At 37.1% G+C, this 57,627-nt stretch overlaps 2 protein-coding genes and 1 long non-coding RNA gene across 6 annotated transcripts; 1 reads left to right on the top strand and 2 right to left on the bottom strand.

Annotated features, from left to right (window-relative positions):
* Window positions 1-14,104: 14,104 nt before the first annotated feature.
* On the bottom strand, window positions 14,105-15,208 carry LOC140228932 (G-protein coupled receptor moody-like). Its single transcript, XM_072309198.1, has one exon. It carries the CDS (start codon window positions 15,206-15,208, stop codon window positions 14,105-14,107), a length of 1,104 nt encoding a protein of 367 aa, XP_072165299.1.
* A 7,278-nt stretch (window positions 15,209-22,486) lies between these two features.
* On the bottom strand, window positions 22,487-23,572 carry LOC140228931 (G-protein coupled receptor moody-like). Its single transcript, XM_072309197.1, has one exon. The coding sequence runs from the start codon at window positions 23,570-23,572 to the stop codon at window positions 22,487-22,489; it is 1,086 nt and encodes a 361-aa protein (XP_072165298.1).
* Window positions 23,573-32,916: 9,344 nt separating this feature from the next.
* Window positions 32,917-45,613, top strand: LOC140228324 (uncharacterized). Of its 4 annotated transcripts, none has more exons than XR_011901234.1 (6): window positions 32,917-33,081; window positions 33,972-34,057; window positions 34,823-34,914; window positions 43,454-43,523; window positions 44,693-44,810; window positions 45,483-45,613. It is a non-coding gene; the product is annotated as an uncharacterized lncRNA (long non-coding RNA). The 4 variants fall into 4 exon arrangements; XR_011901233.1 differs by having other exon boundaries at window positions 33,972-34,108; XR_011901232.1 differs by lacking the exon at window positions 43,454-43,523.
* The last annotated feature ends 12,014 nt before the right edge of the window (window positions 45,614-57,627 follow it).

Genomic DNA, 57,627 nt, shown 5'->3' with positions numbered 1-57,627 from the left:
CTACTTTACACAATAGATCAATCGGCTCATTCAGGCGTATGCTTTCACATTCAGTTGGATAATTTGAAAGCGCCTTGATTATCCTGAATGCACATAAAATACGGTGAAACAGATTAAAAAAAAAGATCGAATCTTTTTACCATTAAAATCTACGTTCCTATGATCGTATTGCACATGGCACAGTAACGTGACATTGAAGTCTTCGTGTGTCTTAGTGTTTCAGATTTCTATACAGAAACTTAGCAGTTAAAGCATCTTCACATCTAAAAATAATCACTGTCATCACAAAATCTTCTGAGCCCAGAATTTCTGAACCATGGTCTGTTTTCTGGCAAGAGTTTGACTCCAGAATGACTAATGAATGTATGAGACTCTTCAGGGTCCATTAACATAATATTTTATGACTATCTTGATGAATTGGATTTGATTACAAATATTATTACAATCATCATCATTATCATTATCAATATCATTATCATTATTATACTTATTATTGTTATCATTGCTTTTATTAGTATCATTATTATTGTTGCCATTATGATGAGGATGATGATAATGGTGGTGATGATGATGATGATTATTATTATAATCATTATTATTATTATTATTATTAATATTTTAGTTTTCATTGTTATGGGAATACAATCATGATTAGTCGGGCTATCGTTGTGTGTTGTTATTGATGCTATTTGTGAATATGTCAATCCACTGGAAATTGTGCCGTCAGAGATGGAACATTATTGATTCACCTAAGATGTCCCCACCTCTCCCTCTAAAAAAGAAAGGAAAAAAAGGAGAATGTGCCTTAAGGTAATTTAACAGAAAATATAAAATGAGCACACACACACACACACACACACACACACACTCATTGATGTTCAATCATTGACCTAAATACGGACCAAGACAGCTAGAGCCAATTCTTGATTTACATCAGTTGTCGGTAATAATGTCTGATAAAACCCTCCGATGTTGATGTGAATGCCATAGTAATCAGGGGCCGGAGCATTTTGTATAGTGTGTGTGTGTGTGTGTGTGTGTGTGTGTGTGTGTGTGCGCGTTGGGCATTCTAGCGTTATTTTAGAGCAGACTTTTCAATTTCTTTTGTTTTTCCTTCAGGGGCCGCGGAAGCGGGGGGGGGGGGGCTGGGGGGGGGGGCTGCAGCCCCCCACATTTTTGGTTCGTCAAAAAAAAAAAAAAAAAAAAAATCGAAAAAAATTACAACACTCATGAATTTCAATTCCCAAAGATTCCGCCCTTAGATTCTTCCCGTCTAAGCGGGGGGGGGGGGGGGGGGGGGGGGGGGGGGTCTTGACCTTGCCACCCCCCCCCCCCCGGTCCCGCAGCCCCCCCCCCCCCCCCCACACTGAAAAACGTTCCGCGGCCCCTGTCCTTTATTGTTTTAGCAAAAGTGTTTGTTCCACTGTTAAAAGGCCACTCATGGCCTTAAAGGGATAGTACAGTTTCGGTTGAGATGCATGGGACTTCAGGTTTCCAATTTCTTTTGAAGATTATCATAAATATATATATATATATATATATTTGGATAAAAAGAAGACTCATTTGAAATGAAAGAGGATATAATTTTAAGAGGAATTCAAAGTTTATTTGATAAAAATTGGTTTTGATAAGGCTGAGATATCAAAACAAAATAATCATAATAGAATGTGGGACTCACCTTTTATTAGGATCGCTTTGTTTTACTTTGTTTTGGGGTATCTAAGCCATTTCAAAACCAATTTTCATCCAGTGAACCTTGAATTATTCTTATAATTGTATGCTCTTAACATTTTATAAGTGCTTTCTAATTATCTCGTTATCTCAAAAAGTTAAAAGCTGAATCCTGGATTCAATGTGTATTTTATATTTATATATGCATTCATTTTTCTTTAATTGTTCTCTTTAGTGCCAACATAAAAACAAAAGAAATTCTCACTTTTCAATAAACCAAACACAGTCATAATAATTATGCTCACTGGGCATTCACACGTACCGAGATTGCTGAATTTGAAAAACAAAACAAAACAAAACAAAACATTGTAATTAAGCAAACTCAAATAAAGTTTGTGATTAAGCAACTCGGTACGTGTAAAAAGGCCCTTAAACTCAACAAAAGCACAATAATTGTTTCTACAAACAGAATAGCAAAACGTTTCTGCATACCACGGATGCCAATATTTTGATTCAATGTAAATTGTAAATGAGGTTTTCTTTTGGATTGTTCTACATACACCATAAAGATGACTTTAATTTCTTTTCATTAAAAAAAATTGCCAAATACCATCACAAGCGGCAGCGATTGGCATGAACGAACTACCAGAAAGATTTGATAACAGCTTTCCAGGTTTCCGTGGATACAGATCTCAATGCGTTCCTCGTGGTAAGTGGAGGTTTCGCACACCTATAGGGTAGAAGGGGCCCTTTATTTCTTTACACAGTGGACTCATACGAGACAATATATTTCGTTTGCAACTCACAAAAGGAAATATTATAGAACCGTGACAGACACATCACAGATACGGTAATACGTTTTATTGTCACATACTGTCTCCTTCACTGGATGTTCCTCTTGATCTGAAAGAAAACACTTAAAAATCACTTTTTTATTACGATTTCATTTTTATGCTATAGGAGAGAGCTAGGTTGGTATCATCATCCTGGACTTTGTTGATGTTGACGTTATCAGGGATGATGGTGTGATAAAAGTGATCTTTACGATTGTCAACTGGGCAATGATGATGGTGGTGAAGATTCGTAATTCATTTAGAATATTGATATCAAGATTTTAACTAATAAAGATCAATCTTAAGTGAATTTGATATAAAGGCCCTAAGTACAGTACCAAATTGCAGATTCACACCACAGAAAGATATTTACATACATCCATTTAATGTGACTCATTTTTAGATGATTTTACATAGTATGTGCACATATCATGATAATCATTATGACAAATAAATAAGTAATTCGTATCGCTGAACTTGTTAGAGATATTTCATCATAATCCAATATTCAATTTAGGTGGTTATACATTCCGAAGTACGTTTTCCATCTATGGTTTATATGAGGCATTGTATATCCATGCCTGTAGTACTGTGGAATGTGTGTGTGTGTGTGTGTGTGTGTGTGTGTGTGTGTGTGTGTGTGTGTGTGTGCATGAATGTGTAACGTGTGACTGAGCGATATATCATATGTATATGATATATAATGTATATATACATATACATACATACATACAGTGTCAGCCGATTCTACTCACGGGTAAATTTCATTAGTTTAAACATTACAAAGTGTAGAAGTGAAAGTATCTTTTTTTTTCTCTCTCTCATATACATTTTATATGTTATCATGTCAAAATATTACGGCTCAATGTCGAAAATCTCCTGTAACAATATTAAGTTGCTGCACATAACAATATTTGGTCTTACATTTATAGTCTTTGGTGTCTTATTCTAAAACTTTATATTTTTGACGAAGCTTATATTCCATTCTTTTTCTCAATTCCTAAAGTAAAGACCTCTCGCCAAATGTTGATTCCCTCGTGAATGAGTTAGATAATATTAATATAGAACAATATTTTCTTAATAACCTTACGTTTTGGTAAGTGTTATGCTACTCATGATGTATGAAAAATGGGAAACAACAAGTTTATAGGGAAAAAAAAAACCAATCGTGAATAACATCACAGATGTCTTCAAGAAAGTGAGGGCTATCATTTCAGAGCTTAAATACAAAGACTGGCATTTTGGGGTGATGCTCGTTATTCTGAAGGTTCGTTATTCCCCAAATGAACTGAAGTTCGTTACTGCGAAAATGAAAAGAAGGTGCATACGAGTGAACCTTCGGATTTACGAACTTTATTTCGTTTTACACAGTTTTTGTGGTGTATTTCACGTCTTTCTGTAGTTGTTTTATCCGACAGTTGATAATAGCTTTGAAGGCTGCTTTATACTGGGGATGTTTGAAAGCATATATGAATGGATTCACGCAACCATTTATCAAAATGATTATACCGGTGTAAAGATCTGCTTTATGGCTACTTTGTATGCTGAAGGCGATACAACTTGGCATGAGGCAGCAAAAGAAAGCGCAGAAGATGATGAAGAGATTTTTGGTGACTTCAATTTCCCTCCTGTTGATCTGGGCCCGCATTCTCTCAGCTGCCGTGCTGCCGTCACCTTGGCTGATAGTGTTGACTGGTCCATCCCTGCATCCCGAAACAGCTGCCGACTGAGGCGACTTGTCTTTCGTAATCGACAATAGCTGTCGATGATGATGTCGAACGTAACGCAAGATGTCGACATAAAATCCAGATGTGATTATGAACGCCGGAAACAAGGTCGTGGTTGCCATCACTGTGGAATAAGAATCGGCTATTGTACCGTCGTCGTTGTACGTACACACATATGGCCAGTTAGAATAGCCGATCTTTCCAGGTCCGAAATAAGAAACACCAGCACACATGAAGTAGCTGTAAGACCAGACGAAGAGAATAATTAGGCTTGCGTTTTTCTTGTTGTACACTCTGGCATACACATGTCGACCTTTGGTGATCAGGAACCAGCGATTGATAGCTATCATTGACAAAGTTAGAGCACTCGTCCCAATCGAAGACATCACCATCGCCCCGAGTATCTGACAGAACCAATCCGGGAGAACCTTGCCTCTCACAGTGGTTATGATCTGGAACGGTAGGGTCAGGCACGAAAGAAAGTCATTGATGCTGAGGCTGACAACGAACACGTTCGTGGTCGTCTGGAGCTGAGGAGAAACGAGGACGGCAAGAACTGTACAGACGTTCCCTATGATGCCGCAGAGCGAGATCGCTGCTAACGCGAAGATAACAAAAATCACCTCTGATGTGGAGAATAGCGTGGGGACGCTTGACTCGAGAGGAACCAAGGTGGTTGTAAGATTTTCGAAGAAGATGTCATATTCTCTTAGGACGGTGATGAATACTGGTGCTGCCATGGTTCTGATGGTTTGAATATTACGTAAAAAATAAAATCTCATAATCATGAAACTTGGAGTGGATGATGGCCTTCTAGCCATACACACAAATGCTCCTTTTTTAGGATTAGTATGTGAAACCATCTGGGGGCATTTCATGAAGCATTTTGTCCAACAACTTTGTCGGACAAAATTGCTCTCAGCCAATCAGATGCAAGGAATTCAGTAGCTTTTAACAGTTTGTCGGACGAAATGTCTGACAAAAAGCTTCATGAAATGTTCCCCTGATCAAAGGTTGCTGTCACAACCCCCAATATCGCTCTGTTCGGCTACCGAGAGGAGAGTTTCTAGCAACTTTCGGGTTGGGGGAGAGGAGGAGAGGAGAGTTGGAGGAGAGGAGAGTTTCTACCAACTTTCATCTTGTCGCCGCTGAAGTTTTACAACGGAGTTAGAATTTCGGCGGCGAGTGCCCACTTTTCACTCGCCGCCCAAAATACGTTCCGTGTCTGGACGGCAACCGCCTGGGTACCGACCTATAGTCGAGCGGTCTCTCTCAAGCGATTTAGGGAATAAAGATTTTTTTTTAAAAGTCAAAATTACAAAGTTACAGAAGAAAACCAATGGACTGGAGGTGGAAGAGGAGCCAGGGCTATCTGGAAAGCGACAGGGGAGGGCCTCCCCCACCAAACCCCACCAACTTCTCCCCCTGAAAGAAGAAACATAATATGCCAGACACTCAGAGGTTGCTACGCAGAAGAGGACTGGGCCAGCAACATCTGGGACAGGGAAGACATGAACAGCCATTTTGGAGCGGGAGAAAGGAAAACTAGAAGCTTTGGTTGTTATTTTGACATAGAAATTATGTATGATTTCGTTATTTTTTTTTCTCATCTATCTAAGCTTATTGAATGAAAAGAAATGTGGAAAAAATATTAAAGCAAATAGAAAATGGAAAATAATGTAAAAATAGAGCGGGAAGCAAAGATGTTTTGAAACACTAGAATCTTGTGGTAATTACATAAATTTGTCATCATTGTTTCGCCTTTCTTTGTGTTTGCTTTCCCATTATCTGTCTGTTATTCATCTTTGGTTTCACAACTGAGGTTGATAGCTGATGATTTAATTTTTTTTTTTTTTACTTCCAATTTTATCTTTATAAAAATGACGAATCAAACTCAACTTTGAGAAGAAACAGGCAGAAGGAAAGCTATTTGTTAATTTACATACAGGCTTTCATGATTGTATTCAGCATGTTTTCCCAAAAGTGTTGTGCTGATGAACCTTTATACTGTCATAGTCGTTGAGGTAGAAATAGGGAAATAATAGATCCCGTTGTCTTCTAATATGATAACCAAAATTGTTGTTGTTGTTGTTGTTGTTGTTGTTGCTATTGTTGTTGATGATGCTGGTGATGATGATGATGATGGCCGAGGGACAGTCATAATTAATAGGCCCTAACCAGGTAGCTCGTGAGAAATTGCCGGCAGAGACCGGTCGGCATTGCCGGCCGCCATCAGTACGCCTAAGGGACACCGGCGGATGTCCCACCATCACCGCCAACCGCCGCAATTCCAGTCCAAATATAAGTTAGTATGATAAGAAAGAGCGAAATATTACGAGTTCAACGGTAAAGTTATCATAGAAATCGGATGAAAAATAAGGAAGTTTTGGCGTTTTGTTTAACTTCGCTAATTTTTTCAGGAAACAGTTCTTGAACGGCCAATATCAATATGTAAATGGAAATGTGAGCATGTCATACCCTCACGACTTGCCATATAGTTTGTACATAATTTTAAATTTTGGAATTTCCAGTTTTTCATTCAAACGCAATTATGCCCGAGGCTCAAATCCTGATATCACTATTCTGAAGTTATTGAACCAGGAATAACATCATGCTTTACACTTCATTGACAGAAATATTGAATTTTCATAATTTTTTTTTCTTTTTTGTACACGATCAATGGAAAATTGTGAGGTTATGACATGGTCAGTTCACTCATTTGCATATTCACATCCAGTGTACAAGAACTGTTTCGCAAAAATAAGCAAAACTTCAAAATTTTATAACTTCCTTAGTTTTTATCCGATATCTGTCAAATTTTTATCATTGCATTCGTAAGATTTATATGGACATTGTCCAAGTTACCAATATGGTCATCAATCGGTGGCTGTTCCCCTATTCCCCTATTTCCCCAAGTTTTGACATGAAATCGACGGGTGACCGACGATAAATCGGCAGGACATCCCTCGGGCATCGCTCGGGCTTTACGGCCTGCTCGACTTCTCCAAAAATCGTTGGACGATGCATAAATTCAAGGGGCGACCGAGCAGGTTTACAAATCAGTCGGACGCCGCCCTAAGTTGTGACCGTAGCAAAGTTAGGTGAATGTCGGTGTCTTTACGGTCATTCATTCCAAACATATTCCACCGTTTTATTTACATGCTTATAAGTATTTTTAATCCAATTACGGCAGATCATCAACTTTTCGTAAATTTTGTAAAGTTCATTTATTGTGGAATAATCACCAATCGACTGAAGCCCCTGCTAAAAGGGACAGGTTCAGCGTTAAGGTTTCTTGTGAAACTATTACACAACTTTATCCTCCCATCATATATGACGTCAAACTTTCAGCAAGCATTGTTACATGTTTTATTAGCATGGCTCTTTAAAGGGGCATTCAAGACGATTTTTATAATTTCATATCATGTAGTACATAAATCGACGTGGAATCTATTGTTGTCCTTGAGCAGAGAAACCAATGAACTGAAACCATGGCGAGGCTGCCATGTCATCATCCTTGTTCATTGCAATTTGTTTGAAATTTTTAAAACATTCTCATTCCTCATCCCAATCACTATGAATTCTGAAACTCCGTTCTCAGTTTAACTAATTCATAGTTATTCAAATGTAAAAGTCTGAAAATCATCCGGAGGTCCCCTTATTTGATCCTTTAATGTGTTAAATATCATTATCAATGTCTCATTCATGCAATGAACTGGATATTGATCTAGTCTTAATGTAAGAACATGTCAGACCAAGTTATGTTTTTCTTTTCAGTCGAAATTCCTTGAAGCTGTACTATTTTTAGTATATATTATTATTTACTATATTTAGTATATGTGTGTGTGCATGATGAATAACTAAACCAGCAAATTTACATGCTCGTGAGATTATAATCAAATACAAATAAAATATACATGTGTATGTTCTTTCTGTATTAAGAATTGAAGAACTCTTACCAAATACAAACCTCGTAGACAAAATTCGGGTATAACGGCTCGTCCAGCTTTGGTTACTATCCCAAAAACAGTGATCGTTGTTAGCTTCTCGACTTTATTATACGTATTATTGCAGATTGGTTGAACGTCCAACGAGTCGAGCGACCAAGCATCAGCCTTCTTCACCTGAGGACAGTGTGTTGTGTTCTGAAGTGAACAGATTTCAGCGACTTTACTACAAGATGCTTCACACCCTGCTCATAACAATTAAGAGTTCCTATAATAAAGACATATCACACATACTGACGCTCACAAAACACACACACACACACACACACACACACACACACACACACAAACACACACAAACACACACTTACTAACACACACACACACACGCACGCAAGCAAACATACGATTTCAATGCGCACGCATATGCGCACGCAAACACAAAACATCATTAATGTGCTCGCTCCGTGGTTTTAAAGGTCCTGCTTACCTATGGGAGCAGTGATTTAAAAAATATTCAAGATATCACATTTGCATTTGCATATGACTAGTGTAGGTCTGAACGTGTATCACAAAACATCCTACCATATCAATCTTTGCAATACAGCCTAAAATACAAGGATATATCAGCGTTTTTCTCAATAAACCGTAACTGTTGACGGTTAAGTCTGGAAACATTTTTTTTTAAACTATTCATATTTTGAGTGTTTAACAACACTTAAAGGGACTGTATAGTAGTGGCTGAGGTGGGGATTCATGTTTTGAACATTCCTAGGTAAGATAATGAGAAACCTCTTATAAAATATGAAAGAGCATGTGATTTTAAGAAGGATTCAACGTTTATTTGATGAAAATTGGTTTTCAAATGGCTGAGATATCCCCAAAAGTGATAATAATAAAAGGCGACATGCCCCACCTTTATTAGGATCTCTTTGTTTCACCTTGTTTTTGGATATCTCAGACATTTCAAAACCGATTTTCATCAGATAAACTTTTGATACCCCTAAGAATTGCATGCTATATGTCATCTCATAGAGTGGTTTCTGAATATCTCACAAAACTTTAAAAGCTAAATCCTCACCCCGACCAGAACTGTACACACCCTTTAACATCGATTGTATACGGATTCCACTTTTTATAGTGGTTGTTTTTATCCCTAAATCACATTTTAGAACTATCTTAATGCACTAATGCCTTTAATTGCAACTCACACGCACAAAGCAACACACAAATACATTCAAGAAATACCAATTATCCCTATCATGAAAATATCAGATTATTATTTTCACAGAGATCAGTAAAAATACTCTTAAGCTAATGACGCTTGTGAACAGAAGTCGTTTAACTAGCGACATTAAAGTGTTTGTTTGTTTGTTTGTTTGTTTTTTGGTAAAATATTTGTGTACAAGTAGTAAAAATGTACTTTCTGTCGTCGGGGCCTGATGATTAAATCCATTTGTTGAATTAAATTTATACCACGCAGTGTTTCCGGTGCTGATGAAGTAAAAGAAAATAATTTAAAGTGGATATATATATATATATATATATATTTTTACCAATGAATTAGTATTTAACGTCTGCCTTGTCGTGTAGATATTTCATTTTTATAGGAAACTAAAAAAAAAAATGCAAAAACACTCGTGGATTTCAAAATGTCAAAATTCAGTACCACGCATCGTCAAATTTCTGGGGTTTCCTTAGCTTTAATTCTTTTTTTCATTCAGCCTATATCTAATCGTTTTCCCCAAATTTGTATAGTACCACAAATACATTTTAAACGCAATCAGCATAAATTGCATGTTGTCTCGCCAATCGCCATGTCTTTTGTTAGTCACATTGATATCACAGAACCATGCAAGTTATGCTGAGTCGAGGGAAAGGTGCATTCCAATGTCTATTGTTAAACATATCATTACTTTAGCAATGATTGACAGATGAGGTCACAACAGGAATATTGGTTTTGAAGGATTTTTTTTTTTTTATTTGGTGGGCGTATCCAAGTACTAATCTTAAGAAAAAAAGTAGAAAAATTAGTTAAGAATATATGGAATGTTTCCATTTTGTTTCATCGCAAAAGTGATATTGAGGGTATCATTAATCAAAACAAGTCAACATGCATTTGTATTTCAGGAAACCTTTAATGCGTCTTTACTATAACACTGCCTCATTGACACTGTCATGTTGCTGCAGAAATTGTCTGTTTTGATGTTATTGTTTTTTATGATTAGTTCCAAAGAGTATACAGGTAGCGCTTAGCACTCATCTTCAGTGTTGGGAATGCAAGTAATTCATCGGGAAGTAATGACAAATACCATTGCTTTCATTTTTTTTCCCCTCTTATACTGCGGATTTTTTTAAAGGGGATGGCTAGGAACCGATCAGTGAGAATCAGTGGGAATGCTGGGGATGATTGTTCCAATCCTTGTGGGATTCATTTAAGAGTATCTACTGTTGTGTGAAAATAATTTGCTTCAGAACGGTCTCATATTCAAGTAATGTGCAGATTAATGCCCCGCCACTGACCAGGCACGCTAACCTGGAAACATTAAACTGCATATTACTTGAATATGAGACCATTCTGAAGCAAATAATTTTCACACAACAATAAATATATAATGTACTCTTAAATGAATCCCACTAGGATTGGAACAATCATCCTCCAGCATTCCCACTGATTCCCACTGATCAGCTACTAGCCATCCCCTTTAAGACATAGACAACTCGAAAGAACCAGCCATTCATTGAGAGCACCGGTAAAACATCAGCCTTCGGGCCGATGTTGTTGCGCTGAAGAAAAGAGAATTTTGCATTACACAACTTAAATAATGAAAGCGTAATTAGTGAATTCCATTTCTTGCCTGCCGATTTCATTGGTATCGTTCTCACCCTGGCTGGGGACTTTTTTTTTTTTTTTTTTTTTTTTTTTTTTTTTTTTTTTATAACGGCCAGCACCGGATCCTTATGGTCTTCCGAGTCAATTTTAAGAGCAGTGATTGTTATGTTAATTCGGGAGAAGGTGTGATCAAGAAATCGTTTTGAGCGAGGACAATCATAAAGGAAAATATTGGTCCAATTTCAACAAAATGACATGATAGTATGACCAGATGTATACTCGTGAATCATACTGCCCTACTTTGGCAAAAGGAAGCAAGTGACATACCATCCGAATTTGAGTTATTGATGTTTTCATAGTTCACATATAATAAACTCTTCTTCCAGGCCAAATTTCATGCAGAAGCATTCATCCTACTAAGAGAGGAAAACAATTGGAATCATATTTAGAATTAGACAACTTGTGCCTAGACAAATCTCACAATTATTATACAACACTCTTATCCTTCCGCGTATGTCTTATGGACTAGAAGTTTGGGGATGTACATACCACTCATATCTTCAATCTATATTTTTGTTACAAAAGAAATTAGTGCGTGCAATCTGTTTCAAAGGACCTAGGGAGCATACTGGCCCTTTATTTCATCGTTTACAAATGCTAGATGTTTACAGACTATACCAATTTGTAATTGGAACTGTAATGTTTGACCTAATCCATCATACTTTACCGCATGATATCTCTGATTATTGTTTTGAAATTGACCATAAGCATGATACAAGGTTTAAAAATAATATGAATTATAAATCAATACGAATCAGATCTGAAACAGGTAAACACGCCTTATCATATGCAGGCAGTAAAATTTGGAGAGGATTTCCTCATTATGTCAAAAAGATAAACACCCGTAATGCTTTTCGGATATCATTGCGAAAATATCTGTTATCAATATAACAATGATCCCCTATGAAAACATGTAAATAATTATGTACATATAACAATTCTTCTGTAAATATTGTAAATACGTTATATTATAATCTATATCATTGAAAGGACTGGCCTCGACTAGCCTGCACGCTATTGCCAGTTCTTTTTTGCCAAACTATAACTATTAATTGTTGTGACTTTGTTGACGATGTTTGTTTGTTTGTTTGGTAAATAAATCTCATTTCATTTGATTTCATTTGATTTCATGATAGTCCATTGACGTCAGTGTAAATAACAGACACATTTTGCTCTTTTACGAGAAATGTCACTTTCTTCACTTGCTTCCTTTTGCCAAAGTAGGGCAGTATACTGTCACCAATTCCATTAAAAGTTTTCACAATTAACATATATTTCTCTTACACAGGTCCTTATCTTTTCCCTCGCTGTGGAATATGTTATATCATTGAATAAATGAGTTCTCTAGATATTTATATGTTTTTCCTTGATGGGATAACTCATTGCTCAAACCAAGCCCTTCATATACGTCAGCCTTAACGTGTTTGCATGAAAGGCACTTTATTTCACCAATCCAAATGAAATTGTGTGGTTTATTAGGTGCCTTAACTCCAGTAAGACAAATCAGATTTTTGGAAACGCACTTGGTGAAAACCATTACATGAAATTATCATGACCTAGTCAAGCAGACTGCTAAACAAGGGCACACCAAGCCTGAAGGTTTCTATCAGTACATTTCTCTGTGACCACTAAACCAAATTGAATGGGGTTTTCTGCAAAATGTAGGAAGTTATATAGTTCATGCCCTGATAAAGCCTTCAGATTCTTTAATCATTTTGAAAGTTATCAATGCGAAAACCCGATTGCATTTTCTCTTTTTTTTTTTTTTTTTTTTTGGGGGGGGGGGGACATACTGTATATCTTAGTGGAGATTCTCGTTGAAGAACTGAAATCACGTGTAATATAACAGGATATTAATTTGACTCACCTGACATGCCTAATAGCTTGAAAGGAAGGACATCTTGGGATGTTACTGTCAAGTAAATCTAATTTTCTCTTCTGATATAAAAACCCGGACAGCCGCGGACAAACTACATGTTGTTCCCTGTTAAAACAACCCAACAAATATCATCTTCAGAAAAGTGAAACCGGGCAACAACAGGGCGACGTGTTAGCACTATACAGTGTTTATTGCTAACACAACAACAAAAAGCAAAGAAGTACTTTTCTCCTTTGAAATAAGCACGGAAATAAAAATCCAACATGACACAGAGGGTTTTTTGTTTCATTTGCAGTCCTCCACCCTCTTGTGATATTTTCAATGAGAGAATATGATTGTTTTAATTTTTTTATAGAGATTTCGATAAGGTAACGCTTTGTTGCAATTAATAACAGAAGTGTTCTGTGACATTTTTTTAAATGTCTGTTTGAATGGTAAAAGCTTCGGTTGATTCTAGAATACAGGCTGATTTAAACACTGCAAAGTGTCAAACTGAATTCAGGATTATATATATATATATATATATATATATATATATATATATATATATAATGGTTATTACATATATATATATATATATATATTTACCATGTAAAATGTTAAGTTACGATGTCCTATAAACCTTGTAAAAGACAGCAAGCAGTAAACTTCAGTTGCTTTTTATGTTAGGCTAAGCCCATGATGAACCATTTAGATTATTATGCGTTGTTATGTTATTGTTATTGTTATTATAAGTACATTGTATTATCATTATTATTATCATTATTAATGATAATAATAATGATAATACAATGTACTTATAATAACAGTAACCAACTTAGGATGCACTGGGCATGTGGATTAAAAAAAAAACTATATATCGTTACCATTGTCATGATTTTTCTCTTGAAGAAATAGAATGGAAATGATTATATGAAACTTTACAAAGTCATTTGTTTATGTTAAGTACTAACGAGCATAAACCAGGATGGGCATACCAAATGGTTCCTTAAAGTTAATGCAAAGAAACGACTCCTCTAGCTTTAATGACATATTTTATATAGAACAGAATAAATGACTAGAGTCTAGCTATCTATAACCCATTTAACGAATAAACTTACTTATCGAGCAACTTTCATTTGAAAGCAAATACAAGCACTCAAATCTTCTTATAATCAGATTGTTTTCGTGGTGCATTTTACTGCTTTCTGTAAGTGATTAACCCTACATGTAATTATGGCGTTGAAGGCTCTCTTGTACTGTGGATGCTTGAAAGCATACACGAATGGATTCAGACAACTATTCACCAGGAGCAATATACCGGTGAAAAGAACGGCTCTATGACCACTCTGTAGACTGAAAGCGACAGAGCTTGGTATGAAGCAGCAAAAGAAGGCGCAGAAAATGATGAAGAGATTTTTGGTGAATTCAATTTCCCTCTTGTTGATCTGGGCACGCATTCTCTCAGCTGCCGTGCTGCCGTCACCTTGGTTGATAGTGTTGACTGGTCCATCCCTGCATCCCGAAACAGCTGCCGACTGAGGCGACTTGTCTTTCGTAATCGACAATAGCTGTCGATGATGATGTCGAACGTAACGCAAGATGTCGACATAGAATAGAGATGTGACTTTAAATGCTGGTAACAAGGTTGTGGTTGCCATCACTGTGGAATAAGAATCGGCTATTGAACCGTCGTCGTAATATGTACACATATGTGGCCAGCTGGAATATCCCATCCTTCCAGGTCCGAAATAAGAAACACCAGCACACATGAAGAAGCTGTAAGACCAGACAAAGACAATCATGAGGCTTATGTTTTTCTTGTTGTACACTCTAGCAAATACATGTCGACCTTTGGTGATCACGAACCAGCGATTGATAGATATCATTGACAAAGTGAGAGCACTCGTTCCAATCGAAGACATCAGCACTGCTCCAAGTATCTGGCAGAACCAATCCAAGAGAACCTTGCCTCTCACAATGGTTAGGATCTGGAAAGGTAGGGTCAAGCACGAAAGAAAGTCATTGATGCTGAGGCTGACAACGAACACGTTCGTGGACGTCTGGAGCTGGGGAGAAATGAGGACGGCGAGAGCTGTGAGGACGTTCCCCACGATGCCGCAGAACGAGATCGCTGAAAGCGAGAAGATAACAAAAATCACCTCTGATGTGGAGAATAGCGTGGAGACGCTTGACTCGAGAGGATCCACGCTGGTTGTAAGATTTTCGAAGAAGATGTCATATTCTCTTGGGACTGTGATGAATACTGGTGTTGCCATGATTCTGATGGTTTGAATATTAAAAGAAAATACATCTCATAATCATTAAACTCGAGGTAGATGATGGCTTTCTAAGTATACACACAGATGTTCCTTTTTTAGGATTGACATATGATACCACCTAATCAAGGTTAGATGATATAAAATGAAATGAAATTAAATGAAATGTCTTTACGGTTACTCATTCCTAGACTTATTCCACCGTTTAATTACATGGCGAGTGTCATCAATTTTATAACAACAGATCATCAAGTTTTCCAGAATTCTGTAAAGTTCATAATCATCAAATAACTACCAGTAGTCATTACATGCTATAGTAAAACTGCTAAAAGGGACAGAATCAGCGTTAAGATTCCTTGTGAAAATATTGCATAACTTTAATATTCTCCCATCGTGTATGACGTAGAATTGTCAGCAGGGAGGTGGAAGAGAGACTACCGCCCTGCTTTTAGCAGGCATTGTTACATGCTCTAATCCTTAGGTTGCTCAGTATATCTGTTAGATATAATTATCATTGTCTTATTCATCCAGTTAACTGGATATTTGCTGCTATGCAAATAAACTAATGTGCGTATTTGGGTGTGCCTGAAAATGGAACACACATGGAGTGTAGGTTTTTTTTTAATTCTTTTCTTATCATAGTATATGTAGGAAGTGTAAAAAAATTGGGGTAAAATACGCATTCTTGAAAAAAAAAAAATCTGGAATTGAATTTTGATCTAGTCTTATAGTCTTATGATAGTGTAAGAACATATATATATATATATATATATATATATATATATATATATAGATGCAAGAAGAAAATGTGCCAACGTTTAAACTTGAGGTCGTGGAGACATTAGGCGTAAGATAGTATAATCAATATTCCACGGGAGACGTAGCTTGTTCTTCCTATTTCCTTTATTTTGTGTTCGAGCTTTCGGCCGTGTCGGCCTTCATCAGGATCTATATGATACAGACAAACAAAATGACAAATGACACATTTTTCATTTTGTTTGTCTGTATCATATAGATCCTGATGATGATGATGATGATATATAATTATATATATATATATATATATATATATATATATATATATATATATGATATACATACATATGTTACATATGTGTGTGTGTATGTGTGTGTGTAGGAAATATAACTGAAACGGCAAACCTACACTCTCATGACTTATGAAAGTATACAATGTAATACAAAACAAACATGTATAATTCTTACCAAATACAAATTTCGGAGACAAAAATCCAGGTAGGCGTATAATGACTCGTCCAGCTTTGGTTACTATCCCAGAATTACTTGATCGATGTGGAATTTGCGATCTTGTACGTTTTATAGCAGATTGTGGTTTAACGTAGAGCGAGTCGTGTCACCAACCCTACACCTTCTTCACCTGAGGACTAGTGTGTTGGGTTCTGGAGTGAACAGATTTCAGCGACTTTATAACAAGATGCTTCATATCCTGCTCCGAATAATACTTTTATCGAGTTCCTGTAAAGGCGTAACACACACACACACACACACAAACACACACACTGACACACATACCGACACGCACAAACACAAACACACAGACGAACACATATTAACACGCACAAACACACACGCACCTACGCAATCACACATGCGCCTTCAATGCGCACGCAAACGCATCATATTAAACACAAAACATCACCAATATGCTCGGACCGGTTATAATTGCGACACACACACGCACACACACATACACACACACACACACACACACACACATACTAGGTGTTGCAAAAACATTTCCTACTTTTGATCCTTAAAAAAAAACTATACATCAGAGAATACCGACATTAATATGAGCAATAGGTGAATAGTGCACAATTTTGTTGAAGGTAATTCAAAAATGAAAGCATAAATCAGTTTCATTAAATTCGATATTGATATTCAATATTAATATTCAAGTCAGGGTTCAGATTTTCTTCTATTTTCAACCCTCTGTACAAAACTTAAACTTTTCACAGCGGTCAATTGATGTGTATGGGAGTGCGTGGTTAACACCCAAACAATGGCCAAGGCTTGAATGCTTTATTATTTATTCATGAAGAATTCCACTCTTACGGCTAATCTTTATTCATACTGAAATGTAGTGTATACAAGCACTTGGAAACCTGTGCTTACTTTTTTTCATGTGCATGCATTTCACCCTTTACCATGAATTCATACTAGCAGTGCCCAGGGCAATCCATTATGAATTATCAATAAAACATTCATGTGGCTTGGAGCAAAAGAGCAGAAGCCTAGTCAGCAGAGCTCTGAATAGGTGGTATTCATGATATTCATGTCTATTGTTCAGGGTCATTGTAAGCACACACTCACATACACAATTATTGGTTCCTGTGTAAAGTTCAAGTTTTGTACAGAGGGATAAAATTTGACCAAACTCTGGAACCTAACTTTGAAATTAGTCATGGATTTAACGTAACTGATTTTATGCTTTCACATTCAAATTACCTCCAACTAAATCGTATACTATTCAGCTAATTCCCATATCAACGAAAGTGTTATCTGATGTATAGTTTTTGAACTAATAAGGGTTAAAAGTGATGGGAAACGTCTTTGTAACAGCTATAGTACAAACACAATTGCATTCAAACAATAAGCTAATGACGGTTATAAACAGTTTGCTAATGAATACAATCCTTTAACGAGGGACGATAGAGTTCATTTTAGGTAAAATGTACTTTCTGTCATCGGGGCCTGATTTTTTAAATTATCTGTTAATTAAAGTTACATCACGCAGTACTTAATTGGGTAATTGCAATTTCGAGCGCTGTCGAAATAAAAGAAATCACTCAATTCGATAATAACCAATAAATGAGTATTCAACGTCTGCCGTGCTGTGTACATTCTACATTTTTATACCAAACTAAATGAATAAGATTGCAAAAATATTCGTTAATTTCAAATTTTCAAAATTCAGTTTCACGCATAGTTATTCTGAGGTTTCCTTATTAAGCTTTAAGCCTGTATTTAGCCATATTTCACCTAGTTTGAAGCACCACATACAATTTTTCAAAAACGCATTTCTTGTAAGAAATACTCAAGATAACTTTCATAAAGATAATGAATATCCTTACTATTACATAAACGTTTTGAATTGGCCATAAAGATTTGTATTTTCCGTACACATTTGTATTTCATGTAAATTTTCACTCTCTTTCTGCATTTTTTTTTTTTGACACTGTCCCCTTGGTGCTCTATATAGAATGACGGTATCGTTCTCACCCTGGTTGGAGGCCTTTGTTATAGCAGCCAGCACCGGATCCTTATAGCCTTCCGTATCAATTTTAAGAGCAATGATTATTGTCAATTCGGGGAACCTTATCATTCACAATCAACAATCAACAGCAGATGTTGATGATGATGTCAAAGGTAACAAGACATACAGGCATTACACGCTGCTAGCACTAACTACGGGAGACAAAGCAAAACCAAACAACCAAAGCATAGAAAGAGCGTGTCAAGAAATCATCTTGAGCGAGGACAATCCTAGGAAAAACATATTAATCCAATGTCAACGAAATATTTGTTTGTCTTCTTGGTGTAGGCGTATAAATTGTGAAAGAATGAACAGCAATTTTATTGAGTATCGCGATATATGACGCGTGTAGTTATAATTGTCATTCTTCCTAACAGGTAAAAGGCAAACGTAAGTGTAATCAGGGAATGATAAGGAAATTAGTTACTTAGTGCCAAGGGACAAACATTGCGAAGGAGGTTTGTTTTATCAGTCATTGCTTCTTGCATAAATTGTATTTTTGATATTTGACTTAACGCAATTTGTAAATGAGATTTCCTATTCGTCATCATTTATCATCATAAAAAAAAATGACATTAATAGGACAATGACATATACCTTGCACTGTCAGAATTGATTGTTATTTTCATCAGGAAATTTTTATTGATTTGAAATAAAATATATACATGTATTTACAAAAATATTTTTTATAACGCTTCCAACGCTTTCTTTAGACAGACAGTTTGGTATTGTCATCTTTGATCTCATCATGTTAATGTTGGTAGGTATGGTGGTCACCTAATAGATCTGATATTGGTGGAGATCGTCTAGATAGCAATGAATGGTGGAGATTCGCCCTTCATATTTCACCCTCTTAGAGAAATATACTCTTTGAGTAAAGTTGAATAGCTAGGCAGCTTGGGCACTTTTGTGACAATATCTTTGTGGCAGCTCATATTCGAATCGCGTGAATTTTATTGGATATTGAAAAGATAATGGATATGTTCTGCATGTTATGTTTTGTTTTTTGTTTTTTGTTTCTTTTACTCTATATTCTCCTTCACTGTATGGTGAGGCATCAGACAATTCAAATATGGTATGATGCTTTATCTTAAAAAAAAAAATAAAGCCTGTGCATGTGATTATCGTGTGACTTGTTCGCTTTGGATGAATCGCACAAGACAAAAACAAACATAGTACAATTAAACCAAAAACCAAATGAAAAACATAAACGGCCATATCGTAAGATGGAATTTTACGGTTGATATAAGTGTTCAATGATGAATGGATATCAGTTCTGGTCATGATTTGAAACAGGCATGCAAGCTTGCTACTGGCAAGACACGCTTTGTGATCTTGGAAAGATAAAGTAATGTGCATTAAAATTACCCAGAAACGCTTAATAACACTATTACAACCGATGAATATCATTTTCTTGTCACGAGTGGAAACAATATACTTTCATAGGTCTTGTCACTAACCCGACTGTATGACTAGATGAATTTCAACTATTAAGTTGTAATAATTTCTCAGCAATTACTTTTTGATTTTCTCCATTTCACTGCATCTTAGGCACAAGTTTTTGATTTTCCTACACTGTCAAGTGTTTTGCCACTAGTGCAGAATACGTTCTCTGGATTTTTATTTCTGTTTTCCTCAGAGAGATAACTTCTCAAGTCAAGCCTTTCACATGCATTTTCTTTCTTTTCATTTTATTTATTTATTTGTCCGAGTTATGTATAAAAACATGGTATGGAGATTTGGTTTTGTCACACGTTCACTATGGACACATCTTAACAACATGTAAAACAAAACAAATTACACTACATGTGACATTGAATGGATACAGGCTGCGTTATCACCATTCAGCATATTCGCAGGAAACATACATTAATTTTCATTAATGACACTGAGAATGTATGGTTTATTAAGTGACCTATGAGCTTAGCAAATCATATTTTATTTTTTAGAAACACACTTTGTGAAAATGTTTCATGAATTATGAATCGAAATGTCTGATAAAAAGGACACTCTAATCCTTAGGGTTTTTATCAGAATATCGATATTACGACGTTTAGGAAATAAACAAAGGGTAAACACATCACAGATATAAACTGCAAATTATATCCTTGCTATATCTTACCTGATCCTATATCTAAATGTCAATTAACAACACACGTGCAATTTTCGATAAATTTGGTGCACAACTGCTGCGAGGGATAGGTGTGTGCGCCAGTTTTTCCTTACGACTTTTCCGAATGTGATTTATAGACTTCACACGAAAAAAACAAACAAACTAAACAACATACGGTCATATAATATGTGGATGTATTTATCAATTTTATAAAACACACATATGAACACAAATGAATTATATATATATATATATATATATATATATATATATATATATCATATATATATATATATATATATATATCATATATATATATATATATATATATATATATATATATATAGGGACATGTATATAATACATATATATATATATATATATATATATATATATATATATATATATTTATTTATTTATTTATTTATGTGTGTGTGTGTGTGTGTGTGAATGCGTTTGTACTATAACATAACCATATCCATACTTTTTGCCTGACATTTTTGCACTTGAGAATAATTATGTTAAATTAGATTTTTCTAATGTTGTAAAAGAATCTTTCGTGTTTGTCTGCCGTTTAAGTTTGGAATTAAGTATTGGTGGTTTTGCAGTTGATAGGGAAATTGGTCCATGAAATCCTTCAAGTGTCTATTTACATGCTGAAAGTTATGGCTGGAAAACAGCCTCACGCAGAGGTTACGAAGAGTCCGTGTGAAATGAAAGTTGCCATGTTTACCGCCTGAAATACTAGAAGACATGACTTCACATTTTTAAAGTTCATACATGCAAAGTTTGGTCACGGTTTTATCAATCAGTATAGATGTTAACATCTTGTTAATTAGAATTTTTCAACTTGCAAAGCTGGTGCATCACAGGATCATAAAATGCGTCTACCTGCATTTCTCTGCAGCCTGTTTCTTTATAGCATTAAAAAAGAATTAGTTGGGTTTCGAGAAGTCAAGAATGTTGTCTCGGATATTTGCTCTGGAACTTTATACGACAGTGATGTCAGTTGCATCCCTCTGCTGACAGAAACATATCCAAACACGACTCCATCATTGGGTACTTAGATACAGACGAAGCTGAAGCTCGAATAGTTCTTTGCTTGTTTGTGGTACTTTTAGCGCTCCCGTTCTTTTGCTTTTCTTGGCTCATGTTTTAAACGCCGAAGCATAATACTTTCGATTAAATTTGCAGTATTCATAATTATTTGGAACATCACCTGCTATAAAGGAAAAGTCTCGAAAATATTCATCTGCACTGCTGACCCTTTTTGTTGGACACTTATTAACTGCGGATGTACATGAATTTTCTCGAATCTCTCTGAAGTGTTTTTAGAAAATTCACTGATGAACCTCTCCTATACGGGCCTACGTGACGTCTACACGCTAAGATAACAAAAGAACTAAAAGCCAACAAACGAAGGGGTACGAATGTGTACATTTCCTTCAAGACAGCAAAGTTATGGATATTTCAGATTTAACATAAGATCGGTTGTTAGGAATATTGGGAGCGATACATGTTATCGTGGGTTATCATCATAATCTTCATAGCATTTCAGTTTTGAGCAAAATAAAATCAAAATACATGAAACCAAAAAAAAAAAAAAAAGGTCAATTGATTCAGTGTAAACACTTACGGGTGCAGCAGAGTGAGAAATTAAAATGATTGTGTTTTATGAAACAAGACGATTGGTGTATTTTATGAGTTACTTGACAGACAAAAGGTGACCAGAATCTCATTTGTAAAACGAACCCTATACATGCCTACCTATAGTGAAAAACTTATTTATCTTCCAAGCAACGGCATGCTATTTGAGATCAGATGCAATCGCAAATGTTACCTTCCAGTTAAACTGCTTTTGTGGTGTCGGCTATTTTACATCTTTCTGTAGTTGTTTTATGCGACAGTTGATGATAGCTTTGAAGGCTGCTTTATACTGTGGATGTTTGAAAGCATATATGAACGGATTTACGCAGCCGTTTACCAAGAGAAATATGCCGGTGTAAAAAGCTTCCTTATGAACACCTTGTATGCTGAAGGCGATACAACTTGGCATGAGGAAGCAAAAGAAGGCACAGAAGATGATGAAGAGATTTTTGGTGACTTCAATTTCCCTCTTGTTGATCTGGGCACGCATTCTCTCAGCTGCCGTGCTGCCGTCACCTTGGCTGATAGCGTTGACTGGTCCATCCCTGCATCCCGAAACAGCTGCCGACTGAGGAGACTTGTCTTTCGTAATCGACAATAGCTGTCGATGATGATGTCGAACGTAACGCAAGATGTCGACATAAAATCCAGATGTTATTATGAACGCTGGGAACAAGGTGGTGGTTGCCATCACCGTGGAATAAGAATCAGCCGATGTACCGTCTTCGTAATATGCACACATATGTGGCCAGTGAGAATATCCGATCTTTCCAGGTCCGAAATAAGAAACACCAGCACACATGAAGAAGCTGTAAGACCAGACAAAGAGAATCATCAGGCTTGTATTTTTCTTGTTGTACACTCTTTCATACACATGTCGACCTTTGGTGATCAGGAACCAACGATTGATAGCGATCATAGACAAAGTAAGAGCACTCGTACCAACCGAAGACATCAACATCGCCCCGAGTATCTGGCAGAACCAATCCGGAAGAACCTTGCCTCGCATTGTGGTTATTATCTGGAACGGTAGCGTCAGGCACGAAAGAAAGTCATTGATGCTGAGGCTGACAACGAACACGTTCGTGGTCGTCTGGAGCAGGGGAGAAACGAGGACGGCGAGAGCTGTGAGGACGTTCCCTATGATGCCGCAGAGCGAGATCGCTGCGAACGCGAAGTAAACAAATATCAGCTCTGATTGGGAGAATGGTATTAGGACGCTTGACTCTAGAAGAACCACGCTGGTTGTAAGATTTTCGAAGAAGATATCATATTCTCCTTGGAGTGTGGTGAATTCTGGCGCTGCCATGTTTCTGATGGTTTGAATATTACATGAAAATACGTCTTCATTCATTCATTCATTCATTCATTTATTTTCATTTCAGCAATGCACAAGCTTCAACCACAGCTGTTCTTCCGCATGTTCGTGAACAAAAGAAAAGCAACATAAACAAAAAATACGATGATATGAATACGTCTCATGATAATGGGAATAGGAACAGATCATGATTTGAAAATAAAAGAGCGATGACTTTTTAAGGGTGGTATGACAATCGTTAAATCGTCGAATATCGGCTTATTTGATGGAATTAATTCCTTCTACATCTAAAGTTGGGCAACAATGTTTTCCCCGTAAACACAGGTTGTGACAGTAAAAAGAGTTGTTCTACTCCGTTAAGCTAACGCCAAGAGAGTTTACAATTGAATGTTATTCTTTTAGTGAACTAAAACGACAAAAAGACTATAGTTCAATGTCTAGTGTGGCTATAACGGTTTATTGTAATTATCGACGGGAACTTTTTGGAGATTTTTATTCAATCAAACAGCAAGACGAAGCTGCAGCGAAATAAAAGAACACTAAACTTTGATTAGCGCAAATTAAGAACACAATATTCTCACCGATTGCGATCTCCGCGCAAGAACCAGGCCGACACGCTTATTTTCCTATGGCGATCTCAATATTACTTGATAATTGAATAATTTTAACGTTTTATAGCATATTTCGGTTGAACAAAACGAGTCACATGACCAAATGTGACTCATCAGATTAAAGGATCCCCTCCCCCCTACAACCCAACATGCGCAGAGACATCGAGTACGAGAAAATACGCACACACGCACGCGCGCGCGCACTCACACACACACACACACACACCAGTGGCGGATCCATCAGAGGGGGGCGCAACCGGCGCACGCCCCCCTTTATTTTTCGTTAAAAACAAAAGAAATAAAAAGAAAAATGAAATGAAACCCGGAAGTGGCACCAGAAATAATTAGTCACGCCCCCCCCCCCCTTTACAGAATTCCTGGATCCGCCCCTGCACACACACACACACACACACACACACACACAAATACTTTGCGGGAGGACCGCTAAAACCTATGTCAATACACAACAGGTTAAAGCACAACAGTGTGTGAAATAAAGTGTAAAAAAGTGTGAAAAACTCGAATCCTATTCCTATTGTGCACTTGTAAACAATTATTAAGGGCTATACTTCGGGGGCGGGGGGGGGGGGGGGGGCTCAGTAAAGCAAGCAGTGGTTTTGTCTCTCCGATAGTGTACGTATTGTCTACTAGTATCATTTACGTCATGAAATGTCATTATATTGTAACAGCTAGTGTAAATCAGTTTATTTGTCTTTTTGATTTTGTGAACACAAAAGAAAAATAATTGAAATCAATTAATCAGTATAACCAATGCTACCGTCAAGGCCCTGGCATTATCTAAACTGACTTTTTGGCTGCAAATTAATGAGAATGTCTGCTTTACTTTGATTCCGTCAAATTGAACGATTTTTAAAGTGTGTTCGGGATTTATCAAATAAAATGGAGAATTAAAGTATGTTATGACTCTGTGCAATATTGACTATAGCGCTTTAAAGAATAACTTTATAAAACTGTGTTACGTAATTTTATCACATTATTGAAATACTGCTTCTCGTGTATTTCGTCACTTTTCGTCAATAATAGGCTGTAGCAAACTCTTACAAGTCACTACCTTGGAGCCTACATTCCAGAAGTTTCTGCTTCTTTTATAGGCGCCTCATATTCCACATTATTCATATTTGCTTATGCGTTTTTCCTTCTCAAATTGACTATTTTGTGTTGTATTTCTCCCTAGAAATCAAATGCAATGCAAAATTATATAAAATGTGGCATATGGAACAAAGCTTTAAGAATATGAAGTTTGAATCAACAACATTCTTGTGACAAAATGACAATACAAAATGTTCACTTGCGTAGGTAGAGATCGGAAGCACCGACTCAAATAAGTTATATCAAAAGGGAGTAAGACTCTTTTTTATTTATGTCTAGATCAATTTTCTTCTATAGCATTCACGGAAATGATAAAAAATATGAAAAACACAGACGCAAACAACTGAGAGGTTCCTCGATTACTTAAAGAAATCGAGTCGAGTGATTTGTCTGTTTTCTATAATACGGAAGATCGTCTAAAAGTGTGATAACCTTCACCTCTTCTTCTCCCATGACAATAGTGGAGGGAAGCACTGAAAGATTTTTATATTCACGCACAACGAATTCATTTGAAAGCAATCTACTAGTACTCCTTTCCATATCCACTTGAAAGCACTTAAGGTTTGTCGAGAGATACATTCCCACTTTTGAATGTCACATTAAATACCTCCACCCTCTTGATAAAAAAAAAAAGTTGCTCTTGCGATTTCATGCGAATTTCTTTTCTTAGCGTGTGATGCCTTCATAATAACGTGTTTTCAATGCCTCCACGTCTATTCAAATTGTCCATCAAAAGGGGGAGATTCATGATAGAAAAGCCTTCCTGTGCTAAAGATCATGAGCAACTGGGTTGTCATGGTAATCGACTTGGATTGTAGAAAGAAAAAAAAACAGTCATCTCTGGTAGTCAGGTAGACATACAAAACTAATTGTTTGGAATAATGCAAAGTTCTTTGAAAGTTGGTGAGACGGTTTACAGTACTTGCTTAGCTTATGACCTTTTTCGAGTACGCAAAGTGCATACTTTCACCTGTTGTGTTCATTGGTGTTGAGTGTGTTTTACAGCGTGTTTGCTGTTGCAGTTGAAAGATTTAAGTTTGGCATTATGTGAGATGACAAGAAATGACGTTGGCTGTATAACTCTATATCTGCTGACCGTGGATCTTACAGATCTACTCTAAGTTGTCATACCTATACGTCGCTTGGCTATCGACTCCTCTTTAAGGTTGACAGACGTCATTGATGATGTATGATGTTTTGTGCTTCCAAGTGGTCATGTAACTTGATAAGATCTCGTGACCAAACGTTGGAGGTTGTCTGGGCGTGGAATTTATCAGATGGTGCTATAAATGGAATGGTAACATTACGCAAAGAATGACGTTGCTTTCATGAATTTGTATGGGCTTGTGATTTGTTTTGTGTGATGGCGTGTGAGTACATCTGTTTGTTTATACTATGACAACCTATGTAACATTTTATTAGCACATAGATACACTTTTGTAAAGAATCTTTACTTTTAAGGGCAAGTGAAAGTGATTGAATACAGAGCATTATTACTCGTGACTTTTTTCTCTTACAGAACTATGTGACATTGTGTGCTCCAAACACGAGAATATGATTAGTAAATCAATTGATTATGGACTCCTCGAGTGTCCATACAGGGTAGGTCCTACTGTACATGCAAACATACATGTGACAAAACATACTTTTAAGAATATAAGGCGTTTGTTATGGCATGGTCTCTGAGAAGTGATAATATAATTGGGTCTCCGTCACCTTGTGTATTGCCAACAAAACTTGTTCAATCAATACATGTAATTGCCTTTTATATTCATTCTTGTGTCAGACTGTAGCTTCACGTTCATATTGAAACATGACTTCTGACGAGAGATGACTATGATTCTCCGTTGAGGATTGAGGACTGTCGTATTAATATCAGGGAGGTCGGGATAATGAGGTGACTGATGAAAGCGGAAATAGTGTGGGTTAGGATGATGGATGTCAATAGAGGGCTTTCCTTTTTATTCTTTGGTGGAAGTGGTTATTGCGATGAAATAGGAGTATTCATGACATTAAAGGCATAATTTATCATTTGCATATGAAACAAAAACCCAGTGTTGTATAATGCTTCATAGTGCTTAGAGATAGAAACCAATGTAAAAATCTGAATCAGTATAATCGATGTTAAGTATTGTTAAATATACAAAATGTGAACAATAGTTATGATAAAAATATTTCTAGACTAAAGTAACCGTCTATAGTTATGGTTCATTGAGAAAAACAGTGATATCTCCTTATATTTTAGGCTTTATTGCAAATTTTTTATATGGTAGGATGTCTTGTGATACAACTGACCTACACACATGTATCAAATGTGATATCTTGAACACTTCTTAAATCACTGCTTCCAAAGGTAAACAATACCGTTAATGCAAAGCTTGTACAAGAATGGAAATAAGGAAAACTGTGTCGAAAAGAGTATTCATTAGGCTCATTCACCGTAACAAGATATGCAGGGTAAAATATAAAGATCTAGTCAACTTCGCCTGAGAGATCGTATAATTCGTAAAATTTGCTTAGTCGAAGATAAGTTATATCCAAAGTGTAATAGAGACAAATACTTAGTATGTGTAAATTATATTGTGTTAGTCGAAATTCACATAAGTCGAATGATTTTCTTTGGATTAGACCTAGGCGAGACTGTATTTCACAAAATGTAAACAATACATTTATATTCAAATGTACACACATGACAATATTGTCGAACATTTTCTTATGGGAAATCTTACAATGAAGAAAATACATGTTCATAATATGCTATCAGAGTCATGGTAAAATAATCATTGATATGGCGCTTTGTCTTATTTCATGAAAACTAGTGGTAAAATGACATTTTCGGTAAATGTTCTCTTTTCGATGCATTAAATTGGATATCTTTCCGAAGTAGGCCTATACGCTCAAGGTCAGTCAATGAGTTAATATAGCAATCTAGGTCAGTCAATGAGTTAATATAGCAATCTTGATTAATATTCACTGAAAATAGCTGCGTCGTCGTTTCCAGGATCATCAGTTTTCAAACTATTTAGGGTGTTTTTTTTTTCCATTCCAGAACATTCTTTCACAGACCCAAAATATCAAGAATTTCTACGCTGTATATAGTTTAACCTTTCATCGATTTCAATCGTGCGCTAAGCATTTTAACACGAATCATCGCATTACCCCTGCGGGCCTTTGTTTTCAAAGGGTGCCAATTCACACTGTCCAATCTTAAATAATCATATACAGTGCATTCCCATTACAACGAAAACGGTTATAACGAAATTCCGGTTACAACGAAGTAAAAATTCAGGCCGCAAAATTATTCGCTGTATGTGTTCTCCTTATTCATTTGTTCGGTTATAACGAAAGAAAACTGCCGGTCTCGATGACTTCATTATAACGGGAGTCCACTGTACGAGATTCATCAACCTTCTGCGCCAATGTGAATGTAGTTACATGTCATTGCATGTAGTGGAATGTGATGCCCTGTCTGCTTGTATATATTCTATCCATCGCTATGTTTAGCACTGAAGACCGATGGGGGCACGCAGCTCAAGTTTACGCACGCACATTCGAGCAATGTCCGATGAAAAAGTTGAACAGAAACACTCCTCACCACTCACGCCAACACAGGTAATGCGCATGTAACCCGAATGTAAACAAACGTGCCTGAAACGGACCATTCTTACGATATCAGTTTTTACACGCACACACACACGCACACACGTTTATAAATGAATAATTGAATACTAGTATATAATAAATAAATATATATATATATATATATATATATATATATGTACATACATATGCATGTATATAAATGTATACCAACATAACATAGAATGTAACACATACACAATTACAATAATATTATGTCTTGTTTGGAAAACAAAATCCAGAGGATTACTCTCTTGTTTTCTCTATTTTCAGAGATTACAACCATTCACTTTTATTTCTAAACACAAAATAAAACACCAAAATACACAGCAGACTGCCGAACATCAAATTGAACTTACATGTATACAATAATAATAATAATAATAATTAAAAAAAATCGCAATTCACAAAAACTCACAGTCGCATTCAATGACAGCCAAATATATTCTGAACAAGAGGGAAAAAATGAACATGAAAATGTTTTGCGGTATAACCAGTGAAAGGTAATTTGCAGCTCCAGGTTATCATTCGAGACTTTCTTCATAAAGTCCTTACAGGGGAAGTCCACCCTGAAAATTAGTTTGTGTGAATAGAAACAAAACACAAAACAAAACAAAATAAACCGCAGGAATTGGACAGTCAAACTTTGAGCAAATTTTGATCTAAACTAAGAAAATTATGATCTTTTCAAGTTATGATCAATGAAATAAAAATGGGAAATTTCGTGATGTCACACGCGATCTACTATTTGCTCTGTAAGCCCTACACTATAAAAATATACAAAGTTTCCCATCAAGTAAATTTCCAATCATACATGTACCTTTAATTGCCCCACCCTTTGAAATACAACTCCCTCTTTATATTCAGAATGTCTCAAGTATTGAATCATTCAAATTCTTCTCAAAACCTTATCTTTTTAGTCAGTTGTATTGCGCACACAGTTAGTTATTGATTATTGCATCAAATTTTATGTATTCTTTTTTATTTTATTTTTTATTGTCACTTTGGTTTTGCATTGTCCTTATGTTATCGTGTTTACTAGTTTTCTCACGTAAATACCACCAGTGCGCTTAGAAACGCACGTACAATTTGTATAAAGCGCCATATAAATGCAATGACCACTATTATTATTATCATTATTATTATTATTATTATAATTATTATTATTATTATTATTATATTATTATTATTATTATTGTAATTATTATTATTATTATTATAATTATTATTATTATTATTATTATTATTATTATTATTATTATTATATTATTATTATTATTATCATTATTATCATTATTATTAATACAATCATTTCATTTTAGAAGAACTTCTGCATGGAAAAATATAATCTATCAACAATAAGGGAAAAAATTAACATTTCAGTGAATTTTATGCACAAGGTAAATGGAAGGTGAGCTACCATGTTACATCGTGGAGTTGTCGATTTCTGTTTGATTTGTCAAACCGTCAATATTTAATAACTTTCTCGCATTTAATCGTAATTTGGTCAAACTTTTATTATCCAGTTCCAATATTCGATTCAAACTTATTCTTAAAGTGGACTTCCCCTTTAAGCATCATTAATCCATTCGGAATTAACCTGTATTCTATTCTATACATTTACAATGTACTTGATTTACACAGAGCAGTAGTTGTATATAACATGCCGTACTTTCCAAAAAAAAAAAGAGTAGATACAGACCGCAGCTGACGAGCAAATTTCAAATCTGTGTATAAACAACGGTGAAACAGCAATGAATAGCCTCGTGTTTAAACATACGGTAAGAAATAAAAAGGTACATAAATGCATTGCGTATAGATTGATGTGGGTATTATAAGCTACACCAGTCCATCACAACGCGTGACTAGGTGTTTACGTGGTATAGTGTTCTTAAATAAAAGTTGATTATCATGCATATCATGAAAATAATTATTTAATTACTATATAATACATGTAACATCATCGATAATAATCACCATATTATATGATAACTGTAATTCTTTAGAATCATCATCACTTATCAAAATGGACATGCTGGAAATACGATTGTATATACAGTAGATCCTACAATCTTAGTATCTTTCCCTATGGTTTTCCCTACCAAGAAATAAAAAGGGAAAAGATTATACTATATAGGTAAGAAAATCAAATAATGTATATAGGCCCTAGCGATAATTGATATTGTTGACTTCTATGGCGCGCCAGAGGGGAATCAAATATTTATGTTCGACACCAACTAAAAAACCATTTCATCAATTTAAATTTCATTCCACAAAAATATGTTCGATAAAATATATATTTCATAAAATATATATTCAAACAAAATATATATTTGAAAAGAAAATATGAAGGTTTGACCGAAATATATTCGACAAAATATATATTTGACAAAAATATATATGTTTCACCAAAAATATATTTCACAAAAATATATTTGATCAAAAATATATTTGACACAAACTATGTTTGACCCAAAATATATTTGACAAAAAATATATTTGACCAAAAATCATATTTGACCAAAACATATTCGACAAAAAAATATATATATTTCACCAAAAATATATTAGACCCAAGATATATTTGACATGGCGTTCTATACTTACGACAAGAAATCATTCGATGAACAAAAAACCATTCGATGAACAAAAAATCATTCCATGAAAATAAAAAGTCATTCGATGACAATACAGCGCAGCGCAAGCTTACGCTGCACGTGTCGTTGCGTGTACACTGTGGTATACACCATCAATTTGCAAATTGCTTGCGCATGCACATCCGCGCTTGCTTGCTAGCCCGTATACCGCGCGGTGAGAGCTAGACGCTCGCGTGGTACGCGCGCTATTATACAAAGCATATTTAGCGATTTCGATGTCTGTCTCTTCTGAAAGTGGGAGTAGGAACGATCTCGATGGCGTTATGCAAGAGATTCAGCTCCGCCATTGCCAGTGAGATGACGAGCGCGAGATCGATCGGGATCAGGTCGCCCGGTCGTGGACATACTTGGAGACTAAGTTAGCACGAGCAGAGCAACATCAGCGGTAACCGCAGCAGCGACCCCAACACGTTACTGGTACAGCGCCCGGCCGCCCCGGGCGGGGGTTACATCAGCGGCAGCGTTTACGAATAGCCCGACCAGACGGAGGTACGCTGTGCGAATATCCTACGTACAGCGACTGGGCTGTGTATAGTTACGGCAGCGCCTGCCATGACGATCCGGTCTCCAACCCAAACATCAAGCAGGCCAAGGGCAAGACCACAGCCTGAGGCTGTTAATATAGGCTCAGGCTCAACCACCGGCACCGCACCGGCACTACGGATACGGGCTCAGCCTCAGCAACCCCAGGTTGGTAAACTGTCGTAGACCGATGAGATCTGTATCTGTATGGTTTAGTCAGCAAAATGTCCAGGAAGACATATCCACGCTAACTTGTAGAGGAGCACTACGTGTGGACAGAGCGCGACCATTGAAATTTGTCTGAGATCTGTCTCTTCTCGTTGCCGTCGGTCATGGGCTTCTTAGAGACAGATTCCGGCGGTAGTAAAATGGTAATGCAGTATTGGCAGTAGGCCTAAGCCAATATCGTATCTAAGAGGCAAGAAGATATACCTCAAATTTCACTCTACCAAATTCCACCAAAATTTCAGGGATTCCTTAGTATCTCATTTCCAGTCACTCACATAAATTTGAATTAAATGAGACATGGGGAAGCATTGAATTCAACGTTGACTTAGTTGTGGTTGTTTCTGCTCGCGCTCACAGCTTACGCTGTCTAATGTTAACGTTTACACATTACGGTGGCTTTTAAATAAGGGGGACCATCATAGACATCATAAAAAACAAGGTTATATGCCTTCTAACCTGGAGTAATATGTGTAACTCATCATGAAATATAGATTGCTAGTTGTTCTTCCCCCCCCCCCCCCCATGAGACTAACAATTAGAGTTACTGTCACACAGGTCAGTATCATTACGACAGCGCGTTGCTGACTGCAGTTATTCACGCGATCACGATTACTCTCCACAGGCATTCATTGTCGGCAGGTAGTTCGCCGTACAGGAGGAAAAGAATATGAAGTTTCCGTGACAACCTGAGGACATACGTTGATGCAGCAGGAAGAGATGATGGATGTGTGAGGTAAGACATCGTGTCCTCATGATCATTGCTAGATTCCCACTGGTGTGATATTTTGAATGGAAAGTGCTTCAGTAATATTATACTAATCACAGAGTGAGGAAAATTGACTTTATTTCTTTTTTTTTCTTCTATGAATGTGATGTTTCTTATGGAAAGTTATGAGATTGAATAAGCTGAATGAACAATTCTCAGAGGATATAGATATAAACAGCCATCCCTATCTTTCAACAGAGCAGAATTCTGGATGCCTAATCCAGTCAAGTACTAACTTAGTCAAGTACTTGTACTGTTTGAAAATTGTTGTTCAAATTTTACCTCTTTATTGTTATTTATTTGTGTGTGTGTGCGTGTGTGTGTGTGTGTGTGTGTGTGTGTTGAAACTAAAGTTTCAAAGATGAAGTTTAGGAAGTCAAGACTTTATGCCCCATTGTGAATGTTTTTTACTTTTGTGATAAACTTGGAATATAGTGATTTGGTGTGTTTTTTCAAAGCTAGTAATATTAGGAATAATAAAGTAGTGATGGTAGTGATCATAATAAAATTTTCATGATGAATTATCACTGTTGTTATTACTTGAATAATGAAAATGATGTTTCTAGTCATGATTATCATCATCATCATCATCATCATTTATCATTGCTTTCCCCCTTGCAGAATTACAATATATATGCCTCTAAATATATTGTAGGCAAACTGTAATAGCAGTACCTAGAGAAACCTGAAACAAGTACTGGTACATCAATATGGTACTAATTGGAAACATTTCAGTTCATCTTTTCAACATCAAGTTTATTATATGTTGATAAAATTATGTTCCAAAAGGTATACAGTATTTACCCAGTAATGTCATGCATTGTATTTCTGTTGTTTCCACTAATACACAATGGCAGCTACAGTGTGAGAATGTTTGAGGCCATGAGGGGACCTGTAACTATGCCGTCTACGAGATCTGGGAAACAGAAGAGGACTGGAAGACGTGGAGTCACTTTGTGTTGATCTCTATTGATCCAGTGATGGTTTTGCCAAGGTTTGACACTGTAGCTCCTTATTATAAAGCATAGATTATTAAGTTCAGAAGAAAATCAAGCAAACAATTCCATACTTCTTCAAATTCATGAAATTCTTCCGTCGAGATGTTTTCATTGCGACTGATTGACAAATTGCCCCACATCGACGTAAATAAGCACTGAATTGATCAGTGTTTTAGTAGTAGCCATGGTATTTACGTCGATGTGGGGCAATTTGTCAATCAGTCGCAATGAAAACATCTCGACGGAAGAATTTCATGAATTTGAATAACAAAGCAGTACCCGCTGCATGCTAAAAGGATTAGAACCAACACTTGCTGTCGGGCGAAAGCTCGGTGGTCTAGTGGAGATGACGCCTGTCCGGTGATCAGGAGGTCGTAGGTTCGAATCCTGCTCGAGTATGTACGCCCATGATTTTTTATCATGGCTACTACTAAAACACTGATCAATTCAGTGCTTATTTACGTCGATGTGGGGCAATTTGTCAATCAGTCGCAATTCCATACATCATTTGTCAGAATAAATTGTGCAGTATTAAAAGAAAAAAAAAGTGTCTTGTTCAGAATGTGTTCACTGTTATTGTAGTTTGTGCTTATTTGTTTGTTTGGTGGGTCATAGGATTTCTGTACCAGATGTAATTGCTTATGATTTGTGGTATTTTGTAGTACATGTATCATGTTCTTTGTTGATAAGCTTGTCTTGTATTCTTTCAGGAACTTTGCTGGTGCCAAGTCAAAGTCTTTCCGTCGAGAGAATGTGGATCTTTTGGACAAACCAGAGCAGCTGTCTTCAATGGCTATACCAGGTGAGAGTCATGTTACCCCAGTGATAGCTGGAGTCCAATTCCAGAGTGGTTAACCCTGACTTTAACTAGTGGGGAAATTCTGTTTAATCAACATATTGCTTACAGGAGCCATGCTTGTGCTGCGATAACTATTTTATCAGAGGATCCTGATCAGTGTATATCAAAATTTTACGACCCTCATAAAGGTAGTGTGACAGAGAACCGTGATGTGCCTTGGTGAAACCAGGGTGGGGTGGAATAAAAGTGTCCATTCGGGACATGAGAGTTGGAGTTGGCAAACATGGCGTGAACAGTTGCAGTCATTCGGTGCTGATCCAAGAATGTTTTGTCGGTGTATGACAGATGTTATGTCGGTGCTGACGGGTGTTCTGTTGGTGCATGACATGTGGGGAACATGTCCGGGAAATGAACATACAAACAAGCTGTCTTTTGGGTAGTTATTTCGGTGTTTGGTACATCGTTGTAAGTATTGATGCCCGCTGGAAGCATGTATGTGTAGTGTTCGCACTCATGTGAGATGTGTACACAGGGTAGCGAACGTAACAGTGTCGTTCGTACTGTTCGTAGCGGTATTGTATACTGCGTGACATTGCACGGTATGTGTAATGGGGCTGCGTTAGCAGTGGTTGTGAATGGAAGTGCGATTCGCGAAGCGATGCGATGAGTATGTTTTGTGCACTTGTACTGGTCTTCTCGCTAGCTGAATACCAGGGTTGCAGCATTGATTGCTGGGAAGGAAGGGTACGTATTATCGTTTCCTTTATGTCATTCTATCAGATTAGTGTGTCACTTTCTGGTTATTTGGATTAGCATCGTTAGATGTGGCTTTACGAGGAAATTGGCCTCGAGATATACGAGTGTTTGTCAGGTCTGAATTGCTTAGACTATTCTCGTAGTTCGGTACGCAGTGGAGTGTACTGTAGGAAGTTGCGTTAGCGACGTAGTCTTGAAATCTAGTCGGAAAGCTAGATGTGAATAATCATGGCAGCCAAGTTCGATGCTGCAGAGTTTGTGAAAGACGTCACTCTTGGTAGATTGAGAGGGTTAGTGAAAGCCCAATTGATTGAGGTTGCAACTCATGTAGATGCTGATATCAGAGAGTGTAGTCGAAAGAAAGAAATCTTTGCAGTTCTGGTGAAGAAGCTTGAACTGGGTGGTGTAGAAAATGAACACACAGACCACAGTGAGAGTACAGATGAGATTGAGAGTGCTGGTAGAAAAACTGCTTCAAGTACTACTACCACATGTATTACTAGACCTAGTGAGATGAGGGTAGATTCCACACAACTAGAACTGGCTAGATTGGAGTTAGAAAAAGAAAAAATGAAGGCAGAAAATCTGAGACTCGAACAAGAGTTAATGCAACGTCAAATTGAGTTGACCCAGGCCCAGGCCAGTAGCGTCCCAGGAGATAGGCCTAATGTTACTATGTCGAGACCAAAGACGCCCGACATTGCAAAAATGGCGAACACAGTCCCCCGCTTTGATGAAGAGGATGTAGACTCTTTCTTTTTCTCCTTTGAGAGAATAGCCAGGAATTTGGAGTGGGAGAAGAAATATTGGTCTATGATAGTACAACAAAAGCTCACAGGCAAGGCACATTCAGTAGTGTCTGCTCTCTCGGATGAGGAGGCAAATAACTATGACACAGTTAAGGAAGCAGTCCTTCTTGCCTATCAGTTAGTCCCAGAAGCTTACAGGCAAAAGTTTCGAGGATATAGGAGAGGTTCGAGACAGACCTACGTAGAGTTTCAGAGAGAAAAAGAAATTATGTTTGATCGATGGGTTCGATCAATGAAAGTAGATCTCACTTATGACAATTTGAGAGAGATAGTGTTGATGGAGGAGTTCAAGAAATCGACACCTCCAGATTTGAGAACATATTTGGAAGATCGAAGAGTGCATGATGTAAAGAGTGCAGCAGTCACAGCTGACCAGTATGAGTTGACACATAAGGTGAAAACAAAAAGTCCTGAGGGAAAGAGGAAATTTGATCAGGTGAAAAAACCTGACACTCAAAAGTGGCACAGTAGTCATAGTGAACGCAGGGATAAAGTAAAGACTGAATCACAGAAAGAGCGCCCAAAATCGCCACGGCCTCAATACAAAGAAGTGAGATGCTTTTTCTGTGGGAAAACAGGTCACATTAAGTCTGAATGTAGGCGATTGCTGGAACAAAATGAAGCAAAAGAAAAACAAAAGCAAAGAGCAACACATGGTTTAGTCCATGCAGACACACGTACACAGAACAGTTCAGATGCTGAAACAAAAGAGAAACCGAACCAGACAGCCACCAATGGTTTTGTTAAGTCAAGTGTAAGTGATGAACAGCGTCATCCAAATGTGAAAAGCAGTGTCTCAAAAATGACAGATACATGTTCAAGTGGTCGTGTAGATGAAAAGTACAAAGACTTCATTTCCAAGGGTACAGTAACCATTGCTGAATTTAGAGTACCGGTTGTCATCCTTCGTGATACTGGAGCTACACAGTCCCTCATGGTAGGAGATGTGAAGAGTATGCCCATAGACTGTAACACGGGTAGGAAAGTACTGATACATGATGTCAATGGAGGAACGCAGGCGGTCCCTCTTTTCCGAGTGAATTTGGATAGTGGACTGATTTCAGGGGAAGTGATTGTGGGAATTGTTCCATTTCTCCCTATGGAGGGAGTTTCCTTTTTGCTTGGTAATGACCTTGCAGGAGGTCGAGTGAGTGTCCTTCCGGTTGTTTCTGAAGTCCCAGTGTACGAGCAGGAAACTGAAAAACTTGTCGATGAATTTCCAGAAGTATTTCCAACATGTGCTATCACAAGGTTTCGAGCAAGTGAAGCTGAGCGTGAGAGAAAGGAGTCTGAAAGTGATATTTCTCTTGATGACACATTCTTTGGAAAGGTGACTAGTGAAGGTGAAAGAGAACAAAGTTGGGAGGAAGGTGTGTTCAGTCAGCCAGCTTTAATCAAAGCACAGATGGAAGATGAGGAGTTGTTGAAGTTGAGAGAGGGTGCATTGACTATAAATGAGGCGAAGGGAGTGCCAGAATGTTTCTATGTAAAGTCTGGTGTTTTGATGAGGAAATGGCGTCCTCCAGATCGTCCCGCAGATGAGGACTGGACGGTTGTCGACCAGATAGTTGTTCCTCCGCCGTATCGAAAGGAAATTCTACGTCTTGCACATGAAATTCCAATGGCCGGACACATGGGTGTCAAGAAGACTTTGTGTAGAATCAGAACTCACTTTTTCTGGCCCAAGATGAGAAAGGATGTGTCTGAATTTTGTCGAACGTGTCATAAATGTCAAGTGGTAGGAAAACCACAACATGCCATTAGACCTGCGCCGTTGATTCCTATTCCGGCTTTTGAGGAGCCATTTAGCCGTGTGATGGTAGATTGCGTTGGTCCATTGCCGAAGTCCAAGTCAGGATGTCAGTATTTATTGACTGTGATGGATGTTTCCACGAGATACGCAGAAGCATTTCCGTTGAGGAGCATAACTGCTAAGTCAGTTCTGGATGCCTTGTTGACTTTCTTTACTAGGTATGGGCTACCAAAAGAAATACAGTCGGATCAAGGTAGCAATTTCATGTCTCGTGTCTTTCAGGAGTTGATGTACCAGCTTGGTATTCAACAGATCAAGTCGTCTGCATATCACCCGCAATCACAGGGGGCCTTAGAAAGGTACCATCAGACTCTAAAGACGATGTTGAAGGTCTACTGTCAGGATAATCCCAGGGACTGGGATAAAGGGATCCCTTTTCTTCTCTTCGCTGCTCGTGAAGTGCCTAATGAATCCACTGGATTCTCTCCCTTTGAGTTGGTGTTTGGGCATGAGCCAAGAGGGCCCCTGAAAGTTGTGAAAGAGCAGCTGTTGTCTGATGAGGAAGACAAGGATTCCAATGCCTTAGACTACATTTCCATGTTCAGAGAGCGTCTTGTGAGAGCGAATGAAGTGGCGAGAGAACACTTGAAGTCTTCGCAACAGACAATGAAGGAAATCTTTGACCGAAAGGCAAAGAGTCGTGTGTTTGAGGTTGGAGACAAAGTCTTGGTTCTACTTCCATTGCCAGGAGATGCATTGAAGGCTAAATTCAGTGGTCCCTATGTAGTAGAGAGGAAGCTTGGGAAGGAGACTTATGTGGTGAGCATGCCTGATCGTAGAAAAACCAAGAGAGTTTGTCACGTGAATATGTTGAAGAAATACCATGAACGTGTAGAAGATGTAGGTGCAGTTGTGAGTGAGAGTGTCCTACACAGTGCTGAGAAAAGTGCAGAAGAGTTTGAACCTGATGCTCCAGATTCTCAGAGTGCGAGTTTCAAGTCAGGAATGATTCCGCGAGTAGAGAACTCGAAGGCACTAGAAAATCCAGAGTTACTGCTCAGTCATTTGTCTGATTCGGAGAGGCAAGATGTTGTCGACATCTTCCAGGAATTTCCGGAGGTTTGCAGTGATAAATTGGGCTGTGCAAAAGACACTGTTCATACAGTAGATGTTGGTGAAAATGCACCCATTAAGCAGCATCCATATCGGATTCATCCTGCTAAGAGAGAACAGGTGGATAGGGAGATAGATTTCATGCTTGCAAATGGAATCATAGAGCCTAGTAACTCAAACTGGAGTTCCCCAGTAGTGCTAGTCCCAAAGGCAGACGGAACGTCCAGGTTTTGTATCGATTACAGGAAGGTCAATACCATAACCAAGACTGATTCGTTTCCGCTTCCTTTGATTGAGGAATGTATTGATCGGGTAGGAAGTGCTGAGTATGTCAGCAAATTGGATTTGATGAAAGGGTATTGGCAGGTGCCATTAGACAAAGATGCAAGAGAGATCTCGGCGTTTGTCACACCCTCCGGGTTATACCAGTGTCGTGTCATGCCCTTCGGGATGAAAAATTCCCCCGCAACTTTTCAACGGATGATGAATCGAGTTATTGCTGGTCATGATAACTGTGTTGTCTATATAGACGATGTGTTGGTTTTCAGCAATACGTGGGAGGAGCATGTTGCTCATCTTCGAGAGCTGTTCCAGAGGTTGTCACATGCAGGACTCGTGGTGAATCTGGCCAAATGCGAGTTCGGGAAAGCTTGTGTGACTTACCTAGGTCACAAGGTAGGCCGAGGTAGCGTCGCACCACGAGATGCTAAGGTCCGAGCCATCGTGGACTTCCCAGTGCCGTCATCGAAACGGGAGCTTCAGCGCTTCTTGGGAATGTGCGGATTCTACCGGAGATTCGTCCCCAACTTCAGTCACCTGGTGGTGCCCTTGACGGACCTGTTGAAAAAGGGTACAACGTTCCAGTGGTCGGCGAGCTGCCAGGATGCGTTCCAGAAGCTGAAGGCCGTCCTCATGAACGATCCCGTGCTTATCGCACCAAACTTCGAGAGAAGCTTCCAGCTAGCTACGGATGCTAGTGACCGAGGAGTAGGAGCCGTGCTACTTCAGGATGACGACAACGGACACAGCAAACCCGTGTGTTTCTTCTCCAAAAAACTGAATCGCCATCAGCAAAAGTATTCAACTGTGGAGAAGGAATGCCTCAGTGTCGTTTTAGCCGTGCAACATTTCGAAGCGTATTTGGACGGTGGAAGAGACATCGTGGTGTACACTGACCATAACCCATTGACATTCTTAGAACGCTTCAAGCACAAAAATCAGCGTCTCTTCCGTTGGAATTTGATTCTCCAGCCGTACCCACTGAGAATTGTGCACATAGCAGGAAAGGACAACAAATTAGCAGACGCTTTGTCGCGAGTTTGAAACTGTGCACGCGCTGATAATGTTGCCGAACGATAATTATATCAAATCTACAGTGAAACCTACATCAAGCTGAACATTTCAAACAGGACTCAAACCAGACAAGAAACTGATGTTGATTTTTTTTTGTATATGACAAAGTATACATGTGTTTATGTATTTTCGTTCAGTTTTCTTCCTTTCCCAAGGATTTGTGAAGGAAGAAATTGTATTTATGTTAATCATATTTGTTTCAAACGAAAACAGTATAATGTGAGTGATGCTAGGAAGTATGAGAAAGTACTAGTACACAATATTCTGTCTTTATATGAAGACATCGCTTGAAATTTTCATGATGTGTTACGAGCCAAGCATTATATGATATTTTGAAAACCCAACATTACAGGAAGCGCCAGGATACAATATCTGTGGTGTGTAAGATTACGGTGAAAGTTGTGCTTCAGTTGCACACTTATATTCTGATTTCATTCAATGTATCCCAAAGAGTCAAAAGATTCAGATTTGTATGTATACCGATACGTTACTAGCAAATGCAAAAACAGTATAGCAAAACACAACCGGCCAGTCACAGGAAAACTGTTGATCAAATTATGAGTCATAATTATGTCAACCGATTGGTGTTAAAACACAAGAATTTGTGTTGTTTTGTATAAATGAAAAAGTGTTGAGTGACAGTGAGGCATCAAGAAGCCAAGGTATAATGTCACTTTTGTAAATTAACAACTTATATGTACAATGTATTTCGTTACAGAGTGACAGCGTCACATTTGTGTGTCGAGTATGATCTCGATATTTTCCAGAGTTTGCACATATATTACAACATCTTATCGCGTGACAGTGCATATGTGTGAAAGGACAAAAAGAGATGTCCGGTGGTTAAAATTTTGTTGTTGTTTTGGCTAACTTATGACGAAGAGTTGACATAAGTATAAGATGTATTAGCAAGTACATGGAGTAGATGTACACGTGTGTTGACGTGTTTAAATACGATTTTATTATAATCAAGAAATGTGTGCTGTTACCACATTCAGTGAAACTCCAGTGAAAGTTTGTGTTGGAAAAACAGACATATCTTTGCAACAGTCAGAACAATTTCGTGAAGAAAGTGTATTTTTGGTTTCCACATTTAAAGATGAAGTGTATGTGTTACCAAAAACAAAATACTATTCATGCCTGAAGTTATGTAAGTTTATTGGTCAAGTATGTGAGGATATAATTACAGTCGAGACTACCAGAAAGCACAGTCTCAGTCAAAATATTGATACTACTGGAGAAATGATTGATTACGTGTGGTGTAATCTTTCCAGATTATGTGCACCCGTATGTGCACCCGTTGAAAAAACAGTTTCACATGTGTATTACTGTAGACACATTGCGTGATTTGTGTATTTACATGTTTTGTAGGGGGGCTTGTCAAGTTTTCATATATTGCTCTAAAAGTGGACAATATGATGCCGGACTTAACTGATTCTGATATGGCTCAAAATCAGTAATCATAAGTGTAGTATGCTAGGTGAGGTTGTGAGAAAACAACACAAAACTATTTGAGTTTGTAATCGTGTAAGCTGAATAGTAAGCAAGAACAGTGAAGCAAGCCTTACAACGAAGGTGTTTATAGTCGAAAAGTTACATTCATAACTTTCCTCTTGTTGGGGGGAGGTGTGACAGAGAACCGTGATGTGCCTTGGTGAAACCAGGGTGGGGTGGAATAAAAGTGTCCATTCGGGACATGAGAGTTGGAGTTGGCAAACATGGCGTGAACAGTTGCAGTCATTCGGTGCTGATCCAAGAATGTTTTGTCGGTGTATGACAGATGTTATGTCGGTGCTGACGGGTGTTCTGTTGGTGCATGACAGTAGTTACATCAATCAGCTAATCTTTGAGGAGTTGTAGATTCAGAAAGAAATGAAGACAGGATACTGTAAAGATTTTTGTTTCAAAAAGTAGATTCTAGAGTATCTATCTTGTGTTGCAATAATCAAAAGTGCACACCCAATTCTTAACAATCTCTATTCTCTACTTACACAAAATGTTGTTCTTACACCCCAATGGAAGTAGTTTTGTGCATACTTTAAAGCAAGAAATATTTGCAGTGTGAAATTTTCTTGAATCACAGCTGACAGCCTTTTTTTTTTTCTTTTTTTTTATGCCTCCGCCACGAAGTGGTGCCGGAGGCATTATGTTTTCGGGTTGTCCGTCCGTCCGTCCTTCCGTCCGTAATGAATTTTGTGGACAGCGTAACTAAAAAACGTTTTGAGGTATCCTAATGAAACTTGGCATGTATGTGTATTAGGGGGTGAAGTTGTGCCTATCAACTTTTGGGTGCACATGCTCAAGATCAAAGGTCAAAAGGTCAAGGTCAAATACGTAAAATTTCACTATTTCCAACATATCTATGCAATGCCTTAAGATATTTTCTTAAAACTTGGTGTATACATGTATTACCCAATTAAGATTCTCTGGTGGAAGTTTGGGGTCATGAGGTCAAAGGTCAAAAGGTCAAGTAACAATATTTTTTTGTCCGTAATTTGGAAATTGTTCATGGTATCTTCATGGAACATAGCATATATACATGTACTGACTGACAATGATTATCTAGAGAATTTAGGGTTCATGGGGTCAAAGGTCAGGGGCCAAAGAAAAGGGCAACACTTCAACATTTTACTATTTCCCTCATATTTATGCAATGCCAGCGGGATTATTTTTTTTTTTTACACTTGGTGTATGCATGTATAACCTGATAGAGATTCTCTGGAAACTTTTTCTTTTCTTTTTTTTTTTTGCCTTAAAGGTCAAAAGGTCAAAGATCAAGGGAAAGTGCTGAACTAACTTTTTCCTCCATATCTCAGAAGTGGCTCAAGGTATCATGAAACTTTCTACATATTTATGCATGTTCTGCCTGACAGTGATTATCCTATGAATTTTACCGTCAGAGGCCAGATGAAAATGGTAACAATGTACTTTTCAATACAGAAATTGCACTTTTTCTCCATACCTTGAAAAGTACTCAATGCATAAACTTATGAATGGGCAAAGTCAAGTTAAAGTCCTTAAATCCCCAAATGCATGCTCTCCTATTCATCCAATCAAACTTAGGTCAAGGAAGGTGAATATTCAACACATTTGTGACAAACTTGTTATTTTAATATTTTGCCAATTGTGTGAAAATGTAATCACACATTGTCCACATGTACAGTAGACCTATTAGGAGAATCATGCATTATGGCGGAGGCATACCAGTCGCCTTAGCGACATTTCTAGTTCAGCATGCCACTTGAATTCAATGCATACAGTGCATACAGTGTAAACAAGAACTTTTGCATGTACATGTATTTTGATTTTGTGACTCTTTGATCTCACAAAATTTGCAAAATTGGAATACAGTGTACACACGAAAATGTTTGGCTTAAAATCGTTCACTATTTTTGCTTCAATTGAGTTCTGCATGCCAAAAATGAAAGATTGTATACTTCATTCCGTTCAAAATAATTGTATGGTGGAATAATTATTCAAATATAGGCATTAAAGACTCTAATCAGTGTTTTCACGGAAGAATTAAAATGGGTTGATGCTTATTCTCCAACAAACGTTATTCATTCATCCATTTCATTCATTCATCTCATTTATTTTCACTTTCATTATTGGTTGACAAAATCTGTATTAAAAACACAAACAAACAAACAAAAATGCACTGTGTCAAATATGATAATGGAGAAATCATGAGAAGCACAACGTAGTCTTATTGAAAATGACCCCTTAATAACAAATGATGTAAATATGTGTAATCATTTATAATCATTTGTAATTTGATTGAAACGAATATGAATACAAATTGTGATAAGATTATGTATTGATTTCTACTTTGCAAGAAATCAGTTGAAATTTGAATTATTGATGAAAACTTATCCCGTAATGACCAATTTGCATGGACACATTAATGGGTTAAATGCAAAAGTATGAAGTGAAGGATCTATGAAGATAGATTGCAACATATGAGTTTGTTTGTTTGTTTGTTTCTCTGTGTTGGTAGGAGCATAGCTGCCTTGGACCCTGATAGCCCTATCCATCATCATGAGGTTTCCCAACCCACTCAATGCCATGCAGAGCCTTTGGATCAACGTCATCATGGAAGGACCACCTGCTCAAGGGTGAGCCACAATGTGCACACATCAGCAGGTCTGAGAGTATTCTGAAGGGGTAGGGCAATTATGCCGGCAGTGCAGTCATTATTCTGATTCAGTCTAATCAGGCCACTCTGCATAAAGATTCACAATCAATCAATCAGTCAATCAATCAATCAATTAATCAATCAATCAATCAATCAAATTTCTTCAAGCAAATATCTTTGAACCTCATTAAAGCTTTGGTTTCAAAATATTTCATTTTACCTTTTCATCGGCTAAAGCAGCATCTTAGTGAGTACCATTATAATTCTTCAGTCATGGGGGAAATAATTTTGTAAAAGTAAAAATCAATACCTCTCAAATCAGCAGTGTTTCGAAGTCTCATTTGTATGCCACTCTCCTTCTCTTTGTGACCCTTCTTATTGGAAAGTCTGGACGCCAACTATTTCTACTCTACACATTAATGTTGTTTCCAGAAATCCTTTCTGTCTATATGGCTACAGATTTTATTGTTAATTTGGAAGAAAGGACAAATATATGTTCATTCTTTAAAAAAAAGAAAGAAAGAGTGTGTATACATGTATTATCAAAGATGGATAATGAACAAATACTGACATGAAAAAAAAAAAATTGTGCATTCTGTAGTTCACATTACTGTATGATAATGTTTCATTCTCTCCCCACTCCTCTGTCCAGTCTCGGAGTGGAGCCATTGGACAAGGATGTAATAAGGAAGCCTCCTCGTTAGGTTCGTGACCCCATGATCACCAGACCTCTTCTTATTTATGTAGTCATGTCTGCCCTCATCATCGTCGTGGGGATCCTCTGGGTCTTCTGGAGAGAGGTTAGTGCTCCCTTTATTGTCCATGACTGTACACACATTTCTATTAATATTGGTCAAGTTCTTCCTTTACATAATTGTAATATTATGCCCTTGCTACATTGTGCCGAGTGATAACATTAGTGCATTTAGCAAGCTATCTTCTGTCAGATGCTTTGTCGTGCGGATTGTAATATTAGATAATGATGCATGTATTGATTTGATTAGATTTATCCATTGTCTTTATAGATACTTGGCTGTGTATATTAGTACATGCAGTAGCAGCATTCATCTTCACATACAGTATGCAATGAATTGTTTTGCTCCATGAAGCCTTTTCAGAGTATAAGGACAAGCATGATACTATCTTGAGCTGGGATTTATCAACTTGTGCCTGTCAAGCAGTCCAGATGGCACTGTAATAATGACTGCTCCTCTCGATTAGATGCAATCCTGCCTCAGCCTTCTCTGTGTCAGACAAAGTCATAAAAAGACGTGTAGCATACATGTATGAATACAAGACCATACATACTGTCTGATGCACCACTGGTGATGAAATTACTCAATTGTGTACAGACTTTGTCTGTACGTTTCAACATAAAGTAATGAGTGATAATTTTGATAAGTAATGTTGTCAAACATGCAGATCATGCCTTGGTTAGCTGTCCTTCAAGATGTAACTGATGTTGGTTATCTACTTCCCACCACTACAGGAAATATTCCAGATGGAAGCACTGTCAGTATAAGGTGAGTGTGGCATGAACTTCCCTCCCCTTCTCCCATCCCACTGGTGTATTCGCACACTTTTGCCATGTTATTGTTGAAACCAAGGGCCGTCATTTAAATATCACAGGCTAATTGTTAATTGTACACATTGTAAAATTATTGCCCATTGTACGCTAATGTGTACAAATGTGTCCTTTAAAAGCAAAAAAATTGAATGAGTTAACTATGTGTAAAACATCTGTCATTATGATTGTACTTCTTCACAACTAAACCTCAGCACTTCTGTAGGATTTCTTGTATTCTGCTCTGCTTCATGTTTTGAGAAAATTAGAGGTTTCTTATACTTTTTTTCACTTTATAAGATATTTGTAGGAAAATAATGCTATATATTTGGTTTCATAGGCTGCTGACTGGATGGTATAATTGACTAATTTAATGTCTAATGCACTACGTACAATGACTTCCATGTCTGTTTAATTAGAGGGGCAATCAGGCACAGTTTTACTCTTTTCCATAGAACTCCTTTTAATGACTTACTCTCGATTGACTGATTTTTGTTGCTCATTTCAGATATCTGTTTCTTGGTGATGCTGACTTCCTCTGTCTTACTTGTGCCGGAGATTAAAAGTAGGGTCATCGGCGGTTGAGTCGGCGTCACATCATCAAGCAACTGTGTGATTTTGAACTTGTTTGACCTGACGATGGTCTCATTGATACTTGGCAGGAATTTTATGTGGTTTTGCAGTATTTCTGACGCATTCAATCTGTCAAAATCATCATACATGTACTGGTGCACGGACATTTGTTTGGTTGGGTATACTCAGTGAAAGTCATTAATAAGTGAAGACTGTGTACAATTGTACCTGCTACCTGTATTTTAGGTGTAAAACTCATATTTAACGAAACCCCATTCGATAGAGAGTGTCTGTTGCATCCAAAAATTTGTTATATAACCAGTTTAAAAGCCATCACGACATACCGGTCAGAAATTCCTGGGCTAAATCACCCAGCGCCACTGACAAATCGATTCTCTGAATAATACTAAATAAAATCTTCGAACCGGACTTATCAGTCGCCAACACGCTGTACTGCACGGCCATTTTCCGACACCAGGTGTTGTTGTTGTTGTTGTTGTTTTTGATAATTCGCAAACCCGTATCGCGCCCTCTCTCAGTAAAAACGATGTATTTCCTTTTTTTTTGTGTGTGAAAAGTTCAGGGTCGGGGGGTTTTCTAGGGTCGGGCGGGTTACGCCAATACACTGATTTTTTTTTTTTTGCCTTATGGAAGTGTTCCTGTTTGCACAAGGTTTTATATTTAGGTGTTTCTCATGGTTCTTATAATGGGCATTTACTTTAAACAATTATGACTGATAATGGTTTTTATTGATGATGAAGGTTGCCAGTATTGAGTAATGCATTTATATTTACATGTAGTTCATTTCTTGAATCTGTAGCATTTGATTTCATGTATTTGAAATTTTGCAATTGGTACATGAATGCCAACTCTTTCATCTGCACTATTGCAGTCTTTCAGCAGTTACAGATTTGTATGATGATAAGATGACAAGAACATTTTAATGTGTAATGCTGCTTAAAGGGACAAAACAAATCATGCCCCTATGAAATTGAATTCAGGTTAGTTCTCTCCCTCCCCTTTCCCAGGTAAACATACAGATTTCATAGTTGTGATGACATTCTCTGTCAGAATCGTCTTTGATATATTTGCAAGTTATATAGCACTGGTTACTCAGAGGAATACCAATACCAATGTCAACCCATCACTCTCAGTCAAGCCATTTTTTTTTTTTTTTTTTTTTTTTTTTTGGTTGATAGCTGATGATGTTAGGGGAAGGCGAAAGATTGATTATATGGCTCATTGCCAATCATTCCAATGTCTAATCCACTCAATGTGTTTATGTCACATCCTCAGTCATCATGACATCATAATAATGTTTGTATTATTTTTATGACAATATTACATCCCTATCACATCGCCAGGTCATTATCAACATGACATCCTCACATCATCATCATCATTAGATTATCATGACAGAATCCTGATAGCTGAATTACATTCATGAATGTGAACAGGAACCACAAGGAGAACAGTGCAAAGATCACTAAAGTGGCTACCCTCTATGAATAAGACTAAATCATCATCGTCATTGTCATCAAGACATAATTCTTATACCTTTATAACATCAAAGCATCATTCTCACATTATTGTGATATCATCACCAAACACTGTGACATCATCATGACACTAATGTGACATCACATCATTTTCCTATCATTCTTCATATTGTCCCTAAACCGTGACATCATCCTGCCATTAACCTTCCATCGCTTTCCTTTTACCCACTCCAATGAATAGCACTTTTAATGGGATAGAGATTTTATAGTCTCTATGCAAGGGGTAAACCCATTTTATCCTCTTTATTATGAGCAGGTCTAGCTCTGTAAGAATATTGGATATCACCTTGCTCAGTACAAAAATACTGTCTGTGGTGTTTCCTCAGTATTCATGACTCTTTAAATTGCCAGAGGTTACAATGTAAATATCTTGAAGTACTGCACCATTTAACTTTGAATGAAATTTTATGATAGATTAATTTGATCACTGTGGTCCAATTGAAATGTACTTACATTGTCAGATTACATGATATGAGCTGAAGGACCCCTGAATGTAAATTGTGTGGTATCTCTAGACTGATGAATATCTGCATAGTTCTATTTGTCTCAGAGTTAATTTTAAAGGGATGTTGACTTCAATCCTGTTTATTTAAGTGATCAATGTGATATAGTTTTGTTTATTGACAAAGTTGAACAAAGTTGCTTACAATATACACTGGAACTGGAAATACAAATGAAGTCAGTGACACGATGGATGCATCTGTTTTACACTCCACATCTTTATTAAAGTTGTACATACAGAATAATATACTAGTATGTGGTAACAGTTCAGCATTGATGTTCATAGGGCCTTGTGTGTAGTCTTGACTTTCAGACCCACCTTATCTTTGACACAGTTGTAGTCTGTATCATGTTAACTCTGATTGTTTGTAGGTTGTTTTCACAGTGAAGTACACAGCAGGATCCTGTATAAACTATTGATGTGCAGTAGTCATACTTAATAGAGAATGGGACTTCATTGGATGATACAATACTTTACATTGATGATCTTTGTCCTGTAATGGCGGCTGACAGTAGACTGGTATAAGCCAAGTTGTCATGTTAACAAGAATTTTATTATGTGTTCAGTGCCTTCAAAGATCAGTGTACATGTACCACTTGCGAGTAAGAATCTTTATGTCTGGAGGTGCTTCAAGTCTGGCTTAACAGAGTTTCCTCTTAACCAATTGAGAACCAGTCGGAGTATACTAGGGCAGGTGTCTATGGGAAATCAGTCAGTCCTCATTGGGTTAAGGCTAACTTGTGTCGTAAGCAAATTTCTGCCCCCTCTGATTGAAACAGGTTTACAGTATACAGCATAATTTCAGAGCAGAAGCATTGTACTTGCCATTCAAAATTAGCATTCATTAATTATTGTGAGACTGAAATGAAATGAATTTGAAAAATATAGAAAAAAAAAAAAGATATGTGACAAGGCATGTACATTTGTGCCAATTGCCTCATTTAGATTGTAGAAGATTGGAATTTGATTTCATGAATTTGAAAGATTGGAATTTGTGACACCTTGACTGTGGCATTAAGCTGGCAATGCCAGAGAAGCTTCAACCACATGACATGTAAGAAATATGATTGAAGCTTGGAAGTTAAGGGATCTGTTTTTGATAGAAAAGAAAGATCCCTTCTGAAATGAATCAAACCTGCATTAATTACTTGCGACTTTTCAAAGTGTAATATTTCAAATATTGACTGGATGTGCCATGCCTACAAGCCCCCTACATGTTACATTGTAAGTGGATCAGTGTTGTAATTGTTGAAGTGCTTCAAGTCTTTTTTGAAAAGGCACTATATACTGTAATTATTGGTTATCATATGTTATTATGTTTTATCTGTGAGTGTCTGATGAAGAAAATGTATGTTTCAATATCTCTCATGTTTCAACAGGAGAAATATGGGGGTTATTTCAGTGCAAATTGTAATCTGCGATGCAACTTTTACAACATAACGGTAAGCATACAAATTTTACCTGGTAATACATGTACTCAGTAACATTCAGATCTTACTCAGTAACATGAAATAACAATGCCATAATGTTAGAAATACTGCCTGCTGGCTCATCTGTGAAATAAGTTCAGCCTCTGAAATCTTGTTACTTCTGACCATAAGTGGGCGATTCATGACAGGAAACAATTTATCCCCCAAAACTGTGTGGCCTACAGGTGACATCTCTTGGGTCTGTTGTGAATGGAAAATATGGACTGATAACAAAGGGACTGTACCCAAACTACTGTGAAAGCAGTGTGGTTCAGAGCTCTTTAGTAGGTTGTGTGGAATACATACAACAGCAGTGCGAGCTGTCTTGTTGAATAATGGCAAGCCAATTTGAATATACAGTGTTATTTACATAAACTTTGTATTTCTTTTATGTCCAGAATTGTTAATGACTGCAATTAAATTTCCATCTTGTGATTGGTATGGCACGAATATCTTTCCTTGTTAACTTGGCATACAAAGTGAAAGGAGTGATTGAATGCGTGAGTGGATGAATGATACACAAGATAAATTTATGACTGAAAAAGTGAGATAGTTACTACGTACATCATATAGCTGTGTACACAACTGAATGACGCCATCCCACAAACTGTAAGTTTTCTATATATATTGTAAGTTGTGCGACTGGAAACAACCAGTTCATTGTGAATGGGCAAATTAGTTTACTGCTGCTCAGAAGAGTACAGTACAAATGTATATGCTCCAGGTGAATGACTGCAAAATTAGAGGTTTTGGTGTTTGTTTGTTTTTTATCATACAAGATGCAGTGCAACATACTACTAGTACTCGAGGAATAATAACAGTGTTGAAAGTATGGAGACCTATAAGTGAACAAACCATAAGAGCAATCAAATGAAAACACACACACACACACCCCCTCACATACAAAAAAAAAAAAAAAAAACTTGGCACATAATAGCATATATGTGTTCCTTTTCAATCCATGACTATGATTGTGATGAAATTAGTGTATCATCCTTGCAAGTTTTATAACATGGATTCTATATTTGTATCCAGTTTTATTCATTCTTTGATAACTGCTGCAAAAGTTCCAACACAAATGAAAATACAGTCAACCTTGCTTAAGCTGGCCTCGCATAAGTCAAATAATCACCCAAGTCAAAGGTCCTTTTCAAGTCCTCTTCTCTTTATACTGGTACATTCTATTAATTTTAATCCCTCATTAGTTGAATTTTCTCTGATCGAAGCCATTTCTTCAGTCCAAATAGATTCAACATGGGCAAGGTTGACTGTAGTTCAATTCCTTCAACATATTCTACAAACATTTATTGACATTTTGATACTACATATGGAATATGTTTGCCGTAGTTCAATGGCACCTCTACTAACCACCACACAACACTTCTCCCATCTATTCAGACATGAAGTTTTTAATGACAATCTCCTGGAGTGCAAATATGGACTGCTCTTCGGGGAATTGTTGATATCATTACCACGAGGGATCTCGGCTCTGTGCTATGACCCAAGGAACCTTACAGGGGCACCGATAGCAACAACTGCCTTGAAGAAAAGCAGTTCATATCTGTACATACATGTATTATATAATGAAGAAAATTGTATATGAAAATTTAGTAGGTTGATGGCAATAGCTCTTGGATAGCCAATTCACACATCTGCGCTGCCATTTCACGTGCATTGCCATCGTATTGGATATTGGTCACCTCTCTCACTATTGAAGCCAAGTGCTTACCCTACATGTGCATATGAATGTGCTGCTACAAATCAAGAGGGCAGTTTAGTACGTATAATATGGGTCAGTTTGGGTACTGTGGGAACTACAGGTAATTGCTGACCGTATGCCCCAATTCTTAAAGGGACTGTACAGTACTGGTTGAGGTGGGGATTCATGTTTTGAACATTCCTTAGTGAGATAATGAAAAGCCTCTTATGAAATATGAAAGAGCATGTAATTTTAAGAGGGATTCAATGTTTATTTGATGAAAATTGGTTTTCAAATGGCTGAGATATCCAAAAAAGTGCTAATAATAAAAGGCGACATGCCACAACTTTATTAGGATCTCTTTATTTCACCTTGTTTTTGGATCTCTCAGCCATTTCAAAACCGATTTTCATCAAATAAACTTTTGATACCCCTTAGAACTGCACGCTCTTTGACATCTCATAGAGTGGTTTCTGAATATCTCGCAAAACGTTAAAAGCTAAATCCTCACCTCGACCAGAACTGTACACACCCTTTAACCAATCAGACTTGAAGATTCATCAAATGAAGTATCTGGTTGTAGTGATGAAGTATGTATCTGGTTGTATAGTGATGATGTGATGAAATACTAGTACTATATGTATTTGTATTGTGATGATGTAACCCCGGCGCGGGGCGCTGTAACCAGTAACGTGTTGGGGTCGCTGCTGCATGCGGTTACCGCCGATGTTGCTCTGCCACGGCCACGACCTGATCCCGATCTCGCGCTCGCCAACTGGCAATGGCGGAGATTAAGCCGTGCTGAATCTTTTGCATAACGCCATGGCGGGATCATTCCTACTCCCACTTTCAGAACAGTGGAAGCCCATGGCCCATACGTGAAGTCTTGAGCTAGATCGACATCGAAATCGCGAAAGCTACCGCGCTCAAAACCCACCACTCGATCGAGCATCCCACCGCGGCGGCCAGCGGCTGCGCCGCGCCGATGACGGGCTAGCTAGCTGTAGTGTGCTATGCATGGTACACGTGCAGTGTATGCATGCGTACGTGTTGCGCTGCATGTAGACAAGTCGCATGGGCCAGCTTGGTACACAGCGAATATTGCGCACTCGTTTTGTCGAACGTATTTTGTCATGAAACGTATTTCAGCTCATGAAATGTATTTTCATGGAATGGTTTTTCGTTCATCGAATGATTTTTTTTTTTTTCGAAAGTATGGAAAGCCATGTATGTAAAACACTTTTTGTCAAATATATTTTGGGTCTAATAGATTTTTGTTGAAATGAATATATTTTGTCGAATATATTTTCGTCAGATATTTTTGGTCAAATATATTTTGGGTCAAACATATTTTGTGTCAAATATATTTTTGGTGAAATATATGTTTTGTCGAATATATCTTTGGTCAAATATATTTTTGGTCAAATATAATTTTGGTCAAATATATTTTGGTGAAATATATATATATTTTTGTCAAATATATATTTTGGTCAAACCTATATATTTTTTTGTCAAATATATATTTTGTTTGAATATATTTTTGTCAAATACATATTTTATTGAATATATCTTTTATCAAATATATATTTTGTCGAATATATTTTTGTTGAATGAAATTTTACTTGATGAAATGGTTTTTTAGTTGGTGTCGAACATAAATATTTGATTCCCCTCTGGCGCGCCATAGACTTCTCGTTGGCGTAGACAAACATCTTCATATTTCCAACTGTACTGCGATAAACCGTTCTTGTTAAGGCCGCTAAAATATTAAATGCGTGAAAAGGAAAGCAATAATTATGTACAGTTGTAGCGAAACAGAAATACTCAATTCACCTGTACAATATCAGTACAAAATAATGAGTTAATTTCCGATAACAGCTAAAAATCGAAGAATTCCGCATGAATGCTAGTCTAGTTATCGTGTAATAATATATACAATGTAATCGTATCATTCTACCGCACTGTTCTTAAAAATTAAACATCTTTTCGAGGATCATCACAAATGGCGGCAGAGGCACAACCAAAATATAAATCTCTTATGCCAGTTTCCGATGTGAACCGTTCTGCAACAGCCTGAACAGCAGCCAGGAGTATATCACACACGCATTGACAGTCAACGACAGTTCGCTCAGTACACGTCTACACACGCTGTCTTCATGTGAAAGAGAATTGATGTTGAAGTGTAGGTACATCACTCCGCGCGTTTAAATCTTAGCAGGGAAAAAGGTCCATATAATGTTTCTGCCATCTGAAGTTGAACTCAGAGCAGAACTTACACTGAAAATATTGGTCATAAAAGCATAATCGAGGGTATGATTTCATCGCTTAACAATTAATGTTCCCCAGATATACAAGAAAATATTGATTAGGTTAGTTCTTCATAGTGAAATAATCAGCATTATCTAATTCCCGTCGCGTCAGATCGTTGCAGAATTCAGTAATGCTAACTTTTGCACTGAAGGTGCACATCATCGATCAAAAAACATCATCCGTAATTACAAACCAGTATTATTTGTAAGGCATTGCCCATTACAATTGCCTTAATATGTCATTGCGGTGAAAATTATGTCAAATTTATGTCATGGGTTCTCATTTTACTCTGCATGCTTTCAATGTTTGGCAGAAACGTCTTTCTGTCTGCTTGTTGTTATTTTACTTACAAGAAAAGCGAATCACCTCTGATTTAACATAGTTTGAGTAATTCGGGAGCGAAGTGAACTAGAATTGTGAAATATTTCGCATCGAAGAGAATATTCTAAGATAATAAAACAAAAGCATACCACCCTCCTCTTTTCTCAGATACGTTTTCCTTAAAGCGCTAGTATTGGAAACAAATTCACTTTTGTGGTGATGAAAACATTTCAAAACTGTACAATGTATTGTGAAAAATTGATGATCTTTCTCCTATAGACGTGGCTTATTGCCTTGTACACGACGCATTTGCTGTGGTAGAAAGAGAAGGGCAAAACGAAAAATTTCACGGTTGACCTATTCAAAGTACTAACAGTTTGGCTTCTTTGTTACTCTTTTCAAACATCATTCTACATCGTGAATTTTTTACACAATGGAATTCTAATATCCCACATTTTCTGCAAACAGTAAAATATTTTATACTATCAAACCCCATTACGCATAATATTCACAAGTTGATGATCTACACGACTCACAGTGAGGTATTACGAGTACAATGGCATCAAAACTCCCATGGGTCTCAGCTCCCTTCTTCAGGACCAATGTTCTACATCTACAACACTTAAAATCATGTCATACATTTACATGTCTATATTTTCGAAAGGCTCATCTATGTCAAATAAAGATAGTTTCATGTCATCAACACATGGCGTTATCCATCTAAAAAAAAAAACAGCCAATGCATGCTATAGAGTACGATTAATACAAGGCAGCAATCATTAGCACCACAAGCAAAAATAAGTTCTCATGTTCTTTCACACTTCAGTCTTAGCACTACGTCAAGCAGGGCTGCAACTTTTTTATGGGCTTTCACGTTTCTCATTATCATGCCAACAAACTTTGTATAGGAGAACTCGACTTGGAGTAACGGTGACACTGTATAAATCTTGCACAATACTCGTGAAAATACTATGAAAATATGTACATTAAACATTAGGGATAACAATTCTTCAAATTGACTTCCATGCGACAAAAAGAGCAAGACGGGGCATTTGATCAATATATCAAATCTATATATCAAGGTTATCGGTTCTAAATGAACGCAAAAAAAATATTTCTTTGTTTATGATGAATTCGTGAAGTTCTGAGGTAGACAATGGAAGAAATCAAACTAATCAGGCCTTTGACAGTCATAACAATTTTCAACATATTTCACACCCGAAATTCTATGAGGTACTGTAAAAGTAGACCCCAAAGATACCTTTCCTTTCCTTTCCTTCAGGAATCTAAATAATTCGTGTCACCCACTCAATACAAATCTGTTTCATGTCATTGTAACATTGACAATTGGAGATTTCTCTGCATTCGGAAAAACACCTAAAATTTAAATATGTACGGGTAGTGCAATGAATGGTATTTTACTTGTCTTTTTTTTTTAAATGAAAACACATTTCTGGAATTTTCACTCTTCTCTGGAGATAAGCCCCTGTTCAGAGCATCTCACCAATGCACAACATATGAGAATAAAATGTCATATTACCATGTCCTTCCAATACAAAGAAAGCCTGAGCATGTGATTATCGCGTGACTTGTTCGCTTTGGATGAATCACACAAGACAAAAACAACCAGAGTACAATTACACAAAAAAACAAAACAAATGAAAAACATAAACGGCCATATCGTAAGATGGAGTTTTACGGTTGATATAAGTGTTCAATGATGTCATGGCTATCAGTTCTGGCAATGATTTGAAACAGGCATGCAAGCTTGCTACTGGCAAGACACGCTTTGTGATCTTGGAAAGATAGAGTAATGTGCATTAAAATTACCCAGAAACGCTTAATAACACTATCACAATCGATGAATATCATTTTTTTTTTTTGTCACGAGTGGAAACAGCACTTTCATAGGTCTTGTCACTAACCCTATTGTATGACTAGATGAATTTCAACTACATATGTATTAAGTTGTAATAATTATTATCTCACCAATTACTTTTTCATTTTCTCCATTACATTTCAAGGCATCTTAGGCACAAGTTGTTAAATTTCCTCCACGGTCGAATGTTTTGCCACTATGCCAGAATACGTTCTCTGGATTTTTATTTCTGTTTTTTTTTTTTTTTAATAGAGAAATAACTTCTCAAGTCAAGCCTTTCACATACATTTTCTTTCCTTTCATTTCATTTCTTTATTTGTCCGAGTTATGTATAAAACATGGTATGGAAATTTGGTTTTGTCACACGTTCACTATGGACACATCTTAACAACATATAAAACAAATTACACTACATATGACATCGAATGGAGACAGGCTTCGTTACCACTATTCAGCATATTCGCCGGAAACATACATCAATTTTTATCAATGACACTAAAAATGTATGGTTTAATAAGTGACTTATGAGCTTAGTAAATCATATTTTATTTGTTAGAAAAACACACTTTGTGAAAATGTTTCATGAATTATGAATCGAAATGTCTGATACAAAGGACACTCTTATCCTTAGGGTTTTTATCAGAATATCGATATTACGACGTTTAGGAAATAAACAAAGGGTAACACATCACAGACACAAAGTGCAAATATATATCCTTGCTATATCTTGCCTGATCCTATATTTAAATGTCAATTAACAACGCATGTTTGGTGTACAACTTCTGCGAGGGATAGGTGTGTGCGTCAGTTTTTCCTTACAACTTTTCCGAATGTGATTCAGAGACTTGACACGAAAAAAACAAAAACAACACCACTAAACAACATACGGTCATATTATGTATGCATGTATTTATTTATCAA

Source organism: Diadema setosum, chromosome 5 (genome assembly GCF_964275005.1).
Source record: "Diadema setosum chromosome 5, eeDiaSeto1, whole genome shotgun sequence".
Classification (NCBI taxonomy): Eukaryota; Metazoa; Echinodermata; class Echinoidea; order Diadematoida; family Diadematidae; genus Diadema; species Diadema setosum.
The sequence above is the reverse complement of the archived record's forward strand: the minus strand, read 5'-3'. Positions and strand labels throughout refer to the sequence as shown.

Excerpts from the sequence above, each read along its gene's own strand:
- LOC140228932 (XM_072309198.1), bottom strand. The coding sequence starts at position 15,208 with ATGGCAACACCAGTATTCATCACAGTCCCAAGAGAATATGACATCTTC.
- LOC140228931 (XM_072309197.1), bottom strand. The coding sequence starts at position 23,572 with ATGGCAGCGCCAGAATTCACCACACTCCAAGGAGAATATGATATCTTC.